Raw genomic sequence first — 70783 nt, 5'->3', positions numbered from 1 at the left:
GAGTGCCCCGGCCCGAGCCGCGCAGAGCGCTCCAGGAGCAGGCTCAGGCGGTGGATGCCGGGCTCGATCCCCCGGGGCGCTCCCGAGCTGGACCCGCTGGCGCAATCGGCGTTACCGTGTGCATTTTTCCGTATGTAACCCCCTTCCCACCCGTGTCTTTTCCCGGCTACAGACTTGGCCTTTTATGGTAGCCGGCAAACCCGAGAGTGACCTGAAAGAAGTGGTGAACACAAACCGCTTGTGCGGCCCGACGGCATCCTGAGCCCCGGCGGCCGGGCCAGCAGCGTCCCGGCGCGGCCGGGGAGCGGGCGGCGCGGCGGGCAGGGACACGCCGCGGCCCCGCCACTGCCCCGGGCCCCGTGCAGGGCGGCGGGGAGAGCCGCTCTCCCGGCGCAGAGGAGACCAAATGTGCCCTAGCAAAGACTCCACCCCGAGAGATCCCGACTCTATTTAACTTTATTAAATGCGTGTACAGTCGAGTGTCCTGCAACAACAGCCTTGCTGGTTCAAGCGCTACTAGAGAAAAGACAGAGATCAAACAAAATCTACCATGCGTGTATCTTTTGTCTGAGACCTGTGAAATATGTAGATGCCTAGAAAAACTGACTTTGACAGTCATCTCTATGAAGTAATTCACCCTAAAGATATATAGATATATTTTCTTCAAGCAGGTTCTGCTCTGTTTCTGTGAATAAACCTTCCTTTCCACTGAACACAGAGCGGTGTAGTGTTCGTTTCCGACTCTCGGGCTCGGGGGAAAGACCGCGCCTCCGCCGGCCCCCGGCGCTGCGCGCAGCGGCCGCGCTCGCCCGGCGCCCCGCGGGGAGCCCGCCCCGCCGGCCCGGCTACGGGAGCGCCGCTGCCCCGGCGCCGCAGACCTGGAGCGAACGCCCGGCGGAGGCGGCCGGGCCCGCAGCCCGGCTTCGCCGTGGGAGCCCGGCCCGGCCCCGCCGCTCGAGCAGTTATCTGTGGATGAAGGCGGACGGAGGATGCCCCTCTGGCCCCGGTCCTGCGTGCCGGGAACTTCTAATTTAAACAACCGCCTCCATCGATCAGCGCGCCCGTGGGAGATGAGGCTGAGATAAACAGGGGTGCGGGGCGCTCCCCCTGCACCGGTCGCGGCCGCCGGCAGCTGATGCGCCAGATCCCACCGCGCTGTTTAATGTTTCAGGGTTATGACCGCACTGTTTACAAGACGTCTTCGGTTATTTATACTGTTATTATTAGCAGAGGGGCTTTAAATTTCCGCTTCACTTGCTCTTTCAATACCGTCCCTCGGTTCCGTTTGATACCTGGGTACTTTCTGGCCGAAAGCAGGAGTGGGGCAGCGGGGGCTGCGGGGCCGCCCCGGGGCCGGGGGGGCATCGCGGCCGCCCCCCGGACCAAGCACCACCTGTCCCGGCCGGGTTGCGGGGGGCGGCGGCGGGGGCTGGGGGACGGTCACAGGCAGCGCGGGGGCTACGGACCCCCCGGCAGCTGCCTCCTGTCGGGCAGGCACTGAGCTGCCGCGGGCATCCCTGCGGGCTGGGTGTCGTTCGTTCCTGCTCATAGCCCGCTGCCCCCCGAGATAAATGGGCGAGGAGGCAATGCGGCCTCCGGGCGACCCAAATTCACCAGTCGGGTTCATGCGTGGGCTCTGTTTAATTAAAGCAGCTCGCTGTGCGCCCGGGGCTATGCAAACATCTCGGCCCTCATTATGGAAAGGGACGGGGCCTGCTGCATCATCCTAACGGTGTTGAAGGAAAAAGCTGTTGTAACTGCACTTTCTCACAGCTTTATCTCCGTCCCGCACAATTAAAATCAGACGTCCTTGCCTGGCTGACCCACGCACAACTGCGCTGTTGTGAGTGGGGCTGTGCCGGAGGAGACACTCAATTACACACAGGGGCTCGACTGACTTCACTGCCAAAGGATCACCTTGAAAAGCCACAGGTCTTGCTGAACAGATGAGCAGTTCTGGTAAGCACAGTTGAAAGGGCTGATCTCTTCGCCACAGGCATTGGGAAATTCAGTGGGAATTGCTGTTCTCTTTAAGGGAAACAGAATAGAGCCCTCCAACCTTAGGCTAAGTGCAAAGGACTGATATATCAAATGCACAAATACCACTGAACAACTTACCTACCACATGTAAATTAACCATTGGGTTTAACCGCTTAATCTTAAATTAACTTAAATCTATACTAACTAATGTGTGCTCAGGACTCATAGCAAGGTGCTGTTTTCCTTCTAGAAAGCATAAACTGATAGGCATCTGAGATATGCATAAAATTAAGAATTAAATTCTGAATATTCTCACACCTGCTTCTTTGCCACCTTGCTTTGCAATTCTTATTAACTGCATGTAGCACCCTTCCCTCCTTTTTGAGTTAGCCATGTTCAGTGTTCATCCGCAACCTGAAACACAGCATGGAGAAAGAAGGGAGAAATGCAATAGTCCTCTGTGAAATGTGAGGAACACAGCTGTAACCGTGTGCCAAAAGCTGCAATTTAAGTGGAATGGTAAGAGACACTGTTACTTCTTGTGCTGCTATTCACTTTATCTAGTGGTATAGATTGCAAGGCTCTTAGGGACTAAACTATTCCTCAAGCATCCTCCACCCTTCTCAGTCTTTGCCTCTGAACAACAGCTCAGCAACAAACAAAAAGGCAAAAAGCAACAAGCAATAAACAAAAGCAATCAGCAGTACACAGGAAGGTAAATAACAGCTTTACTCTGTAAAACAATTAGCGGCTTTATCTCCATTTTGAAGACAACAAACATATTTTCCAGAGTTATTTATGTGGCTGGGAACCCTTGGTCCATTGACTTCTTGTGTAAGGGCATAGTCCTGACAGTATTGGCAGCTGGCTTCAATGGCCCAAGATTCTTTGATTGATTAACAGTCTAACTGTGTATCTCAGGAGAACAATGAATGAAATCATTCCTCCCTCCTTCTGAGTGCTATTTTACAGAAAAATATTTGCAAACAGAAAATATATGTTTGGTCTGACTGAAGCAATTGATGATTTTGAAAGGAACTTGCAATGTGCTAAGGGAAAATGGGTAACTGGTTTAAATATTGATTTCAATGATTTTAAAGAAAGTATTTTGTTTGCCTTCTTGTTTTTCTGTACAAAGTGATGCATTTTAATATTAGCCAAAATATACTTATACTTCTTCTCCGTGTGGAAAAAAAGCTGACTTGATTTATCTTTCTGTATCTACATGGATGTAGATGCAGCTGTGTGAGTGTCTGTATACATTTCCTCCTAATAATGTCTGAAGTCATTGCCTGATTTCAAGTGAATTTGACAGAGGTCTTAAAGATAACTAAATTGCCTTTTTTTTTTTTCTGAAAACAGGCAGCTGAGTAGAGAAAAGAAAAAAAAATCTTTAAATTCTTCAACTAAAGGAAAGGTTTTAACATGAACCCAGCCCTTATCAGATACCAGAGCATAAAGAGCAGGGTGCCAGCTGTAGATGAAGCCTCAAACACTGCTTCAATCACAGGATACAAATTAATAGAAAACCTGCTTATAGGCCTATGTGTTGTAAGATAAATATAATTCTATTATAAATGTATATATTATAAATAAGATAAATATAACTATCTATAACTGTAAGATAAAAACCTCTAAAAATAGTTTAGTCCCAACTGATCTTAATTTTATTTTTTTTTAAATGGAAGGAAACCCAGTTCCACCCAACTACTTCACAACCATTTTTCAGTTCAGCTAGAGATTAGAAAAATCCCTTATTTGCAGAGCTGCACTCAGTGCTCAGGTTCCCAAGTTTGCTGCTCACATTGCACTGTTTAGCAGCAGTTTTCACAGTTTTTAAGGTCTTTAGAAGCAAGCATTTTTCCATCCCTTACAGAAAATACATTTTAGGCTTATCTTATCCTCTCTCTGGGATAGAAATTTGCCATCCTGAAACATCATCGTAGCAAGAATGCCACTTTGCAGACACCTGCACAGTGCCTTGCTGTCCTGGGCGCTGACCAGGATAGCAATGCCACGGTGATGGTCGTGCCCCCAGGCTGCAAGGTGCCCAAGGAGAACATATGCTAGACAGCTTATTCCTTGAAGTGCCTCCAAGGCTGAAATTCCCAGCTCACCTTGGAAATTAAAAGACTTAGAAAATCTGTGTCGTTTCTTCTGTAGGTAAGCTGGTTTGAACCCCTGATACAATGATGGGGTCACAAGCACAGGTTTGTTTGAAGCATTTGTACTGGTAACTCCACAGCTGTGTCTGCCCGGAAAAACGTGCTTCCCTGTAAATGAACTGCATATATTTTTCAAAAGGTAGTATTTGCTGAAACCCCATTGTCATTGCGATTCATTATTATTTGTAGTAAAAAAAAAAAATGTAAAAGACATTAGCTAATTGCAGGTAATAAGCTGTCTAAAAGAGAATAAAACTCAAATGTATCTGGTGTACAAGTGGAGGGTATAATCTGATGAAAGTGCAGAGGATTTCTCATTTCTGTATGGATATCTGAATGTAGATAATCACTCATAATCTCCCAAAAGGGACAGGTTTTCAAAATAAATTTCAATGATATTGAAATGAAATTCAGTTTCAATGAAATTGAAATTTGTGGTGGCAAACAACAGAGCATTCTGTAACTTCCATGTATATATACACCTAGAAAACCTCCATACATAATTTCTCCCAACAGCCAGCAATTCAAATGGTCCATGTTCATTGCTGGCCCGTGTAGCACTGACAATTTCTGTATTGAGGCTGAAAGTGCTGCAAATGCAGCCCCACAGGATAAATACAGCTTTGTGCTTGTTATTCAGCTGCGCATTGCTTCATGCTTTTCAGCCCAGCATACTTTATGGATGGGAAGCGGCACAACCAGTATTAACGGCTTTTTTCTTTCTACTGCAAAGCTACAGGTGTGTCATGGCTTGGTGAATTTCTTCAACTCTGAGATGTCATAGGTCTGACCTAAAAGTTATGCTGTGGGAAGGACGGCAAAAAAAGCATGCGTTACCTTTGCAAGGACGGCTGCCGGCAGACTCCAAACCCAGCAAAGTTCTGCAAGTAACTGATTTTTCTTCAGTTCACTTCAGGCACTGGTTTATCTGAGCTAGCTGTATAAAAACCACTTAAAGTAGGTTTTTATAAAAAACTACTTAAAAGTAGGCCTAGGCATAGAGTCATCACACTTCCCAAATGTGGCGTGGCCATACCCTAGGGTCACAACAGTCCTGAGATGACGCATTTTCTTGCCTTAGAGTTTTGCCCTTAAACTGAAACTTGTAAACAGATGAAATGCATTTTCAAGCCATTGCACATGCGTGCAAACAGCTACACCATCCTCGTCCTCGCATGGGGAGTGGAAAGATCCAAACCTCCTTGCAAGGAAAAAAAAGATCATAACAAAGGCAGGAGAATAAAAACAATGCAAATCCTTCCTTCACTTTAAATTCTAAAAGGCTGCTTTCCATAAGCAAGGAGAAAAACCCCAACCCTTACTTACATCTCAGGCTGCTGTGTAAACTATAAGACTGTATCCAACTGTAAATATGGATTATCTACACACTCAAATTTTCTCTCGATTGTTTACATACACGCTGATTAAGAAATGGGGATCAGAAACACTAGGGGAAAAAAAGGAAGGGTACAACTACACAGGAGACAGGAGGAAAGGGGGAAAAAGGCACAGAATAATTCCTCTTCCTCTGACTACTGCTCCGTCCTGATGAAAGGATGGGCTGGGGAAGGCACGAACTATCAGCAGCTCCATCACAGCCCAGTGGAGCCAGACCACCGGGGAGATGGAAACCGAGAGGTTGAGAGCTGCAGCTGCCTTCTCTGGGAGGAACATCTGCAAAATCCTGCACGGCAGCAGCAGGGGAGGAGGAGCAGGCACAGGCAGCGAGCATTCCCAGGGATGTGCTCACATAGATAACTGGCCCACTGGATGGCTTCCCAGGCTGCTGCAGCAGCACTTCCCTCCCCCATCAGGAATGAGGCAAAGACCATCGTGTGCAACAAGCAATCCAAGTGTCAGCACAGCCTCTTGCTTCAGCATCCTGTTTCTTGTGATGCTTTTTGATGGCTGAACTGACCAGAATGGGGGCAGTTCTTCCTCACTGATAACACAGTTTTGTTCTTATGTAGGAACTTTCATACTGCTGGCACCTCAGAGTCAATGCAGAAATTAAACAGAAGACGGCTGTTACCTCGGAACATTTGCTGTCACTTCACGACCAAATGGTTTTCTATAGGAGGTCGCTATCATTGGGAAGACAAAGAGGCACAAAGCTGACAGCTGACTGGCTGAAGGTTCACACATAAGCTTGATATAGGCTTAGGGCACCAGCTCTTCTGGTGCACAAACTTATGAGCTGTTCTCCTAGGCACGCTGAAATCGCCAGGGATCTTTGCTCTTTGAATTCAGTATAAAGATAGGAATAAGAAGAGTGTAGGGGAAGGATCCTCTCTTTCAGGCTATGTGTCTGCATCTACGCTTTCTAGTACAGACAAAACAGGCTATGGACCATTCTCTGGCTCCAACAGCCAGTGCTGTGGCCAGGGTCACATCCACACATACCTGCATTTTATTCCACTCTCACCAAAGGGCAAAGTCCCTGGCACACACTATTCTCAAACTGTGCTTGGATATTTTCTGGGAGGAAGTTAGTCAGACAGGCTGAAGGCACGCCAAGGACCCTATTAACAGCCAAGCACTACGAGAAATAAGCCTTGGCCCTGTTTTATTTATCTGTGTTACTGCAGCCTTAGAAGCATGAGCAGTAAAGGTACTTGATACCTTTGTCTCATCCCAGCCTCGAGCTCTTCTAACTTGTTTCCTAGATCAGCCTGCTTTCTTTTATGGGCCAAACATTCTTAGTGAGGACACTCTTTGCTATTTGTATCTTATAAGGAATATACGTTAGGACTAGAGGTCACTAGAAGCAAGGGGCCAAGTTCAAGGTGACATCATATCCTAAATTGTGACATTGAAAACCCCTGTTTGTTTGTTGCCCAACTCTACTAAGCTCTGCAGTACCTTTTCTACCTGAGCTGTGAGTTCCCTGATGCCAAAATTTGACGTATGCCCTCAGTATCATTTTCTTGCCATTGCCAAGCAGCGGCATCATGTCAATCTCATGCGAAGATCTGGAACTGAGATATTCCCCTACTTAAAGTCCACAGGAAGGCTTCAGACAGCCAGTGGGTGCTGTCTGTGCATGCCTAACATCTTTCTGCTGGGCCAGGATGTGAGCTGGCAGGGCGAGCTGAGGTCAGCTTCCCCAGATTGTTTGGCTACAGCTACCCGTAGCACGGCAGGGAGACTGCTGAGGAGCCAATGTTACTATCTCCCCGTAAACTTTCTCCCCAGTTTCCCTCATACTTGGTCTTCTGATTTTACCAATTTCACCGTGATTTTCCATTACTGCCAACAAAGGTTGGTATGCATAGTCTGTAAATACCATTCAGTTGTAGAGGCTGAAACTACAGGTGCATATTAAATTATTGTAAAGTTTCCTAAAGAAAAACTTTACCCTGATCATTTGACTTTTATTTTGGAGTACTTCACTACCATGTTCTTCATAGGCTTATATTTTATTAAATAGTATACCTAGCTATATCTATTACATAAAATATACATAGACACTAGGTAATATATATATACTACAGATAAATATGGCGTAAATATTTACATACTATATAGTATCTATATTTATTAATTATGTATATAAATACAAATATATAAAATAATATATTATAAAATTAAACAGAATTTTTACTATTGTGGAGCTGGTTTAAGTGCCACTTACAGAAGGGAGGAAACAGTTTAACAGTAATGGCATGGGTTACCATACTATACATCATCAGAAAAGTGTGAGAAGGCACAGCTGACTTTACAGTTTCACCTGATAAACCAAGCCCTGGAGCAAAGGATTTTCTCCCTGGCTGATCTCCTGCCATAGGTTTATGGTTGTTCCCTGCTGGCTGCCAGCTTGGGAGATGTCTCATAATTAACCTGTTGTATCATGTGCATGTAGCTGATGACCAGTCTATACAATGTCATTTCTATGGAATGTGCGAAAGACAGGTTGCTCCTTGGTACCTCCCCTTCAAATACTTTAATATAGTCTTCTGCACAGAGCCCACAGTACTCTAAGACACAGCTGCATAAAACTCTTCATCTAGCCTTCTCTGTGGGCTGCCTCAGAGGGCCATCCAGCTTTCTTCTCTGCCCCCTACACTACAGTTTACCTTGCACTGGACGTTATCCGATTGAAAATTAATCCTGTAAAAATAGAAAATCCAGATAACCAAGCATTTGCTTCAGTTTGATGTGTGATTTTTTTTACAGAAACTTGCAGTTACAGCTGATTAACAACATAATTAAATGGCATCTTCATTCACTCTCATTGCTGTAATTACAGGGGAAAAAAATATGGGCAGTGTCCTAAAGTTCAGTTATCCTTATTTTTACTGTGCTAGTACTGGTGGTCCCAAGAAGCCCATGATTTCATGCTGCAGAATGTCCAAGCACAGGAAATAGCCTCCCTATAACTCCATCTCCTCTTTACGTCCCAAACTAGGGACTGAGAAACAAACACGTAGGAAAATGAAGTCACATGGTAAGGAAGTAACAGTGTCAGAAGTGGCCTCTGTGCCTTCCCTGTTTGATGTCAGTACAGCATCTGCTAAGTTAGAACAAGTAATAGCAAGAGGCAGATGAGGACACAGTTCGTGCAGGTGGGAAATCCTTAACATCTCAGTCATACTAGTGAAGGAAGCCACTTGAATTACACAGAGGGATGGAGACCAGGAGAGGGGGAACATAAAGACCGGATAATCAGTTATGTAACTATATAGGTGTGGAATAAAATTGCAGGCACAGCTGATAAACTTACATGTCAAATTTAGTACGTGCCCAAACCCCTTCTTTGCATTCCATGTTAATGTGATCATAACTACTTGCATGTATTTGCAGATTTTCCAAATAAATAATTAAAGATGAAATCTTCAAAACATGTTGTAGTCTAAACAGGAAAAGCTCACGCCAAAAAGCAGCCAAAACTTCAAAATGGTAAAGTTCATCTCTTTATCAGTAAAAAACAATTTTCTTAATGTCCAGTGATGACTGCACATTTCTGCAGAACACCTGCTAGAAAAACTTATATCCTGAAAAGAGCAAGCGTGTGAAGACAGAAAATGGATGTGTATTTGCTAGAAGGCATTTTGTGTCAGATTTATGTAGACCTTTATGAGTATACTAAAAAAACAGAAGCTCAGTCAGAATTCAAGCAAAATCAGGGTTTATAAAGCTTTTTTCATAATTTGCCTATGCAATCAGTTATTCAGAAAAAAAAAATAATCTGCATCTGTTGTGATACAACTATATAGAACCTTGAAAGAACTGTCAGGGAGAAGACATCGTAACAGTCTAGCCCACATTGGCACTGTTAATTGTAATGACTCAGAGCCTTTAAGCTGAAGCCCACAAAGAATTAAAACAGCCTTAAGACACTCCAGGAAAATGCTGCAGATCTGTGCAGAGTTCCAACTGTTGTAACAGTTGCTCTAAATTCAGAATCCCTGTTTCGAAAAGGTCACCTTACTTGACTATCTTCACCTGAGGGTGGTAAATCCTTTTCTGTCAGATACCACAGGCTGGCAGTGGTGCTGCAGGCTGGTGCAAAGCCAGCCTGCCAGCAGGGAAGCAAAGCTGGCCTTAACAAGCAATACTGTCATTCATGTACTTGCAGCTGATTTGAAGCAAGGATCTGAAATGAATATTCTCGACAAGTGAACCTAGTAATGGATTTCAAGGATTAGATTGAATCTAACAGAGGAGAACATCCCAACTCTGAAGACTTCAAATTTTAAATTTCATACTGTTCCCTATATCTTGAACTAAAGCTATTCTTCTATCACTTCACACATGGGAAGCACATAATTACAACCCCAAATTTCAGAAAACTGTCAATACAGTGAATACTCTGCACTACATGCATATAAACATACATATATATTTATAGAGATATATACTTTTCATATAAAGACTGATGTGTCTTTATAAATCTAAAGTCAACCTCACAACTTTATTTCATTCTTCCATCTGGGTGGTGGGTCCTTAATTGGCCACACTGCAGCCACACCCATTTGTTTCTGGCTTCCCAAGGCCAGCACACCAAACAGCTCTTCCCAGAGAAAATGTTAAGTGTAGCTGAAAGGCAGTTCAGTATAGGCTCTGCTCCCTACAAACACCATAGGTGGGACAGTGCCCAATTTGGAGGACTGGCCTGGACAGACAGAACCAGTGCCATCCCAACCACCCCCACTGTGTCCCCATGACCCCTTCCATCTCTCCTCAAAGCATGCCCCATGCGCCCATTTTGCAAAGATTAAATAAGCTGCATATTGGAAAAGTACAGAGCAGCAGTCTTACTTTAGTCATTTTAACATTAAAATGTCAAAAAAATGCTGAGGACCACACAGTCCTCAGGGGACTTGGGAATATTTGATTTGAGGCTTCTCAGTTGTCTTTGTTTCACTTGAGGTCAGTAATCCGCTCACACACCAAGATACTAGTTTGCTGCTGTAGACTATCCCTTTGGTACCAAACAACATTGCTATAAATGCTTTAAATTTAAAACAGGCAGCGACCAGAACCCTGCCGCAGTGCAACATGCACATTATGCAGCAGCAGCAGCAGTAGTGGCAGCATGTTGTTGCTGAGTCTCAACTAATGATTGCTGGATCACATCAAGACCAGCACTGACCACACAGTTTGGTCAGAGAGCACACATGGAGCTGCCAAGCCAGCGATCAATGTGTGCGTAGTGAACTACAGAGGTCTGAGGGCAAGTAACCTCACAGAAATACATGCTGTGAGCATTCACACCATCTGATCTGCAAACTGGATCAGATCTGCTGGTTTGTTGGCAAAGGTGCTCAGACGATGTGGTTGGGATCAAGCCTCTATCAGCTGGCCAAAAGCTGTGTACCACAGGCCCACTGGCAGCAGGCAGGCAGTGGCTCTCAGAGCGGCCCACAGCGAGGCCTCCCGCTGCACGGCCAGAAAAGTATCTCCAGAACAATTCCCTGTCCGCTGGGCGGCCTCGGCAGCTCCCTAGGGACCGCTGAAGCCACGCGGCTGCTCAGGGGCGTCTCACGACGGGAGCCGTGGCACAGCTGCGGGTAAAAGCCTCCCTGCGCCAGCCTGGCCCGCTGAGGCTGCGCCGGTACCACACCAGGCGGCAGGCGCTAGCGCGCCCCAGCACCGGGGAGCGAGGACCGGCGCGGTAACTGCCCGATTAGGCCACAGCGGGGCGGCCCAGAGCCGCCTGCCCGCCTTCCCCGCCCAGGGCGGTGCCGCTGCCCTCAGCCCGCCGCGCCTCGGGGGGCGGCAGACGAAAGCGGAAGTACGCCGCTAGCGCGGCCCCGTTCCTCCCCGCCCGTTGTCGCGACTTCCGGTGGCCGCTCTAGCCGGCGCCGCGTCTATGCCCGCGGCGCTGGGGAATGTTTATTGTCGCGGGGAGTCGGCCCAGGACCCGGAACGCCGCCGGGCGCCAGCGGCGGGGCGCCTAGCAACCGGCACCCCCGCGCCGCCCCGCCCCGCCCGCCGCTGCCCGCCCGCCCGCACGGTAACGGCTGCCGCCCGCCGACGGGCCGCGCTCCTCCTCCTCCTCCTCCTCCTCGCCAGCGCCTCGAGGGGCCGCGGGTCGGCGGGCCCGGCCCGGCCGCAGCCCCTACCTGGGGGGACGCGGGTAGTGCCGGGGGTGGGGGGGGCCGTTGGGCCCCTGTGCGCCCCCCGCTCGCCCGCCGTCCCCTTCAGCCTGAGGTGAGGGGGGCGGCGTGGGGCCTCCCCCGCCTCGCCGCGGCCCCTCCGGCTCCTCCCGCCGCGGTGCCGTTCCCCCCTGGGGCGGGCGGTGCGCTCCAGGGGCCGCCGTGCCGGGAAGGGGGACTGAGCGTCCCCGGGGGGCAGCGGCCCGTTCCCCGGCAGCTGCCGAGCCTCCCCCGGGGGGCTACCCCGCGGCCCAGTCCCGAAGCGGCGTGCTCGTCCCCGGGAGCTTTGTACAGCCCCGTCCCTGCCGCGGCGGCCGGCGCTGCTCCAGGTACCGAAGCGCAGGCACAGCCCAGCGCTGCCGAGCGGCGGGGGAGCGGCGTGGCTGGGCCGCCGCCTTCTTGCGCTTTGTTTCTGCCGTGCTGGCCGCAGAAGTTTTCGGCTGGGGTTAAAGGGGGAGAAAAAAGATACTTATTTGTTAACCTGAGTGGTGTGACACTGGTGCGTGTAGGGCTCTGGGTGAGATTCCCAGCAGCGGGAACAGGAGGAGCGGTGCTGTTTCCTCAGTCGAGATGCGCAGATGGTGAATGTTTGACTGGGAGGGGGACTAGAGCCTTGCCTGTTGTGTTAAAATACTTTGTAACAGCAAAACAGACTTATTTTTCTTACAATGTTTATGAAGTTGTAAGGGCCACCTAACCGGTCAGTTCTGACTTCTGTCATACTTAGGACAATTTTCCATATATCATAAAGACTTAAAGGTTTGTGCTTAATGCTTGGCATTCAGCTGTTACTGGATGGTATAAGGAAAAGATGGCACAAAATTGGATGCAAGTGAATCTTGCTTTAAATATGAATGGAGCTTTTCAATGAGAAAGAGTTGAGGAAAGTGGCCTGTTATGAATTATTTAAATACATTTCCTGGTCTTGTTCTGTAAACTGTTTGGCTTTATTCCTGCAGCTGTATTTGTGTTGGAAGACCCCAGCTCCATGGGGATGCAGTAGGTTTATGGAAGAGATTTGACAGCAGGATTGGGCATTTGTAGTCTACATGCTTATGGTATAGCTGGTCTCATCATTCTATATGTTGGTCTAATTGGACAAATCACTACCTTGACACTGCTTTTATTCTTATTTGGAAATTTTCTTTCTCCAAAATGTATTTATTTCGCTCTGTAGGAAATAGTGATGACTGTGCAAATCTTGAAGGGTGAGAATATTAGCTACAACATGGGCTTTTTCTTTAGGGACAAACTAACTTGCCACTAGAGACAACAAAAAATAAAACCATGCCCCGCTAGCTCAGTGTTTTTAACTAAGTTAGTTGTTCAGACCGGAGGATTTTTCTATACAGACAAGTAGTAGCTGTGTTGCTCTCAGTTCTGGGTAGTCACCTGACACTGTGACTGTATCGTATCAGAGAATTCAAGCATATTTCAGAGGTCTGTCACTTCCAGCATTTCATATAGACCTGTTTCCTGGGGGGCTGAACACAAATCTTAAAAAAAAAAAAAAAAAAAAAAAAAGCACCTTCAGTGGAAGGATGCAATTGAATCTCCTCACTTGTTCCTGATGGGTTTTATTTTGTGCATTCTCTGTTCTCATATGGAGATTCCTGTTAACTTCTTCAGAAATGTATTTCAGGCATTAGTTTGACAAATTGTTTACTGGCACAGTAGTGACATACCCCTTCAGCTGGGCTGTTGGAACTGTTTGTGAGGTTGGTCAGTTGGTGAACTGTTTTGGAGCAAGGTTAAAAATAGCCAGTAGAAGTTGCTTATACTTAGGCTGCTGGTGGAAAAGGTGTTTATTAAACAGTTCTGACATTAACGTAACCATTGTTAGATAACCCCCATCTACCTTCATAGCTCTTGAGTTTCTTGGATCAAAGGTAGCCAAAAGCTTAAAATAATACTTTGTTTATATACCCTGTCCCAAGTGCCTTTATTCTCTCTTTGATGATGATGGTGTGGTTGGTTTGTTTTGGAACTTTTTGAAGATTGTAAGATCTCAGTGCAGGGTGTTTGTCTTCATAATTGTTTATATGGTATGTAAAATAGGGCTGTGGGCCTAACAGGGGATGTATGGGTAATTCTTTGTTTAAGAACTTAAGTGCTCATTCCTTCCTCCCAAGTATTTCTTATTCTGGGAATTTCTCTGTTTTCAGTGTAGAATATATTACTTTACCTTGAGTTAGCTTTTGTTGGTTTTATTTTTATGTTCATTATCATGCTTTGCCTATCCACTTCCCCCACCTCTTTTTTTTTTATTATTTCTTAGGGTAATATTCCAGATGTATCCCTGAAATCTATGTTGAAAAGAAAGAACAAACTTTTTAAGTTTTCCTTTTTAAATAAAATATGAACTTTTGCAGAGATATATTTAAGGTTTCTTTCTCTGCCGGGGTAGATTGTGTTACACTGGTGCAAGAGAATTTGAAATCAAATTCAGCTAGTTTCTTGGTGCTGGAGAAAGCTGAATGAAGTACATAATTCAAAAGAAATGCTGCACGTATAGACAAGTAAATTATTTTATTTTCAATTTTAGCCTATTATTTAATTAGCATTAACTGGTAAAATATAATTTTAGAAATGAGATTTAAGCTGCCAGAATTCTAAGGTTCAGATGAGAGAACCTTTGGGCAAAATTAACCAACAAAACCTAAGCTGGGGTCAATAAAATCAACTTAGGCATTTGCAAATGCAGAACTGAGAAGATCCAGATGTTTGGTTTCTACTTAGTCCCTCTGTTCTGCAAGTGTAACTGCATAAATGTGGAATAGTAATGGGCTTATATGTAAGGCCGTTGCTTGATCTCAAAGCATATTTGTAAAAGCATGGGAGCATTATTTTCCCCATTTTGCAGATAGGAGACAGAAATGGAGAAATTCATTTTTTTGTGAAATAATGTAATGGGGTCAGGGCTATGCAGCAGGGATACAGTGGTGTGTATCAATAGCACAGAAGACAAGACAAAACTGGGAAAGAGGAGAATCCAAGTGTTTTTTAGGACTTCTGTGATCCAGCTAACCATGCAACTGGAAAGATGTATAAATAATGACATCTATCTTTCTTCTTTTATATATATATATAATTTTTTAGAGAGAACATTGTTACACTTTTTTTATAAACATGTTCTTCAGATTTTTTTTTATATAGTGGATATATTACTATTTTTTAAAAATGTTTATCTTGCTTTTGTTCATATGGTTCCTATTTGGGTTTCTTCGAGACTTTCTAAAGAAAGGTAGCAGGACGTCTTTTCTTTAGATTTTCTTCTTTGTTGTCAGTACAGTGTGTGACATTCAAATGAACACTTAAGGCAGAGAGAGGTTGTAACAGGTTATGTTTACTGCTTGGACAGAAGCATCCAAGTCTAGAAACATTTTGGTTTAGCTGCTATTTCTAAGCCATGCATTGGAAGAGGTTAACATATTTATACACTGAATGGGAATGGATGTATTCAGAATTGTTGACACTTGTGATTCAGGTTTTCAAAGAACACAGGTGGTATTTAACAGCAGCAAATAAAGAGTTTTCTCAATATGAATGAGAAACTTGGTGATTAATATTTGAAATGTTCGATATTTGAGTGAAAAGTTTAACATGTTTCTGTTAGATCAAGTAACATTAAAGCAGAAAAAAGGCAGTTTTTAGTGTTTTTATGCTGAAGTCAGATACTACTCTATAACAAATTATGTCCCCTTTTAACTGAATGTCACAAAATAGTCTAGAATATTAGCTACAGTTCAAATGAAATTTCAGATTAAAAAGCACCTCCCTAAATATCTGGTAATTTTCTTTCAGAAACTTTCAGAACTTTCTTGAACTTTCAGAACATGGCTAATGAAAATGGGGACATACTACTGTAATATTGTATAGTTTTTCTCCCATTAAAATCTGTGTGAGTAGATTGTACCTCTAACCAGAATACACCATAATTGCTGAAAACATCCTTACTGACAGCTCCACAGCATATTAATGTTCTTTTTTCCTCTAGATCCCCCTTTAATGATAGATCTCTTCCTTTTAAATTGTATTTTTCTTCTTTCAACCACTTTTTCCTTTGTTCTGAATGAACACATGACTTTTCTCCTTAGATTTGCTTAAGACAAGCCATCAGGGTTTTATGGGGATGTTATTGTACAGTGTTATGGTTTGCTTAGAGGTTAGCAACCTTTCAAGGCCGTTATGCACGACACTGGTATTCTTTCAGAATGTAGAGATTGAGGTTCCCAGTAAACACTTGCTGATAATTGGGAGACGCTGCTGATTGGAGGTATCTTGTTTTCTTACATGGCAATCGTTCCTGGGTTCCAGTAAGTGAACTTGGCGAGAGCCAGGAGTTGGAGCCAGGGTGGAAAACAAATGCCTGTCTGAAGATGCCACAGCTTCCACCTCCTTGCTCTGAGCTGGCCCTGCCTGTATGCATGCCATTCAAAATCTGCATATGTGCTATCTTTGGATATGGTGCCATAAATTACTAACCCAATCTGTAGTAGTCCGTCAAAACCAGATGGGATAAGTCATTTCTAACTTTGAGGATTCATATAATTTTTGGTGTTTAAAAAAAAAAAAGATCCGGGAATGCTGATTAGTTACTGTTTGTTCTCATCGTTCCCTGCTTCCCTTCCCCCTCCTCCCATCCCACACACACATCCTTTGGTTTTTCTGGTTTTCTCTTGCTGTTTCTTCATCTCTTTTCTGTGTTATCACCCATCTTGCCTTTTCTCATATTGGACAAGCCAACAACTACAGAATAAGTCTTTCAGCCATGAACAATCCGCACAGTAGAAACAGCAACCATCACAGCAGTTGACCCAGTACATCATGCACATCTGCTTTGTAGTTTATTACTTCTCTATTGTCATAAGTTGTAGTCAAATATGCACCTTGAGTGAGCTCTGGATTAGAGGCTATGGCATGATGTTTCATCACAGTTAGATGAAAATACTGGTAATGTTAATTTTGTATTTTGAAGATTTCTGATACAGAATGTAAGGCCAAAACATATAAAGTGATATAAATGTGTTACCGTGTGTTATATATGTATATGGTAGTTCTCGATGCATGGTCTTCTGCTTCTTCCATGGCAGTGACCATGTAAAGCATTTCATATATTTGACTGTTTCTCTTTGCTTTTGCTCTTTGCTTTCTGTTGTGTTCATTTTGGATGAAATACTGCTAAAATTTTAGATGAATGGATTGAGATAATATTGCCTCTATCTCAGGCTGTATTCTACTTAAGCTACTTCTGGAGTTAAATGTAAGATTTTTACATTCTTCTACAAAGGAAAATTCCATAGTGACCTACAGTATTTTGATGTAAATCCTTTTCACTATATACCAGTGTTCTTGCTCTTTTCCCCTCTCCCCAAATGCTTCACCTGAGACTTGAAATGTCTGCTGTCTTGGCTTTGGTATGCTCCCAGAAGAGATGTCAGGGAGTTTCAGGCTGGATTGAGCGGTAGCCCAACTCCCCCCGTCTTATGATCCTCCTCCCCCTCTTGAAGTGTGTATTAGGAATGTCACCTTCACAGTGCACAGGCAGACTGGATGCTTCCTGGCTGCCTTAGTTTGCTGCGCGGGCATGGGATGGGCATCCTGTGCCTTCAGTTACTCATGCTTTTCCTCAGCAACACTCAGTTTTATTCTGAATGTAGAATTTGTTCGTTCTCTGCAGTTCCTGTGGGCAGTGCAGAAGGGGGTGAGAGGCCACTGCGACTCAGCCCAGGCTGTTGCTGCCACCAGGATATTCTGTATAGTTTCTGTTATGGTATTATACTGGGAGAGATAGGCCAAGAGTGCTGCATGAAGATGGGAAAGCTGTAGTAGCAGGCTGTCTACAGGCTGCAGTTTGTGTAACCTGTGTTAGTTCAGAGTTATTCAGCAGGCTTGTCCATTCCAACACAAATGTGAAGCTGTTCAGAGTTATCAACTTCAGCAGTCAGAGAAGTGCTTTTTCCTGAGGTGTCTAATGACATCCTCAAATGAGCTGAGGAAAGATTATCCACTGGGGCTATGGAAGAAGTTTCAGTAATCTTTACTGTGTCCTAATATAGTCGGTAGAGAGTTATAACATATTTAACTGGCATATATATTACACATATATACATATGTGCATGTGTGTATATACACTATTTCTGTTAAGTCTGGCAGCATGTCTTCAAACAAGTAACGTATTTTTTAGCATACAGGATGCAGACACTCCCCCTCCCCACACAAAGTTAACTTAAATGAGTCAGAGTGTAGTCACTTCTGCTTCTTGTCTCATTTAAGGGCCGGATGTATACAGTGGTATTAATAGGCAATTTTCTGCTGGTATGTTTAATTTTGTTATTTTTGTTTCTCAGGATGTGATCTTCATGGTGAGCTGGTGGGAAATTGAGTTGTAAATCACCCCAATGGATGCGGACAGTGATGTTGCATTGGACATTTTAATCACAAATGTAGTGTGTGTTTTTAGAACAAGATGTCATTTAAACTTGAGGAAGATCGCATTAGAAGGAGCAAATGTGATATACAAGCGTGATGTTGGGGTAAGAGATCCAACGTACCTCAAATACCTGTTTTTACAAATGTTTCTTAAGCTAGGCATCAATATCTCTGTAGGGTGGATAAAGAAAAGCATAGTTTTATTTCTGTATTTCTGTCTTGACAGGCATTTAGTCTGTCATACACTAAATGCACATTAAGGGGAGTGGGTAAATACTGTCTCAGAAGACTGTAGCTAGTGAGGTGAATATTGGGAATAAGGTATGTGTTGAGACCTCTTACACCTCAGAGTCCATTTTGCCTCTCAAAATTTGATGGTTTTGTCAAGAAAATATATCCTGATAAGGAGTCAGTAATGTGGGAGTCACTGTAATAAAAAATTAGCGCAAAGCTCATGGCTTGCAGCTTTTTATTCAGAAGAAAATACCTTCATTTAATCAATTTTGTGAACACTGAATCACTAGCTGAGATATTCCATGCTTATTTTGATCTTCTTGGGAGCTAGGTTTTTTTTAATTACTGAAAGAGATGAAGGAACAATTCAAGGCTATCAAAAAGAAAGAATTGGTGTGACAGTCAGCTTGTCTATAGCAGTTGATTTTTTTTTTTCCCCCAGTATGAAACTAACTACCACTAATTCCCAATATTACACTTCTGTTTCTCTTTTTAGAAAGTATTAATGAAGCTTAGGAAACCTAGGATTACGGCCACAATTTGGTCCTCAGGAAAAGTTATTTGCACAGGAGCCACAAGGTGAGTTCATGAAGAATCTTTCTCTAGCTCTAAGTTCTTGTGTATTTTAAAATACAGTGTTGTAAATTAAGATGGCAAGAGGCAGTATTTGCCACTATTAAGATTCACTCACACTGGATCACACACAGTTCTTTGCCAAGCTGTGTATCTGGGAGGAAGTTTTCTCTGTGAAGTGGCTATTTCAGTCTGAGTTGAAATCTTAAGCAACATTAGCTCAGCCTTATGGGAGAGAAACAGAGAAGACTACTTTATGAAGAAAATCCTAGAGATTTCATTTGAGAGCTCTTCAAGATTTCTGTGCTTTTAGCCAGAACTTGAAACTTGGGAAGGAATGACCTTTTTTGAAGGATATCTCTTGTTCTTTCACAAAAACCCACCTGAATTTGATCAAGTTGTGCGATGTTGAGGGAGTGGAAAGAAGCAAAAGCAGACTATCAGCTCAGGTACATCTGAGACTCACTAAACTCAACAGCTAAATTCCTTTAAGATATGTTTGTATTGTGGAGTAAGGATAAGGTACAATAGTAATTTTGCATACTTTCTGTATGGGAAATGATTGTTCAGTATGTTAAATCCAGGCTACCCGTGATCATATTTGTATTGTAAGGGTATTTAGTATAATCTAATACATCTCCCTCTTCAGGTGGAGCCAAGTGCCAAGATATGCTTTAAATATCTTGATAAGATAAAGGACTCCCATTTGAATATCTAGATAGTTAAAATGTAGCATGTACAGTAGGATAAAATGAAGACTGTTCATGTGATCATGGTTCATGTACTACATGATACAACTGTTCATTTTGTAGTCTAAGTAGCTATTGTGGTATGTGTGCACTCAGATATATGCTTCATTTCTTTTAATGCTAGATTCTTTTCTTTCTCTATAGTGAAGAAGAAGCTAAATTTGGTGCCAGACGATTAGCTCGTAGTCTACAGAAACTAGGTTTTCAGGTAATTCTAATGAAAAAGGACTTGTATGACTCAAGCAATGCTGGTAGACCACTTTTAAGAAAGAAACAAAAATGAGGGAATGTAACAATTTAGCAGTGAACATGTTTTCACTTTGTTGTGACCTGACAGACTTCCCACTCCTGTTGTGACGCAATGATAGACTTCCTGCCCACTACTCAGTGAGGAATCTGGTTCACCAGTTATGGGTCTGAGTGGTACAAACAAACACTAGGACTCACAGTGTGATTAATATGATTACTTTAATAAGCACCATAAACCAATGCTCACAAGCAAACCACTATCACTCAATATAATGGAGGCAGTGATCATATGTTGATCACCCTTGATAGTATTATAATAAGCAACACACAGAAAGGTAGGAAAAATAGACTACAGAGTTGATTAAAACATCATAGTAAGCTACAAGTAAAAGAAAGTAAATAAGACATATGACCTGCTCAGGGAAGGTACAGTGTGATGATGGTAGGGAATCTCAGGCCAGCTGAGGGGGAGTTCCATCAAGCGCGCTCTGAGTCAAGATTTTATACCCTTGCAGTCATGTAGGCTTTTTGTATGGATAATTTTGATAAGCAAGCCTTTTTTATCAACTTAGACACAACATGAGGTACTACAACACTGGATGTGTGCTCCCTCTGAGCTGGTAGACTGTTTTTATCTCTGGGGTTTGTTCCCTTTGAGGCGGAGGGTGCAAGCAAGGCAGTGTTATCATGTATGCACACTAGAGATAAAGAGCCTCAGAAAGGAGAAACTACCCAGCTTACATCCGATCGCACTGCTCTGTTATGGCTTCAATGGCAATTTCCCTTCTTCAGTACACTTTTTTGTTTTTTCCAAACATCAGCCTGAACCTCACATGCTCGGATGCCCCTTTTGTGTCAGCATACATTTTCCAGATGCTGGTTAAAGACAAGCAGTTTTATTTTGTGGATTTCAGTTCCATTTGGTGCCCTAGAGTAATGCTTCTTCACTGGCTAATGAACAACAAAATTTGTTTAATAGATTAACCACTCACAGATGGAATAGATAGAATTGGATAGAATTTACAATATCTTGAAAGATTTATTTGGAGGGAGTGCTGAAGAATATAAGCCTGTCATTTGAACATAATTTTCCCTCATTTCTGATGAAATAACAGATACGAGCTCATCTTGTTAAGGGCAGATTTGAGGTTCTTTAATTGGAAGAGGGGAGAAAAAGCACTTCTGTGCTGTCAGGTTGCACAGCAGGAAATAAGCCAAATAAAATACTTGTGACATGACACCCTTCTGTTTTCTGGGTTTGGGTTAACGTTACCAGTCAAAAACACCACTTGCATTTCATAGTAATGAAACAACAAAGTGAATGGCTTAAAATGACACATTTTAATAATCTAAAACTTCCTGGTAGTCAGTTGTGCTGTTTACCCACAGACAATTAGACACAGTGGCTGTCCTTTGGCAGAGAGAGGCTCCCTTTGATTGTAGTACATAAAGGCAGTGGTGACAGACGATGTCAGTAATGCTGCATCAGACCCAAGCAGAAGTTAGACACGCTTACTGTTACAAATGCATACATTAGACCCAGCCTCTTAAAGTTGGAATGGAACATTAAATCAGTGAGGTGAACAGTGCTTCCAGGGGGAATGCACCAAGTTTTATAAGCAATTTTAAGTGCAGTGTATTTTCAAGATTAAATTGATAGTTGACTTTTTATAAGGATAAGTTGTTTCTACTGGCAAGTCCTTCTAAAAAGTATTGATTGAGGAGCGGGCATTTTAAGTTTAGGCAACCTTGGTAAATGAACAAAAGTTTCTTCAGTGATGCTGGCAACACTGACTTCTCAGCAGTGCATTTGTTTGTTTAGGAATTGTCTGTTGACTATTTTATTGTCATCTAGAATGGCTGTGGTAAAAAATAACTGAAAGCCAGTAGTTTGAGCTGGGTTTTGGAAAGTAACAGAGTAGACAAACAGCTTGCCATACTGGCCAATGGAGATTTGAAACAAAGCCATTTTCGCTTTTATTCATATGCTTCGCTTTAATAAAATTGGTGTATAATGACAAGGCATTAAAGAAGTTTTCAGGTTGTGTAAGATTTTTGTAACAATTAATTTTAAGCTTTTTCTCTGTTTATTTTGGTGTTCAATGAGCTGCTTAATTTAGTTGATTTTCAGTTTGGAGGTGTTTAGTACAGCAATGTGAGTCGTTTCTGTGTCTCATTCTTAAACTATATTATAACCATATAATACAACAGTGAAGTACCTAGTTCAATGGTTACTGTACCATAGAAGGATAAAGCAAGAGATTGAGTCCATTAAGCATTGTTTAGATTCCTGTAAGAAATGCATCAGTCAGAAGGGTTTTTTTTTGAAATCTCATCAAAATATTCTGATTAGTATTCTTCTAAATTTATTTTTTCTACCCATATATCTGCCTTGCTGGAAACTGAATTTCTAATATCTCTTTTCCTCTCTTTTGAAAAGGTTATTTTCACAGATTTTAAAGTTGTGAATGTTTTAGCAGTGTGTAACATGCCCTTTGAGATCAGATTGCCAGAATTTACGAAGAATAACAGACCTCATGCGAGGTACGGTGGGATTTTTAAAAAACTGTTGTCTTTGTATGCTTCTTAAGCTTTTCTTTTCCAGTTTTAGATCTATCTTTTTTACCTTTTATTTTGTTTTCTAGTTATGAACCAGAACTTCATCCTGCCGTGTGTTACAGAATAAAAACTCTCAGAGCTACCTTACAGATTTTTTCCACAGGCAGTATCACAGTTACAGGTATTTTGATGTCAAAAATAAATACTTAACTTGTTGGGAATATTTAACTTCAGGGCTGGTAGGTTTAGGAAAGGAAGACATTTAAAACAGTCAGAAGATATATTGAAGGCATTTTGTTTCCCAGTGCTAGCATCTAGTTTGTTTTTTAGTGGAAGAGCCAGAAGAGTTGTAGAGGAAGTGTTACTTATTGGTAGGCTCAAAAATTACTTTGAATGTATGTAGTCTATTTTTTTTATAAAACCAGAAGTGAGATAGGACTAGAGAATGCAGGTATTATTTACCTAAATATTTTAATTTTCTTCCTTTTTTTCATCTGCATAGTGTTGTGAACTACACTGCATGTAGCATTAACATCCCTTTCATAAATACTTGCTTCCAGACTGGAGACTTATGGAAATGTATAGGATAGCATTTTGTCGTAACTGAAGTTGACCAATACTTGCAGTTCTTGAGACTTGTGTTCTCTTCTGTTAAAGCTCAACTGAGAGAGAACCACCACCTGAATCACAGGCATCAGTGATTTTTCCGATCTAATCGGAGATGTCATTGTCCTGGGTCTTGGAGACGCCATGCTATGTTTTTTCCTCTTTTGCTAGTTTTTATTTTCCATTTTTTGTTATGTTTGCTTGTGAGGTGTCCACCACAGGTTTCCAAATACGAGAAGTCAGGTTTTTGAGAGCATACTTGTTAAAATAACACAGAACTAAAACCATCACTTATGCCTTGCAGTTGTTAGAGCTCAGCTACTGATTCTGAAGTTGGGTAGGGATTTTTACTTCCAGATCTTCCTTAATTAACAAATACCTAGGTTTTATGGGGAACATTTTTCACAAAATATCAGAAGTGTTTTTTAAAGAAGACAAACTCCATGTTTGGTAATCTGAAAATATAGGGCTAAAAAGGATTTCAAAATAACAGTAAATGTTCTGAACAGAGCAACTGGTCTAGCCAAAACTGGAAACTAAATTTAAAATACGTAAGAAGCTTGAGCATCACTGCAGTAATAAAAGGCTTTTAGTGTGTCTTGCCATCCTCCTAACAAGATTTAGCCTTCCTGTAAGATTATTATTACTCTGTAGAGGGGACAAAATCACTTTTAAATTTACAGAATTGCTCATTCTAATATTAAGGCAAATATGGTAAACATCAAAGTTTTATTTCCTTCTGATCTACTTGTTAGAGTGAATTTGAAATATCTCAGTTGGGTTTTAAGGCTTCTGTTTTGCCTAGGCCTGCCTTCTAGGGGGAAAAATGTTCACGGTCTTACCCTTCTTGCTCTAAGAATGTTTTAAATTACTTTTCAGCCTTGCTGTACTCCCTCTCAAGTGCATTCAGATGAGCTTCCTTTTGACCATTCATGTTTCTGTAGTCATAGTATTTGTCATACCACTAACTCTTGAGATACATAATTAGAAAAGCTATTAAAAAAATCAGGAACGTGGGTTTTTTAATGGAACAAGTATAAAAATATTTAAGAGTTACATTAAAAAAAGAAAAGAAAAAGAAATGGTATGTAATAAGAAGTAGTATTAATTTTTCCTCTAAAATGAGCGATGAGAGGGTTGTTTTGGGATTTCATTTTGGTTTGGTGGGGTTTTTTTTCCTTCTCTTACCCTCCCTGCAATGACGATCCAGTTTTTACATGTCTTAAAACCTAGAGAGTAGCTTTTTTTTTTTACAAGAACTGTTTGCCTACTCCTGCAGCCACTTTCTGATGGCTTCCTCTATAAATTGCATTTCTATAATAGCAAACAAATTTAAGGAAGGTGCAGTATCTGCCCAGAAGGCAGGTAACCATTCACCAGGCTTGTTTTAGGTGAGTGCTTAACTTGACAAGTTTGAAAATACAGAAAGAATCCTATTCCATTCCATTCCATTTTCTTTCTGACTGAGCATGTAAATTAAGACAGTATTTCCATAATTACTTAGATAAGTAAGTTCTGACTTGTTATTCATGATTTTGGGGAACCATTTTGAACAGTTCTCAATACTTGGAAGAAACTTTTGAAGTCTAAAACGAGGTTAAAAAACCCTGAGTTCACAATCATCAAAGCACATGAGAAATTGCTGGTTTCATTCATCAGCATCACCAGACTTCTGTCCAGAATGGATTTCTTCTGGCTGTTACTGCTTGCTTATTTGCAATTGTAATTGTTCATTGCATTATGATCTAGTACTGTTGGAAAGCATCACTAGCTCATTTTTCTTCTTTCCCCAAATGCTCATAGATCATGATAGTTAATCTTCATATGCTTCATCCTGAGACAGTAACCATTTCCTGGCTTGCAGGTTTTGACCTGAGATCAGTGGTGGGGCTGTTTGCAAAATCCAGGAAGTAATAGACCATAATTTTCAAATATAAACTTGCTTGAAACATGCGTGGGTTAAATCCAGTATTATGTAGTCGTAGTTTTTGTTGGTAGTTTTTTAAAACAAGAGATAAAAGTGGCTAGGCTCGGAGTAATACAAATTCCTAGAAGACTAGCATAAGTAAAATAATTTCTTTTACCTTTGCGGCCTTCTCTGGGCTGCTTAAGCCAGCAAATCAAAAAAGCTATTACAAAATTAAATGACAGTATTATTTGTAGTCCAGCCATTGACCATTGTAGAACATCTTGCAGATTTCATGTGAGACTCTCTTCTAAGTAAAAGCAGTCAGAGGAACACCACATTAAATTGGGAGAAATGAGGGAGAAATTATTGTTGTCTACAGTATAAGGTTGTGGTAATTAAAAATATCAAGGCTATTTTACAGATATTATAATTGTTTTAATTTCTGATTCCCTGACTTTTCTCTCCCTACTGCTTTGTTGTTTTTTTTTTAAATATGTCTCAGGGCCAAACGTAAAGGCTGTTGCCAGTGCTGTGGAACAGATTTACCCATTCGTGTTTGAAAGCAGGAAATAAATTTTATAAATCACCACTTGATGGTTAGGTTCCCTAACCAAGCACCTTTAAAGACTGCTGCACATTGGACTAAAAGCAAAAAGGAAAACTGGACCAACCATAGCAGGGGAATACAGACTCTTTTACTTGCTCGTGGCCACAGTATAAACTCCAGTTCTTTTGGATTTTACTCTTAACAGTGCTGTATTGTAAAAACGGAAGTTTACAAGATATGAAATTGCTGCTTTTAAAAAGACATTCTATTTATTTTTGCAGTAATTTCTGTGTATTCATAAGCAAAGCTGTCACGATGTGCACTACCTTTAAAACATAATTTTTTTTTTTTAGTTTGAGCTTGTGTTTTATTTGTGAATAGTCTTTTACATTTTTGTATGCTGAATATTGGGCACCAAAGAAGCTGTAAAAGTTACCTTTTTCACCTGATGAATGTGCACAAATAAAAGTTTGGAAAATATTTCTCTTCATACCTGTTCTGTTATATTCCTTTCCCTTTTTCTATTACAGTTAAAATTGTATAGTTGCAAATTAATTTGAAACAATGTAAGAATAGTCTTTTGCTGATACCTTCTGTTTCTATTTGTAGTATGTGTAAAACATTGTGCGTGGGTTAGATTGAAATCTATAGTAGTTACGTATGTTTATCCGAGGATGAAATTTGGGTTGTTCCCTTAATTACATGCCAGACTTCAAGTATTTTCTTGCTGTTACATGAAGAAAAGACATTTCTAAATATAAAGTTGTACAGCAAGTGTTTTCCTGTAGATGATGGGGAAATCTTATCAACTAAAGAAGCTACTGTAGAAATACCAACTGCCTTGTCCAGCGACTGGATGCAAAAGGAAAAAAGTTACTATGTGAGCTTCGATTTTCAGGAAAGTTGTGTTGTGCTTCAACTCAAGAAGATGGTATGGTCACGCTAATCCAGCCCCAGGCTATTGCTGAATGATTAACACAGACCTTTTCTACACTCTTCTTACTGTATAATATTTTCATGACAGGAGCTGCCAACAAGCAATGAAGCTTGATTCTGGCATGTATTGTTATTGGTGTTAATCTTGGACTTGGAAGCCAGTAGATGTTTCTCTCAATAAGTGCACATTTGAAGCAGAAGAGAGGTGAATGCTTAAAAGTAACTGCAAATGCTACTTTTTAAAAAGACACAATAAATATGTATAAATGTATGTATGTCTTTTTTCCCTATCTCACTGAAGAGAAATGTAACACTGCTGTTGTGTGCTGCAGGTAATATACAGTCTTGGTGCTACAAATAGAAAACCATGAGCTGTTACTGTACCAGAAGTCACAGCTGTGAAAGAAAGGTGGAAGAACATCCTGAAGAAGTAAATACCTAGCATAATGTATTTAATCTGGCTGAGGGGATGGTATAGAAATGGGGGCCGTCTGTAGTGACTTCCTGCAGAAATTATGGAAGGGAAGGAATAGCATGGGAAATGCTCAACCAAACCCCTCAGAACAAAAAGAAAGAAGCAATAATTTGCTTTAAGTGATATATTCATAAAAGCCCTTTTAAGCTCAGCGTAGGCAGGAAAGAGAGGACTTGTAACTGTGAAATTACTAAGCTGAGTCCAGCAGTCATGGAGTTCATGATAAAGAGCAGGGAAGGAGATGCTTGCTATATGCAAGCTTTCCAGTTTGCATAGAAGATAACATGGACTCCAGCACTCCTGACACTAATAAGGATTTTGTGAAAAGTTATAGGGAGCAATGACCAAACCACCATTAGGGAACACTAGTGTATTACTACAATTTAAAAAAGGAAAAGCAGAAGGTATTGTAACAATGAACAACATTATAATGGGTTTTCCAGGACCAAAGTGTAGTCCTAAACTGACAGATGAGGATTTGGCCATTATAACTACAGTAGCTGTCTTAAATTAGGCTTGCCTCTTTTTCTTTTGATCAAATTGCAAAGCACTTGACTGCTACCAGTGAAATTCTGGTACTTTTATGAAGCATATGTGTCTCCTAAATTTATCTATGGAGAAAGAGGAAAGTTTTGCTTTTTTGTTAACACTGTCATGCAGTATGAAATCTGCCTGTTAGAACAAAAATGAAAGGTAATAATAGGCTGCAATGTGCTAAAATGGGAACTGTTCCTTTTGAAGTGCAGCTTAGACCCATGCTAGTGGTTTGAGGCCTTTGTAACAATCCATAAGGGAGCCAAAAAGCACGCTACTAAACTTGTGGGGTAGTACTGAGAATAATAGCAAGTAAAAGATCCCTTGAAATGTGTGCTTACCTATGCTTCTAGCTCCAACGGAGCCTCAAACTGTTTATGACAAATGTGCTTTAAAACCTGTGATGATGAAGGGCATTGGGCAGTGCGCTTACACTCAGGGATATCGTGCTATTTCCAATCGCTGCTTTAAATCAGCAGGTCCTCGCCTCAGTCTGCAGTAAGTCTTGCTGCTGCTTATTTCTCCATGTGTACATACACACACCCCTTCCCCTTCTTCACAAGTTGGTCTTTATTTCCTTTGCCATATCGTGCTGCCTCCCCCTAGGCTCTCGCTATTGACTCCTGCAGTCGTACTGTGGGCCCTAGGGCAGACAGCATGCCCCAGCATGCTACCTCTGGCCTCCAGTGTAAGCAGTGGTGCTTTGGATTAAACTTACCTGTCAATCAATCAGCTGTTCCTTAATGGCCATGTTTTATTCTCCAGGTGGATCCCATTCAAAACTCCGCATGGTGCTCAGCTGTGGCACTAGCAGCACCATAAAAAGTTTATTTCACATTCCTTAGAAGGGTTGGTTCTATTTATACAACCTGCTAAGGGCTCCTTTTTGCAGCAGAATGATAACTCTGACTCATGCTAGCTTGTGAGTTGTCATAGCCACTACATCTTTTTCTGCAGTTTCTAGCTTCATTTTATCATTCTTTCACTTGCAGTTAGCGTTACCAGAGAAATTTGCACTTGGGCTTTCAGAATCGTATCCTGCTTTTTTCAGACCCTTCCCCTAAATTTGCAAAGCTCTGAATTCCAGCCCAGTCCCTCCCAGTTTAGTATTGACTGCACGTTTAATCAACATATTCGGTTCTGTAATCCAGTCCATTAATGAAGATACTGAAAAATTTCAGATCTGGGACACTTTTTTTTTGTTGTTTGTTTTGTTTTTGTTTTTTTTTTTTTTGTAGAATGCTTCAGAGAGTCAAGGATGTGATTTGTAGGATATGTCACTTTTTTCTCTTGTATTTTCATAGTTGGATGAGGTTGTGACTGCCAGTTCTGTGTCATCAGATGTGCAGGCTTTGTTATAAAAGACCAGTGCAATTTGGGCCACATATATAGGGCTATGTAGGGCTAAGTCTGTAGGGCTACAATTAGGACTATAGCTATAATGATTTAAAAAGCCCTTGTCTACAGCAACCTTTTGGAGGTATCTGAAGCTATTAGGGTCTCAGCAGTTACACCAGAGGTGGGACTATGCCTTCTTCAGAAAGATGGTATTTTTACTTACTTGTTCCTGCACTAAGTAGGTTGCATGGGAAAGTTTAGAAGAGCTTGCTGTGAACCAAAAACCTGTAAGGCGGGGAGACAATTTCCATGGTATTTTCTGAGTTAAATTTATTTTTGTAAGAACAGTCATAAAATTTATTACAGCAGAGGTTTGTTTGGGAAGCTGCAATGCTGAGAAAAATTTCGCAGAAGCTCCTTTCACTAAATGTGATGTAATAGAAATTGTAAACTGGTATGGGCTTGGATTGCATGTGCAAAGGTCTGCTATCCAGAGGCAACTTATCAGAAACAGTACCAACCAGAGCAAATGGGGATGCTATTGGAAATGCGGGTAACCCACTACCTGGTAAAGTCACAGATCAGGGAATGGATGAATTTCCTGCAGTAGTCTTACTAAAAGTACATTTGACTTAGTCTCAGGCACTCCTTAGTATAAGAATGATGTTGATAAACTAACAGCATATTTGGAAGGCTGCCCAGAGTCACGTTCGTATTTCTTGTTATGAAGCTGATTTAGTAGAAAACATGATACTGATAACCATCCTCCAGCATAAACATGATGCAGGTGGAGAGATTTCAGTAGACATGAATGCTAAAACAATGCGGAAGGTACTAACATGCAGAAACCCAGAAAATGGTGAGTTCAGACTCTGTTTTTTTGACAAGATAATTTTACAAGTATTCAGAACTGATAGTGTAATTTGTAGGTTTTATAAAAAGAAAATATCACTGGTGAACTAAGAAAAAAGCTTTATAGTACTAGCAGGTCCAGCCTGCAGCCCATTGGTGGCACTTGAGAAGTTCTTCTGGATCCTTTGCTTTCCTTCAGCAAATGCTTGCCAGGCTTGACACATACCCATTAGGCAACACATGGCACTGACCATGTGTCCCATATTTTATTATTCTTGCCATTTGAGTAATAGAATGTGTTGTTTTCTTTAGCAAGAAGGCACTGATATTTTTCAAAACCATTCTTTGCAAAAAAAAAAAAAAAAAAAGAAAAAGAAATTCAGGCTGTGTATCACTACGTGAGGCAATCCCAAAAGTGCAAATATCAGGATGCTGAACAGAGCATTCCAAATAAAAAAAAAAATAAAACCCAGTATATATAAAAAAAAAATCCTGTATTCCTCACACAAGCATGAAAATGTAAGGTAATTCAGCCTTCTATGCATGAAATATCTATGCTGAAAAATTTCATGTGCCCCTTTTCCCCCAACTGCTGGAGTCAACCTCTGACTTCACCTCTCCTTGCATTTCATGTGCCCTCCTCATCCATGGCTTCTCTCCCACTGTTCCAAATCCCGCTCCAGCTCTCCCCATTTCACACTGCTATGTTAGCTTTTACATGGCTGAGCTCTAATGCAGTTTGCATCTTCTTTCTGACTTTGCAAAAGTTACAGGAATACTCTTACCTTTGCCAATTCTTGCTGCTGCAGCGCAGAGTAAACTCACTGCTGAGGTCAGGGAAAGAAGGAGGCTTTGCTATGGGCTGTCTCCCATGCAGGGGCAAAGGATCCTCTTCTAGCCTCCTGTGGTCGATACTGGAACTGTAGACCTCAAACAAAATCTAAGCAGATATCCCAAAGTTTTCTATGTCTGTGGAAGCACCCGAGATCCAGGGTGGAATTTTAGCTTGGGATGGGAACCTGCCAATTCCCCATAGGGAATAAGAGCAAAAGGCTGTCAAGTTTACTGCTTCTGATGGGGCCTTCAGTCTGAGTCACCCACATCTCGGGTGCACAGCCCCACTGTCCGTGTGTCCTGGGTGTGCTTGGTTGTTTATTATGTCAAAAGGGCTCGCATGGACCCTTATGAGAAGATTTTACTTAATCTTTGGTACATTGTGTACACCAAAACCCACATCTTGCTGAGCCTTATGCATGCCATCTTACGCATCCCTGAAAGCAGCCCAGTCTCACTGGCACCCATGAGGTTATTTTGAGGACTGCTGGCTCTAGGATCAGGACAGAACAAATAAGGCAGCCATAAGCTGAGCAGCTAGCCAGTGGCCTAGCAATTCTGAGTTCCACTTGGTTTAGATGACATGGGATTTGCACGGTCATGGTTAAAAATCCTGCATTATGATAACTATTTTACCTGACCTTTATAACAAAAGTCCATCAGGGTTTTGGTATTGATTCCCTTAAGTCTCACAATGCAGGAAAGCTGTGGTGTGGATTTGGCCAGTAGGTTCCCACCCTGAGGTAGCTGAATTTCCAGTAACTTCTGGCAAATCATGCCCTTGGCTTCAATAGTTTATTTTCAGGTTTTGAACACATGCTCACTGTCTGAATAGATGTGCTCCTACAAATTTACAATGTCAGTATCTATTTAGAAGTGTGACCATGTGAGAATCTGATCAGAACTGGTCCGCTCTTCTCAGAAGTAAAACTTTAGCTAGATCGGTGAGTCACTGTTCCTTCAGTGCAGGACACTGTCAGGTGGTTTTAGTGATATGAGGCAGCAAATAAAGTGGGATCATGTGCTTAGTTCGAAGCAGTTATCTGCAGTCCAGCTGACAGTGTCAGTCTTGCTTCCTCAATTAAATGCTGGAAGAGCTGCTGTTGTGTGGCTGCTGAGACAGCCAGCATGTTTTTAAAGCATGTTTTTTTTCTTTAAACAAAGAGCCATTTATTTGTCTGCTAATAAATATTTATCTACTGATCATTCTAACAAAATCTATTAACCTTCTAAGAAAAAATTACTTGTGTTCTCTTATGGGAGCCATATAAATAACCCTTTGTAGAGGCTCGTTGAGTATCAGGATACACTTGCTAAGCAATAAACAAGAATTTGACGTAGTTTATTATTTGCAGTGATTATGGTTTCCTAACTCCCTTTGTGCTGCCCTGTACCACACAATTTTTGCTTTCTGAATCCAAAAGTCAAAGTCTAGTGTGCCCCATGTTGAGAAATAAAATTATTTTGGCATCAACTCTAGTACTTGCAGCTTCCAACTTTTCTGGGACAAAGAAATCCTATCTCCTCTTCTGTTAGGTCACATTCAATCTAGCATAATTGATTATGGAAATTCCACCCCTACCCCCAAACAATTTGACTAGGTTTTCTGGGGAGTAGTGCCTTTTCCTACGTCACTGAATCCTGGCCCTCCTGGGAAACTGTGTGTAAAGCTCCTCTTACAAGCTGAACATGCTCTGTGTTCTAAATAATTAAGTTTTGATAAACAAGATCCTTTTCCAAGTATTATTAAGCTGAAACCTAATTTAATTAGTAAACAGTTCATACCCAGGTGTTCTGCACTACCATTATCCTTCACACTCTAGAGTTGTCCATTTTTTCTCTCCATAGTGTTGTCTTCCCTAAGGTACTGCCCTAGTTGTTAACCCTTTTCAGTCCCTTCTTTGCTAGACTAAACAGACCTGTCTTTGGTGGGCTCCTTCTGTGAGACCCTTCTTTCTCCTTGGCACCTCAGTTGTTCCTTGGACCTCTGCCAGACTGAACTCTTGTGTAATATGGATAACTAGAATTGTGCACAATATTCCAATTTCCATTCACCTCCTGTCTGTAAGAGGTGGGTAACCTCTGGGGCGATGAGGGATGGTGGTTTGAAACAGAGAGAGCCTAGCCTTCCAGTCAGTTATAAACTACAACAATCTTTAATGTTGGCTGTAAACTGCCACTGAAAGACGTTCTACTAAGAAATGAAAAAGAGAATATCTCGTGTATAATAAAGATACCATGTGTCCCATCAGAGTGTGAGCATCACTGAACTTTTTTTCCTTTTTATCAGTCTTTTGGTGAAGGCTGCTCTGATTGCCCCGGGCCTAGTAGAGCTGCTCTTTCTCTCTCTTGGCAAGTTCCACCGGCACCAGCTTCTCTCTGCGCTGGCTCATCCAGCACAAGGGGGTCTTCGCGTATTTCCTGGAGAAGCAAAAAGCCCCGCAGCGGTTTGCCATGGCAGACAGTGCGTGCGCCTGCCGCTACGGGCCCGGGGCCCCGGCGGGACAGCTGTGCCCGGCGCTGCCCGGCCTGAGGGCGGGGGCGGCCCCGCCGCGCCCTCCTCCAGCCGCGCCCGCCGCCCGCTCCTCCCCGGGCTGCCCGCCCTGCTCCTCCGGCTGCTCCGGGCCGGCTCCCCCGCTCCGACTCGGCTGTGGCTGGCCGCCCTGCTCCTCCGGCTGCTCCGGGCCAGCTCCCCGCCGCCACCTCCGGCAGCCCCGGGCCGGCCCCCCCGCTCCGGCCGGCCGGGTGCCGGTCTGTGGAGAGGCGGGAGCAGAGGGCGCGGGGGGCAGTGCGGGCCGGGCCAGAGGCGCGTTTCTCGGTCAGTGAAGCAGGGACAGGCCGGAGCTCCGGCAGCTCAGTTAGCTCCGGGCTTTCTGCACTGGGGTAATCGCTCATCATTAGCCCCTAAACAACCTCTTCCGAGCCTGGCCGCGTTGCAGCATATCCTTTAGAAAAAAAAAAAAACAACTCCCTGGTAATCTAAAAAGCCCAAATACAGCATGACCCACCGCACAGGGCTGTTCACATGTTAATAACTTCCACTGTCAAAAAGTTACGTGTCTCATTTTCAGCTTGAATATTTCTACCTGTACCTTCAAGCCTCCCTCTCTGGGTGTCACCGGCTTTGCCGAGGGGCAGCGGGCTGCCAGTGGCCCTGTCACACCTGGCGGTGGGGACGCTGGCCTGTACCAGCCTGCTACCAGCTGTGACAAGGCCTGCCTCTCACCCCAGGCCCTCAGCCTCACAAAAATGTCCGCTAAATTGTTTCCTCTGACATTTCTTTATCCTTTTAATCATTATGCTGGTAACTTCTGAGATTAATCCAAAAGAGCAAGTAGCTGCTGTAGAGCAGCTCTTTGAACAGATCAGGAGGGTGCTGCATTTTAAAAATCAGGGCTGCTTAGTTTTTTCTGTATTTTTTTTTATAGCTAAAAACAACTGAAAAGAATGGGAGCAGCAGCAAATTGATAATAAAAATTGCAAGTTGATTTATGGTCAACAACACCTGCATTTGGAGATTGTAAATAAACAGCATGTGTACCAGCAGGCCCTTTAATTCTGTTCTCTGAATTGATGAGCTGCTTTCATTTGAATGTATGTAATTCCAAGGGCCACTCTACTTCTGAGGGATAAGAAAAAACAGAATCAAAAGACACAAAAAATATCAGTATGAGTCATACTAAAGGAGGAGGCACATAGCATTCACATCACCAACATTCTCCCTGTTGTTGCTCTTCTACCCTTTCTATGTGGTGAGCCGGGGTCACAAAACTCATGCTGGAAGAACCTTTTTTGGGTATTAGCTCACAGAGTTTACAGAGCTACAGGACTCAGTAAATGCACAAAAAAATGCTCATCTAGAAGAGGTATCAAAACCCACATGGAGCCTTGAAGTATCTGAGATAGGGCCTTGCTCCTTCCCTTTTTCTGCATGCAAGCCAAGACATGCAGCCCTAAATTTAAGAACACAGTTGCCCTCCTCTCTGGGAACACCAGTCAGCAAAAGTGCTGGGGAGCCAGGCCCAGCTGCAGGTGTTCCTCACAGGTGCACCTCACAGGTGCTAGAAACCAACATCCCTTTAGGGCCAGTCCTTCAGCACCACTAAAATGTTTCCTTGGCCACTGAGATCAACATGTGTGAGCTCTAAACTTGAATCTGTTTTTGCAGAAAAAAACCCACAAGGTTTCCTGTTTTTTAGCATGTGGCATTGAAAGGCTTTGTCCTGCTGGTACCTAGGGGATGCAAGCACACACTCAGTACTTACTGTTTAGCTAGTTCCATAGATATCTGTTCCAAAGAGCATCCTTTTGTCTCTGGTATAAATACAATAACAAAAGCCAGGGATGCTAGGCTCATTATTGTGTAAATGAAGCACACCCAGGACAAGCCAATGAGCTCTACAAAGGAAGAAAACATGTCTTTTTTAATTTTAAAATATTACAATTTTTTTTTCTGATGCTGTTTTTTTAATAGGATACAGCCTGTAATGCACAGGAGAGGTTAGAAAGAAGCTAGGCTGTTATTCTTAGCTCACTTATTTGTGCCTGTCCATAATTTGAAAAATAAGAGTGGTTTAGCTTTTTCTCATACTACTTATGAAAGAAAATTGATGACCCCATATTGACCCATTTAGCATGAGCCTGTTGATTTATTTTGCTTGGGTCACTCTGGATGAAAATCATGAGTAGCCATTGTTACTGGTTTGTGCAAAGGCACTGGGGGTCATGGGTACCTCAAATCTCTGCCCCTGTCTGGTTTTGTTGCACATTCTTTCATGGAGCGAACCCAAGCATTTTTCACACTGTTGCAGTTGTCTCCAGCTAATCCTCCCCACCTGTCATCTCCTAGCATTTCCACTGCAAGTCATGGGTCCTGCACCAGAAAGGGATCCAAGTTTGAACTCCTAATGGGGCCAGTCAATAACTGGTGGTTTGCTGAGCTTACAGTCCAGGGGCCAGCAGGTCCTCAGCCTGAGGGATGCACTCTGCAATCCCTGGGAAGCAGACCACATACAAACCCAACAGGCTGCTGCAGCCCCCTTAGCCCCTTTCCCTGCTAAAACAAAACCCGACAGTTGAGACATCTGTTTGTTGTGTTGTAAGCTAAAAATTGCAGCTGAAGCTGCTAATCCAGACATTATCTTCTGCATCAGATACCTACGTGCAGGTACTGCTGGCCACCGTGACCTCCACATGTATTCATCTGAAGACAGAATTTCCAATCCCACCCTTCTGCTGTAGGCTAGGAATGCCTATTTGCTTGTAGTTACAGTTCCATAAATCCAGATTAGATCCAGCTAAACCAATGGAGTTACTGCAGCTTTACATTCATTGAAACTGAGACAAGCATTATGGCCAGCAAGTAACGCTGCATGATAGGAGGGGACCTTCAGGTGGAACAGTTGATGCTGAGGACCTGAGGTCTGCACTATCTGGTTTTGGGGACATATCCTTAGGAATAGCTCTGATCTGATCCAAGGACTGAGCAAGTGTTGGCAGCTGGAGTGCATTCACTGTACGTTTTCTGGGTTGGTTTTGTCCAAAAGCTTACGTAGTTCAGAAGTGCAGTTCTGTAATGCAAACCTAAGTGTGGTGTATGGGGGAAACTGAGTGATTTGCTTCTGAAGAGGATTCTTCATCTACCTGAACTGCTAGTGTGGACACAATGAGTTTGACCTGGCATGTTTTCCTAGTTTTAATCAAATAGTACTTGGGTGGTTTTTTTCTCTCTTTCTCTTTTTCTTTTTCTTTTTTTTTTTTTTTTTTTTTTTTAAGAAAAGAAAACACCATGTGAAACCCATTTTAGTCACAGATCACACTCATTTTCAAATCCGTCTCAAAATGCATCATGCATCTAACAGGATGAAAACCACCTCAGCTTTTTGTGGACTGGTTGCCTGCCTCCAGTGGAGAGTAATATAAAAAGAGACCTGGAATTTCTGTTCCCTTACATATTTTGATTTTCAGCACGTTTTCCCCAGAGTAAGACTGCAAACTAAAATTTGAAAAACTTCATATGAAATAAAATTAGAAAAAAAATCAATTTGCTAATCAAGGAATTTTGACATCAGCATTTAACCTTTTCCCTTATTTATCATCACATTACAAGTTACTATATGGTAGTCTGCTTTCTCGCATTAAAACATGAAAAAATTTCATCCTACAAAGACACCTTTTTCTAAAGGAAATTTTTCAAAGCCAGACATTCCTGTGAAAAGGAATGATTTCAATGGTATTGTTTCTAAAAATGTTTGATCAGAAAAGCTGTGGTCTGATATAGAGCAGAACTTCCACTGACCTTAGAAGATGCAGTACTAAATCCTAAATACTATGAATTTTCAACTTACTAAGGCAATGGTGTTTGTAAGAGCTGGGTTTCCCAGCCTATGGAGTTGATGTGCAAGGTGCTTTGATAGCCAGCACCGTGAGGCTATAATTACTAGCAGAAATTTAGAAAGATGTGGTGGGAACAATGGGGTTACGCTAACAAACAGCACCTAAATGGAGGTCAGAACTTGGCACCTGGGCCATTGCAGCTGTAATTTTGGTGATGTTGCTTGTATAGGAAAGATTCATTTTGCCCACTATGACAATATCAACTTGGAAGGACACAGAAATCTTACCAGTTACAGTCAAAAATGTCAAGGAGATGAGGAGATTTATACCCCAGTTCATGCTAGAAGTCAAAGCCATGGCTCGTCCTCTGATCCCACCAGGGAAAATTTCACTCAGGACCAGCCAGGACACTGAAATAGAAGAGAAAAAAAAAGAAAAAGATTATGTCTTTGAAAGGGTGGCTTTCCTTCCTGTAAATTTAGGTCAACCATGAATTCAAGTGAGGCCACCAGGAAGAATAAGGTGATTTTCAGGGATTTCAGCTTTGTGTGGGCCCAAGCCCCAGAGGACCATCCATGCTCTGCAAGCAGCGTGCAAGCAGTCAGCATCACCCTGGGGCATCATCCCTGCTCAGTGCCAGAGCAAGTGGCGGGGGGCACCAGGGCAGCACCAGTGCTCATGGAGCTGGGGAAGTGAGCTCTGGCTGCGCATCTGTGTGTGAGAGGGACCTCTGACTAAAGAGCTCTCAAGTGACATAATGCTAATGGAAGTGGAGCAACAAACCAAAGCAATCTTCAGCCTCAAAGCGGCACTGTGTGTTTATGCCACCTTATAAATCAACTTGCCGCACTGAAGCAGGTTTGCTATTCCAGCTCTCCACTCCTTATAAATGAGATTGCTGAGGTATAAATGAAAAGAAAGGGTCTGATTTTTGACTCCTTCGTACCACACCACACTACAGTGATCTAAATGCTAGTTTGCTAGCCCACAAAACCCAATTCAGATGTGAAGAGCTGGCTGTGTAACCACCTTGATAGCAAGAGAAAAAAAAAAGAAAGGAAAAAAAAAAAAGGCACCACATTTCTGTACCATTCCTGGTTATTAGAAAACCAAAAAGAAAAAAAAAAAAAAGAAAAAAAGAAAGCCTCCACCCTCCTTTTGTTCATAAGCAAGATGCATTAGCAAGAGGCTGCTGTGTGGAGAGGTTATGGTTTGGCATTCAACCAGCACAAGAGCAAAGAGGTACACACGGATGAACTGTGTCTTCAGATCTTCGGAGACTGCCATTATAAATTGGTTCTCTGTGATGGTGTTTCTACAAAATGATAGATGAGCGTTTCCTCAGGACACTTGCACTGTGCAGTCTGAAAGTTACATTTTAAAAATGGTCTTCTGTACATGTGAGTGTGTGTCATGCTGCACTATTGCTTTGGATGCTTGTAGGATTCATGTGTGACAGTATTGGTAAAGTAGAAAAATAAAATAAAATAAAAAAGTTCTGTGGAAGGAGACTAGAAAGGACCAACAGAAAGGGAAAAAAGAATCCCTGAGCCTTGAGTCGACAGAGCATATTTGACCAACCTCTAGATTTATTTGTAACACAGATTTGAATTCCATATTTTCTGGAGCTGGCTCAGATTTTTTGCTTTTTTCTTTTTTCTTTTTTCTTTTTTTTTTTCTTTCTTTTTTTAAGGAATAATATAAAGAGCTTCACTCCCACAGTGGGAGTGACCTGACAGAGTGGTGATTTTATTCTGGAGAATCAAGACCATACTGCGTAATGGCCTAACACTGTTACACATACTCAAGTGGCACACAGTCATAACACAGCTGCCGCGTCTAACAGCAGCCGTAGAGAGGCTTTTTGTCTTTTTTTTCTGACTTGGATCACAGCAAAGTTTAATGTACTCACCACTGACAAGACAAATGTTGTTCTAAAGAAATGGCATGTCATGTGGGGTGTCTCCACTTGAGGGGGGAACAAAGAAGAAAACTGGCTTCTCAAGCAGATGTTTTTCTCTGCTGGGCCAGCTAGCCCTGTGCCTGAGCAAAACCAGGCCCTGGCAATGCATGGGTATCTTATGATTGTATTTTGCTCCTCCTCAGCATCAAGGCTGTTGAAACCAGTATCACTAGTCACAGCTGATACGACATGTCACGACAGGGAGCGCTAGCTGAAATGCAAAGCAGCAAGAGGCCAAGGAGCCCTTTGGATCAATGTGTGCACAGCCCTTGGAGTTCATCTCCATAGGATGGCCTGGTGCCGGCAGCCCAGCTTGGCTGGAAAAATGATTGTACACTGTGACTGGCAAAGGGGATATTCATAGTCACATTAGGCAGGATTTAAATAAAGTTTGAAAGAATTCAAATATGCTTTCAGCCGGGCATAAACCAACCTCCAGGAATAAACTTTTTCTTTGGGTACTTTGAGCTGTATTTGCTTCTTCTAGAATCTTCTTGTAGTCAAGCAACTTGTAGTGGCTACTCAGAGAGGCACTGAGCAACGAGCATCAAGCCTTACCAAGCTGGAGGAGCCCTGAACTAGATAAGCTTTGGCAGCGTTACAGGCACTGGGCTGAAATGCCCATACAGGGCATTCTGCCAAAGACAGACTGGCCTTTTCAGGCTACAATTTGTCTGGAGGTTTGAAGCATACTGTTTTCCTGTTGAGAAACCAAAATACTTGAGGATCTGCATCAGCTGCAATACTGTTTAGCTGCTCTTATTTCAACCAGTTATTTAGTTCAGACAGATCCCACCAATGCAGCAGATCTGCTCTTCATATCTGCTAATGGTAGCTGCTTCCTCTGGCATGGCCCTGACCTCTGCTTAGCTGGAAAGGAGTGGATAGGCTTATTCCCCAAGAAGAAAGCGCAGTTGTAGAAATCTGACACTTATTACAATCTGTTTATCCCTCACCCCAAGCTGAGGCAGTGATAACGATCAATTCTTTGCTTTTAGCACCTCTCTGGGATTGGTTTTACTATTTGTACCTTTGCCAAAAAGCAGCAGCTGTTGTAGGTACAGCATGGATGTGGCTTTCTCTTGGGGAGCCTGGAAGTAGGTTTGGGCTCCCACTCATAATGACTGCTGCTACCTTGTGCGTCGTGTGCATGCAGTGCTGCAGAGATTTAACCCGCCTGTTCTCAAAGTCACTGCAAAGTCATCTACACATCTATGTGTTCTGCCTTCACCAGCCTAAGCAGTAGCACTTTACAGGGCAAATCAGCTTATCCATGAAAAGAGAGACCAAATACCGGCCCCCACTGCCTGCCCCCCTCCCCCCCCTCACACCCCCCCCCCCCCCCCCCCATCTGCTGTGTAATCTTAGCATTATTTCAAAAGGATGCTGTGATAGTAACCACGTTGCACACACTCAATAGCTTTCACTGTCTGCTTTGGCTACCCTTGGCTGCTGTTTGTGGAACAGATGGGTAAAGAGCTGGGGCTCTCCATGTCAAGTGTGGGTCAGAGATGGGGCTAAGGGCTCAGCCTGAATCTCTCTGTTAGATTCAACAACTGCAGGATTTGTTCATGCAGTGGCTGCAAGTAATGACTCACCTTTGCTGACCTGCAGTGTGTTGTATGTTGACAGCAGTTAAGAAAAATTTTACAGTTGAATGGTCTTTTGTTATGGTTCAATCTAGAGAAAAGAACACCCACTGCAAATGCAGAAGAAAATATTGCATTGTTTCAAAAACTTAAATGTTTCATTAAATATCACAGAAACTTGATTCCTTGCCCAAGTAGGAAGAGTGGAGGATTCAGGAGTACAAACAATCCCTTGACCAGGATGGTGACATTCACCTCTAAACAAAGTCACAGGCTGTAAAGGCAGAAAACAGAATAATAATGGAAGAGTTCAGCTGCTCCCATTAAAGCTGAATAAATTGCATAATGGAGTACAGTGCTGGGGCTACATTTTAGATACCATAGATGATGGCTTCTTTTAGCACTTTGCCTGATATTTAATGAGAGGGAAAAAAAGAAAATCTTGCTTCAGTGCTAGCATGAGTAGTTCAAGATATAACTGTCACAAAGATATTTCTATTTGTTATTTCAAATTCAGTATTCTTGTAGAAATGAAAGAGTCGAGAGCCTATCACATTTTGCTTCAAAAGGAGAACAATACTAGAATAAACCTGCTTTCTATAAAGTAATTAAAAGGAAAATTAGAACAAATGCTTCAGCAGTGTTATGGAGAATGCTTACATTACCTGATTAGAGGCTTAAAATACACATACAAATGGATAAAATAAAAAATGAATAGCTCAGCACAGATAAACAACTGAATGAAGAAAGCTGTTAGAAAGAGAAATGTACCTTCCATAAAGGTGTACACTGTGTCCAAACAAAGAAAATACAATATAATTGCTGAAAAGTTACTTGCAGTCCCATCATCAGGCAGCCAAGTATTTTGCGAGTCTGCTAGCTGAGAGGGTGAGAGACCAGAGACAGAAGAGGTGACACATGCCAGCACTGAAGAAAACATTCCATGGGGGTGCAGGAAGGGGACACCTTGGCAGGCTTCTGTACTACGCTGCTGGCTGGCGCTAGGATAATCTCAGTTGGAATAAGGAAAGGAAGGTATTTATAGTGTCTTGAGGAAGAGCTGTCGAGTTTTTGCTGAGGAAAGCCATGTCTGTTTGAAAGAGTTAAGGAACATGGGGATCAAAACGAATGAGCCACTGTGCTTTTCAGTTTCCAAGAGCTCTGGTGAAATGTCATGGGATACAAGAGAAGATATCCATGTAGATCAGTAACTGTTTATAAAAGGAAACAAAGGACAAGGCCAGTTTTAACAGTGGAAGGAGATTACTAGATCTGCTCAATATATTTCCATATGTCTCAGGAAAGGGAGGTGTATGCACGAGCAAAACTAATTGATGGTACAAATTATTCAGAGTAATAGGAATGAAGAAGGATCATAAACACAACAGGGTCTCAAAATATTGAGTACTTTGAAAAAAACGACCCATAAAATTTCTTACCACACATGCAAAGCAATATGTAGGGAGAAAACAAGCCACCAGTACCCACCTCAGCATGCCAGCACTGCTCAGGGCAGGAGTGCTAGAGCCTCCCTCCGTGGGCAGTTCGGGGACAGCATCAGCTCCTGCGAGGCAGAGGTCATGGGTGCAAACAGGCTTGGCAATTATTAGGAAGGGAACACTGTAATGTGCCAGTGAGAATGCTGTGCCTCTGTATTTGCCAACTTGCATGCAAATTTGGTCAACTCAGAACTACATGGAGAAAGGTGTGCAATGGGCGCTGCAAAGAGCAATTAAACAAACAGGGATTCTTCAGCTTAGACAACATAGAGCAGAGGGAAACAGTTGAAGTGGAGACAAATAGAGGAGAGGTTTTCAGTACATTTTTAGACACAAACGAAGAGAATCCAAGTGAAGTTATTAGCAACAACAGTTAGGCAAAGTGGGAAGATGTGCTTTTTCAGACAATGCGTTTCAACTATGGAACTCACTTTCACAAGACACTTCAAATGTGAAAAATATTAGCGGGTTAAAATGATTAAAAGTTGGCTGTTAAAACATTATTTCTCTGTATGTGTGGAAAAAGATCCATCAAGAACTATTGTTCACAATAGTAAAAATAAATCCCTGACATTTTTCGTGAAGTTTTCTAAACTGCAGATAGGCAGAAGAACACACTGTGCCTGCTGCATGGGCCTTTTCTTATGTATTTCCCCCCAGCATCTGCTACTGGCTGTTGTTGGAGGCAGGGTAACAGATTGATTGAGTGATCCTTTTGTTTGAGCCAACATGGCCAACTTAATGAGCTTGATATTTGGGCCATAAGCAAAGAAATGTCTCAGACCCTCCTGTGATTTCTTCCTTACTTCCTTACTTTACAGCTATGCAGTAAATAAAAAATAATTAAAAAAGCAAACAAACAAACAAACAAACAGATTTACATCAGAGAAGCAGAAAAATCTGACAATATCTGAGAAATACTGGGAGCCTGAGGGTACTCAACATTCAAGTGAGGTACATGAATGACAATTGTCCTTGTTTTGACCTTATTCCTGCCAGGCAGCAGAAGCAAATTGGAAGCTGCTCAGCAGCTCTTATTAATGAAATATTAGATTCCCTTGGTATTCATTTGCTGCTTAGCATTTTTTTCTTTCCTGTACCTGTATTGCGTGAGATCAAGTTCTTTATGGTGAGATTTAGAAAGCAGCTGTTACAATACTTGAAAGAATTCAAGTTTCTGAGGTATAAACTCTGGAAAGAGATTAAGTGGACTTACAGCTTAGTAGGGAAGTAGGCAGAAGTATGTAAGACTTTGAAAGGAAGGACTGGGTTATTAGCAACACAAGGTCCAAGGGAAGATAAGGAAGGGATTATCCCACCAGTAATGCAGGCAGACCATCTAAGAACATGTAAAAAATGATCAACACTGGGGACGGATTCAAGTAAGCCACTGCGAAGCTGCCATGAGAGGAGGGAAGTCAAAGGACATGGCTAATACCTGGCTTTGCCAAGATCAGAATTTTTTCCAGACTTATGAAACCCCACAGATTTTTGATTTACCTGGTTTCTGGCTCTGCAGAGTATTAACACAAATAGCCAGATAGCAAACTACTTCTCACAAAAGGCCAGCTTCAGCGCTGGTTTGCCTTGTTTTCAAAGGTAACACTGCAGGGGAGGGCACCAGCCTTCGTGGTGTGCATGGTGTGTACCTGTGAGGGCACACAGCTCTGGGGCAGAGCTGGGATTTGAGGTAGGGGGACCCACTACTGTAACCTGCACTGTCCCAGCACCCATGCAATGCAACTCCTGCGAAGGCTTTTGCAGCAGCCCCAATGAAGGAGATTTGAGGGGCTGGAAAAAGTGAGGGATGCTTAAACTGGAAAGGAGAGAGGGTGAGAGGGGGTTTATCCTTTTCCAAAGCAGGTAAAAGAAGTATGATGCATGAAATGTGGCCTGAAACTCTGCCCATGGTTTTGTGCAAGAGGCCAAAACAGATGATCATGACTGGCATTAAAAATCGGTGATTCTGCTTAATGACAGCCATTTGTCTCTCTGGCTCTGCCCCATAACATGAGACTGAAGTGGCTGCTCAAAATTAATAACTAGCAAATATGGAGCTGATGAGCAGCTATATTGCTCTGGAGAGCGGTATGCTGCCAGCCTGCTAAGGGTCAAGTCTGACTTTGTGTGGACACATTAAAAGGAGTGAAATTGCTCTGTTGCTGAGAGGGGAGTCATGAGAAGCCTCAACTAATCTCGTGCCTCTGGCTGCATCCTGATCTCTGGGGGGGGAAAGCAATACGTACCTCATTCTATGGCTTCCGAGGTGCTTCTCTCTGAGCAGCTTTATGACTACTGGTTGCAAGATACCTGGTACCATTGATGATCCAAAAGGAGCAAATCTTAAATTCTTTTTCTTTTCTTCTGGTGCTCTACATTTCTGTTTCTAATGGCTAATCCTTTAGGCTGACTCCTTGAAGTAACATATGCTGGGACCGGTGGGATTTAATCCTTTTATCTCTTAAGCTGTATCAGACTATATAAAAATGTTTGTCCAGTGTTTGTACTGTTTGCATCACTATCTAACAGACGGGCTGAACACTCACATGCTTTTTTAAGGAACCTTGCAGTGGAACACGGAAATCACCCTTCACTCATGCCTGCTCCAATTTACATTAGAGCAGCAGAAGGGTTTGGGGGGAAAAGACCGTGAGACCTGTGCATTATGTCCTTCCCCTGTTTTCTGGGCCACTTGAGAAGGAAGGCAGTGAGATGTACTTCACCTATGATTTTCTCCAGCCATCCTTCCTCCCCACAGCCATCCTTCCTCCCCTAACCTTCTCACCATTGTGAGCCTGCATTTTAACTCTTTTTTTTTTTTTTTTTTTTTTTTTTTTTTTAACTATTGGAATTTTCATCTCCATAAACTTGAAAAAAATTTAATGTCTGGTATGCGTTTTCCTGTTTCATGCAAGCTATTCAATATATTCTTAAAGCTATTTTCAGTCCATTTTCAACTTGAAAGAATAGTCACAAACCAGAAGAGCTTTCTTATAGACAGTGATTCCCCTCTGAAGGATTACTGGGCAAGAAGTGATAGATGTATAAAGATCTAGGAATGGTAGAATTGTCTTAGTTAATGTGATTTGTGGCCCATCTTACCCAATAACACAGCTCAGCAGCAAATATATCAGTAGGATATGTCATAGCTTTACTGTAGGCAGGTATGTAATAGTCTGTACCTCTTTTCAGGTCCCTTAATAGAAGCTGATTTGAGCTGATGTATGAGATGACAATTCTGTTTGCAACTGGATTTCACAGCCACTGTCTCTCTAGTCCTTTGTTATGTAGACACTCAAACTGTCCCATCACGGTAGAACAACAAGCAGAAAGGAAAAAAAGAGAGAAAAAGAAAAAGGAAAACAAGCTTTCAAGGGAGAATGTGCTTACTATAATAAACCACATACTGCCATCCAAAAAAAGGCCTTTTAATCAAAACCTGAAATGTGTATTCCTGTTTGAAGGTGTTTATTTGTTCAGAATATTGAATCTGGGATAATCCTCTGAGGCATTTGCAGAGGAATGACTGCAGAAGCCAGAGGCTCTAATTTATGGAGAAGTTGTGCCTGTATTAGTTCAGATTATCACATATTTCATTTCTAAAAAGTATGGAGAGGAGAAATTATCCAGCTGGGTGGGGCAAATAAACCTGTTTTTCTAGTAACTCTAGTAAATTTCCAAGGGCTAATGTTCGTCCTTGAGGGGGTGCACAACAGAGGAGTGCAGGACACTGCAGTTGGGGGCAATTTAAGTCTTTGTTCTTTCAAAATAGAGACTTGTGCCTATGCTTTACAAAACTGCCAGTGGAAGGGATAAGCATCCTTTTACAATAGTGACTTATTTAGCGAGAGGCCTGCAGTGATCTGTTTCGTTAAGTCCCTCGCTGGTCACTGCTGCTCATGTTTTGCTTTGGTTGCTGCTGGAGTGAGGCAGCCAGGAGGAAGGTGTGAAGGCTCTGGGTCTGTTTGCCACAAAACATCTTTTAGTTCTCCTTTCATAAGAGTTTTCTGTGCTTAGGGTTGCTTTTCAAAGGCCATAGAAGCTTGTTGCCTTCCTGTGCCCCCTTTCCTTTGAGAAAACCTTCCTGGCTTTCCTCCCAGAGCTCAATGTGACATAGAAACTCAGATGCCATGGGGAGAAACAGTCTCCTGACTTCATACACTGACTTACCATCCAGCCACACTCTCTGCAGATTGGCTGTAGTTTACACCTTTCTCAGCAGTGGCGATAAGTGATGTGATTGCACATTTTTACCTTTTTGGCATAATTATGTTCTCATACTTTATAATGCATGTTTTAGTGTGATGATCTTCATGAGTGAAATAAAATACTGTCTTTGCACTTAAAGCTCTACTGACAGTCTAGTTTTTGTACAAAGCTGGGCAAAGATCAGTTTGCCTGTAAAAAATTCCTCCCAGCCCTCTCTGCCAAAGGAAACGGGATTTTGTAGTACTTGACATAAGCCCCATAAACTTTTTCACAGATTTCAGTATCACAATGATCTTCTCTCCTAGAACATGGTCAAGGAAATGAATGTAAAATCTTTCATTGTCTTTAATATGATTATCAAAGGCCACTGTTATTTACTGAATGCTTAAATAGAACACTCGACCTACAAAGTAAGAAGGGCAAATTTGGCTAATGATAGGCAGCCTTGATTATTGTATGAAAGCTGGCTGGAGATGGTATGCTAGACTCACTTGACAATACACCACTTTACAGAAGACAATGTCCCTGTGGAACAATAGAACATTGTTAGGCCCAATTACTAGTTAGAATCACAGCAATACTTGTTCTCTAGATTTTTTTATAAAGTGGGTCTGGAGGTAAAATGTTCCATTTTGGCCAGTGGCTACTAACTAAGCTGAGTAGAACTTTAAAAAAATGCCTAATTTTAAACACAGGAGATCATTTCTCTTAAGCAGTGCCTTTGTGTCAGTAGATCCATTAACATACAACTATCAGTATACATATATTTATATAATGCAGGGTGTTGACTCAAATAGCTGTTTAAATGGAGCACAGTATGGCAAGACACAGACACCTTTTCTGGGCAGTCCTTGGAGGGCCAAATTTTGTGCTCAGCAACAGCAGACTGAACCACCATCATAGCAGAGACACAGAAATATCAGCTGGGGCATGGTGTTGTCACTCCCTCTTTTCACAGTACCTCTTTTAGAAAGCAAAGCCCTTGGCCTGATCTGCCAAGACTTCCCCTCATTCGCATACTTAAAACTACGCACAGGAACACAGATGTCAGTGAAAATGATGTCCCAGATTGTGCACCTCAGTATAGTTTAAGTTCAGCCTCGGGGCTGAACAAGGCTATTCTGCTCTTTGCAAAACAGAGTCCTAAAATAATTAAGGAGAAGCTCCCACTGACATTGCCATGTGTCATTACTGCAAAAGCATTTTTTTTCTTATTATGACCTTTTTAACACCTATAAAAGCCTCCCAAACTTGTAGGTTCTATCAAGTTAGACAAGATTAACATATTTGGCTGGTATTTTAGAGAACACCTCCTGCAATTTTAAATACTGTAATTCAGCGTCCAGCTATCCAAAAATACCTTAAATTGGTTTGCACTTCACTACTACCAATCAGCCTGTGAAAAGGCAAATCAATACCTTTGTCAGCTGACATGTTAACAAGGGACTTCAGATAAACCTTGTCTGGGACAAGGAAATAGGGAGAAGCAGGCAATTCACAATCCTTGCTTTATTTTTCAATTTGACATGCCTTGTCTTTCTACTGCAGCTTGGTGTGAAATAAAGGCCACATGAGGTACCATTTGAATAGCACAGGAATAATGAACTAAAATACTAGGAGTGTCATATTCAAACCACATGGATGCATGCATTAAAAGATGATTCAGTACAAATGAACAGTGCTAGGAATCTTGTCATAAAATAAAGGATCCAAGATAATTTTTTAATTAACTGAAACAGGACTTTCTGTGCTGATCCTCAGTGAAACATGCATATTTCCAAGGTTTATTATCCTGGTTCAGATCCAACAAAGCATTTAAGCACTTGCTAGTTTTTGAGCACTTGATTTAATCCCCACCACTACCTCCTTTTCCAGAGTAAACCACAAAACAATGTAAAACTGATGCTGCTCATTTCTGTGAAATTTAAGGCCAGGCCACAGCTGCTCTGCAAAATGTAGAAATTAAAAAATAAAACATTGCAAACAAATGCTGTGCAAGGCAATGCTGAGCATGAATGCCTGCTAACATCAAATTCAAGTGCACTATAAATTAATACAATAACCATGTTTTGTAAAAGCCTGAAATATTGCTCTAACATCAAAGTAATTGATGTGAATTCTAGACAGCCCTATCTTTTACCAGTGTTTTCCAAGCTAGCACAAGGCCATAGAGCTAACAGTATTTCAAAACACAGGAACAAACAAATAAATCCATGGAGGGTCAGAAATTCCAAACTAATAGTTTTCTTTCCCACAAGGTTTACCAATTTCTGGTAGAGCATTTGGTGGCCAAGTTTAAGTCCAAGAGCATTTTGGGGCAGAGCAAAAGCAGTCCTATGCAATCTGGATCATAAGGGTGACAAGAGATACGACCTCTGTGATTTGAGTCCCTGGGCTGTTCAGTGTCGTATGTGAAAGCAGCTGTTTTGCAGTTTGTTACAGATGCATTTAGTGACTGAGGTGAAAGACACATAAATGGTTCTGCATTTAACTGTGCTAATGAATCATGCTTTAACTCAGGTAGCAAGTTCATCTAAGAATCACAGGAGCAAAGTCAAGAAGACTAAATTTGTCTCCATTGTAATTCTCTGGGCTTTAGGGGAGTGTTACAGCTCTTAATTTTGGCTTGCTTAATCCAATAAAATACATAAAGAAAGACCACCACAGACCAGATAAGATTACCTAAGAAGGACAGTGATGGATTGAAAGAGGGACTTCCTTCCTTCCTTACCTCCATGGATTTCAATTTCCATGTGAACCCTGGAGCTTTCTTCCACCCCCCTTGATCCTTCTTGCCTGATCCTTCTTCCATCTTCCCCAGTGTCCCCAACATGGGTTTAAACCTGCATTTAAATGACTTCAAGAACTCACAATAAGATGTAAACAAAGTGAGGGAGTTTTTGCATGGGGGTAGAATAGAATAGAAACTAGAAACAGACATCTCTTCCTCCCAAAGTAGTCTTTCATCAGTAAAAATATGCTCCTAAGATTTGTCCTCACTAGAAGTTTGCCTTCATTGACTTTCCTGTATGGGTTTTGCTCCTCAGAGGGCTGATGGCCCACACAGCTCTTGCAGCAGAGAGATGGTGCACTGCAGCAGGGCTTTCTGGACAGCCTAGTCACTGCTCCTTCTTGGGAGGACCCAGGCTGGGGTGCACGAATCCGCAATTCCAGGTTCCTTATATGGAACAAATTTAATCAGTGTGAAACTAAGTAACCCAAGGGGGTTTGGTGGCCTGCCGCCCTGCCCTGTGCTAGGATCATATGGGTGCTTAAACCCGCGGCTCAAGCATCCAGGTTAAAGCTGAATGGAAAGCAGAGACAAAAAAGTCTTTACCAACAGGTAACTCAGAAGGGAAGTAGTTTCATTTATGGGAAGACATAACCTGGCTGTAAGACCAGGTTTCCTGATGAAGAAAGTAACTGTAGTGACCACAAGGTTATTAACCTGTGGGGAGACAGGTGGGGGTTTCTCCGTCCCTCTCTTGTGCCTGCCCCAACAGCTTTGAATCTGCCTGCTAACATCAGTCAGGCAGTTGTACGTGCCTCTGCACCCACACACTGAGAGCAGGGAGATGTGAGGGGTCCCCAGATGCAGATGGCAACGGAGGGCATAATATCCCAGTCTGAGAAGGCTTCCTATGGGGGCTTAATTCCACTATTTAACAGGTTTTAATCAATATCAACTGGAAGTCTTACAAGAACCCACTCAGGGGAGCTGTGCTTCAATGGGACTGTAACAGCTATGTGGAAAAGTGGGGTTTGCCATGAGTTCTAAATACCTCCTGCAAGACCCCATTATGCACTTATTTATCAATCACAAATATATTAAAAATATTTTTTAGATTTTATATCTGTGTGGATGGGTATGTGTGGTATTTTTGTGCCAAGCCCTGAAACTCAGAAGACATTTCTCCAGCTGCAGACGCTGATCTGCTTTGGGTGTGTTGTGGCCACAGCTGTGGGTGTACCACGTGGGCTCTGAGCACTTGGGGCTGGGGAATCCCTGTGGCTCCAAGAAGTCCCCTGGAAGAGGAGCATGTGATAGCTTTCAAGAGAAGAGCTCTGAGAGTTTGGTCCTTGGTTTTGGAGAGCCACACAAAGCTGGCAGCTTCTCCAGGACATGAAGAACATCTTCAGTCCCAGATAGGCAGAGACATAAATACCTTTGGACTTTATGCATCTAAATGGTTTTGAGGATGATTCATGTCATGAAACATTCCCTTGGTCCCACTTGTAGGTGCGTTTGTTGATATGCATCCCTGAAATCAGCAGACCTGATATGATTTGCACCAGCAGATTATCCAAAGCTCACTGGCCAACTGCCTAAACACCTTTGCAGTTATACAGAAACGTGTTTAAAGGAGGAGAAAGAGATCTTTTGTACAAGGCACCAATACCATACATGCAGTCCAAATGCTAACATTCAACAACTCTCTCTCAATAAAAGTGCTCCCCACTCCACAGCAAAATATCCCTGTGATGTGCATGGATTCCCTTGAACAGCACTCCCACGATATAAGGAGGTACTACCCAAGCCTTGCTTTGCTCACTTGCTTTTTGTTTCCTAGAACAAATTCAGACTGGGAAAACATATGCTGTGTTGGGTGCAGACTGAGTTTGCTTTACTTGTTTCTCAGCCTAGGACTTGTTGGAGCCCCTCTCATTTTGTTGGACAAAAGAGGATTGGCTGCAGACCACGCTGCATCCCTGTATTACTGTGTATGGTGCTACTGTCTCCTTTGGCTACTTATTGGTGAGATCACTCAGTGAGAGAGACCCCCCTCACTTACAGGATATATAGGAAAATATGGAGGGAAGTTGTCCCTATTTAGTCTTTGATCCTAAATGGTGCAAAAGGAGATGATCAGGGCAGAGAAGCAGATCTTTGGTAACGGGTGCTGCCTGACACCTGAATCTGAATTTTGTTCGTCAGGTCCGCCAGTAAAGCAGCAAGGCTCTGGGCACCCACTCCGTTTCTAGAAGGGCTAGAGCTGCCCTGCAGTTGCCCTATCAAGAGAACTCTCTTGCACATGCTCCATCTGACACCAAGAGCCCCACATTCACAGCCTTATTTTGAAAAATGTCTGACACTCCACAAGTCTGGCTTTCCTGGTCCCTGCATCTCAACATATTGTAATACACAACAGTGATGAGTGAAGGAGCTGACACCTCTTTATAAGAAAGGACCACTATTTTTTGCCCCTCAGGTTGTTTGAACAGAGCATCTGGCAAATGAGATGCTCTGCAACTATTTTGGTTAACTCTGTGTCATTTAGTAGGTAGGTGGTCATGCGTGGTCATGGCCCTGAGTACAATGTCTCTGTGTGTCCTTCGTATTAAATCGATTTCCAGGGACACATTGAGCTTTTACCTTGGATGACAAATTGGTGATCTACCTCCACACTGCACTCATCTCATTAGCCTGCACTCACTGCTCCCTGTGCAAGGCATAGCAGCATTTCTGCAAGGCTCCTATTTTTCCTGTCCCCCCTTCGACATACAGCAGGTTTGACTGTCTCTCTGTACAAACATGCACTGAAAACAATGAAGAGCCCCTCTTGCACTCCTCATCCTTCACATGGCAGCCAGAGAGAGGTCTCTTTTGGGCTCTTGGGCTCACCAGGGCTCATTTCCCTGGTGACAATGGTTGATCCTCATCTGACCTTTCTGATATACAGACAAAAGTAAGTCAAGACAAAGGTGACTGTCGGGTAAGTCCCCTTAGCTAATAACTGCCTTGAAATGCCTCTGCAAACACACCTGGAGAGACAGCATGTGCTGTTCTGCAATGTAATGCAACACTGATTTGTTGCACCTACAAAACGTCCTCATAATTGTGTGAAATTGAGTGTGAACAAGCAGTTGAATCACAGTTCATCAAACATAATTAATCCAAAACAGAGCAGCAGAAATACTCTTTTTATCTTGCATAAGGGTTGATGATATAAATATAAAGCACCTCAGAATCAGAAAAATTACTAAGCAGATGCTTGCTAGTCTGTGAATTCTTTTATAATGCAAAAATAGCTTTTATCTCTCGCTGTCTATTTTTGAGTACTCATCACTGTGCTGCCTGGGTGCTTTGATAAATCGCAATAAATATATTTAGCATATGTTTAGTTCATTAAAAAATCCATCTACTTCATGTAATTTGGAGACAAAAGAGAATTCATGGGAAAATACATTATTTATAAATGTCTGCTATGCAAATGTGGACTTTAGCTAGCACTTTGACCAGAACCCTAAAAAAGGCAGGGGGAAAAAAAAGGACAAAGTAATGAAAAAAAGATGATAGAGCTGAGGTTACATGATCTGCCCAATGAAGAGTGTGCTATTTTCCTAATGGTGCTACATAGACTCTCCTTTATCCCCACAGAACATAATGCAGCATGGACTCAAAATAAAGTGGGTGAATTTGCTCCAGAAATGGCTTTGTGGAGTGGAGGGAAAAGAGCAAGATCCCTTGTTCTTTGTCCAAAAGAGGCTCATTTGATGTGTAAGTTACAAACAGACACATCGCCAGCACAGCCTTCACCTCAGCCAGCAGGACAGGAAGACAACACGCCAAGTGTGAGATGTTCACATTGAAAATATAGTGGTGTGGGGATTACAGTGCTTGTTGCTAGGTGCCTGGGCATTGCCTGGCCACAACAGCCAGCGAGTGCAGCCTCGATGCCTCCCTCCTGTTGCAGAGTATCAATGGCTAACAGTCTGGTCCAGACCACAGACCAGATTTAGAGATGAGTATCTTTTTTTTTAGAGTAGGGATAATAAACATGTTAAAACTGTTTACTTTATATAAGCAGAGGGGCTTGTCTTTTTCTTTACACTAAGAAAGGCATACTGAGGATAAGAAAGGTAGACTTTTAAAATATATTCAAGGATTTGAACTCCAAGCAGCAGATACTGAAGGCTGAACATGTGACAGAACTCATAACCTTGCCTCCCAACCCAGATTATTTAATTACAATAGGTCCTTTGCAGATTCCAGCAATCTCTTGAATCTCTGACCTTTGCATTTTCTATACATTGTCCATTTTAACTGAATAGTGTACTTTTAAAGGCACAAAAATGTCTTGAAAGTACTTATCTGCAATTTTAAATACCTGTATCTCTCCTAGACCTGACCATCACTTGCTACCCAAACGCATCTGTCAGTTTAAATTGCCTGACCGTGGCTTTATCATACATGATTTCAGCATGCTGGAGCTGAGACATGTCTGTTCTGTCGCATATGCTGTTTGAGGGTATTTGTGCTCTTAGTCAAGAGTGAGGTCAGAAAACAAGCATGGGCCTCAAAGACTTCTCAGAATAGCCTGGCAAACACACGTCAGTTTCTGTAGCCCTCAAGGAAGTAGATGTCGTTATCATTAACTTCACATTAGGCCAACTCAAATGACCAGGACCCATTTACAGTGAGGTCAACAGGAAAGCAGCTTTCAACAGGAGGCCAAGCCTGAACGCATGCCCCTGCCTTGAGGGTCATTAGATGTGTGTTTGAAACACTCCAGTAAATGCTGAAGTAACATTTTCTCTTCAGGGCTGCACCCCTTGTTTTGAACCTGTGTCATCAAAAGCAGAATCCAGCCCCAAGATGGTCTGCAAGGGAGGGAATAATGCTGCAATAACACAGTGAAGTTCGCTGCCCTGGCGATGAATGCTTATCTTACGCTGCTCTTCCAGTGAGTAATGTTTAAAATAAATAAAAACTGCAGGGGAGTTGCTGTTAGTGCAATTCTTGGGTTGTATTCTTCTGGCAAGCTTTTAATCATAATAGTGCAGCAGGAGTACAGTGTGTTTGCAAGGCAAGTTTGAGCCAGGGCACAAAAGCACACCAAGTCTGTTAATAAATAATGGACTCTGTGCATGTGGGTTTTGCAGTGTGGCTTAAAGAACCAACCCCTTCAAAATACAATAATATGCAAGTGCTATTGAAGCAAAGCAAAACAAAACAGAGAGGTTTAATTGCTAGTCTCTGGGAATGGCAGACGTTCTCTGGAGACAGTGGGAACCATGCAAGTGTGGTGGCAGCTGCAGCAGTACCTTGGTTGTACAGTGATGTGCCCTAGTGTTTTTCCACTTGTGCTGTCCAACAGGTAGTGGCAATGACACTATAGTTTGCTCATGAGTTATACCTTTAATATCTTTCCTATTGTCCTGGTTTCAGCTGGGACAGAGTTAATTTTCTTCTTAGTAGCTGCTGCAGTGCTGTGTTTTGGATTTGGTGTGAGAATAAGGTTGATCACACACTGATGTTTTTGGTCGTTGCTGGGTAATGTTTGTACTACGTCAAGGACTTTCCAGTTTCTCAGACCCTGCCAGCAAGAGGGCTGGAGGGGCACAAGTAATTGGGAGGGGACACAGCCAGGACAGCTGACCCAAAATAGCTAAAGGGTTATTCCATACCATAGAACATCATGCTCAGTATATAAACTGGGGGAAGAAGGAAGGGGGGGATGTTTGGTGTGATGGTGTTTGTCTTCCCAAGTAAGCGTTGTGTGATGGAGCTCTGCTTTCCTGGAGATGGCTGAACCCATGCCTGCTGATGGGAAGTGGTGAATTAATTCCTTGTTTTGTTTGGCTTGCATGCACAGCTTTTGCTTTACCTGTTAAACTGTCTTTATCTCAACCTACAAGCTGTCTCACTTTTACCCTTCCGATTCTCTCCCTGACCCCACCAGGAGGGAGTGAGCAAGTGTCTGGGTGGGGCTTAGTTGCCAGGTGGGGTTAAACCATGATGCCTGTATCTGAAGACTACTATATAGTCAGGGGTCCAGGCCCTCAGCAGGACTCAGGCATTCTGGCATTTCATGGATTTGATGGTGTCATACCATACAGAGGTCTAGAGCTCATCATTATCTTGGGTTTATGAGTCAGCAGCAGCAAATGCCTACATTGTAACCTTCCCAATGTAAGGACACAATAGACTAGGAAGAGAAAAGATAACCAGGGCTCCCATAATTTTGCTTTACAAAGCTCACAGCAGTTCTTAACTTCACTGAAGAGGAGCAGTTAATTTCATTGAACTGAAAGGAGATCAGGCCCTTGATCTTAACGAGCAAGACATATTCCTAAAAAGTACACCCCAGGTCACAACCAGGACAATCTGTGACAATACCAGTGCATATTAGCAGAAAACACTGCTTTGCTCAGCTTGGAAACTGCCTGTTGCCAAGCTGGGCATGTCATCCCAACACTTAATCCACTTGTAAGTAAATCATTACAAAGAGTTAGAAAAATGAAACACTTACTTGGTCCAAGACCTATGGAAAATGCAGCAACATAAACAAGGAGGCTGGCCAGTGAGAGCCATTTCAGGACAGCAGGAACCTCCCCACTTTTCAGGTGAGACCCTGTTGTGCTTTTGCCTCCTGCCAGGGCAGTCCTGTTCAGTTCTCCTGTCCTGGCAACATCTGGGCTTCTCTGCGCATCAAATGACAATCTTTCTGGTGAAGCCATGCTAGCAAAGAGGTCCTTGAGACTCCCGTTGGTGACACTACTGAGGTTTTCTGGTCTCTGGAGAAAGAAATCCTCTGGAGATTGGCTTCTACAGACATTAGTAAAATTCACATGTATGTTATGGTTCACTAAGCCCATTGTGACCAACGACAGTGCCATAACAGAAGAGCCAATACATAGAAAAGTTTTACTTCCAACTTGATCCACAAAAAACGTGGCTGGGACTGTGCTGACCACTTTAACCACTCCAACTCCAGTAGAAGCCAAACTGGCAGCTTCATTGCTCTGGAACCCAACTGACTTCAAAACAGTCGATGCATAAAACAAAATGTTGGGTTGCCCAGTTGTTTGCACAAAAAAGACTAGAGTGAGTCCTACCAACATTCGGGCCCTCATGTTGTTTTTTGAACGAAACAGGTCCAAGAAACTATATTGATGTTCATCTTTCAGGGAAGACTTGATCACAGTAAGTTCTTTAGTAGCATCTGATGTTTCCCGTAGCCTCTCCAGTACTTTGCTTGCAGCTTCATCATTATTTTTCATGACAAGAAACCGAGGGCTTGGAGGAAGGAAATACATGGCAATAGCCTGCAAAGCACCTAATGGAATCACAAGGCCAAACATGTACTTCCAGCCATGAGATACACTGGCAAACGCATAATTTGAAATATAGGCAAAGAGAATGCCTATCACAATCATGAGTTCATTCAATGACACGAGGAGACCTCTTCTGTGCTGCGGGGCGATCTCAGCAATATACACGCATGTTGCAATTGATGATAATGAGATGGAAATACCTATGGCAATCCGTCCCACAATAAGTATCCCATATGATTCATAGGGCAGTAAAATCAGACTTCCCAACACAAGTAAAGAAGATGCAATAATAATGGCAAGTCTCCTTCCAAATTGGTCTATCAGGAATCCACCCGTAAGGGATGCAAATAAGGCCCCAAAAAGCAGGGAACTTACAACAATTTCCTGCTCTTTGCAAGAGAGTGCTAATACGCTGCTCATCTGAAGGAGAGCTCCAGAGATAAGGCCCAACTCGTAACCCATCAGAAGTCCACTTACGGCAGCAACAGCAGAAGATAGAAAAGTAAATGTTCCACAGCCTGAAATAAGAGAAAAAACCACAAAAACTAGAAAGTGTGACTTCTGCAACATTCTGATAACTAATAATAACTTTATTTGATATGCCAGTCAAAAAAATCTTTTTGTAACTTTTAGGCAAAGGAGTTAGGTGTGTACAAACCCAGTGGTGACATAAAAAGCTATTTTTGAAAAGAAAAAAAAATACATTTTTTAATTCATATAAATGCCTTTGAGTTCCTTGTCTTACTGATCAGAAGTCAATAAGGTTTTGATCAGGCTTTAAATAATTAAACCTTCTACTTCAGAATGTCATTGCAAAAGGCAACACTGACAATAACTACCTTTTGGTAAGAAAGCAGGTTTTGCCTTGAGATGTTCTCAGTTTTATTCCTGTATTGAACTGAGGAAGTCACGTCCACCCAGCTAGTGCCAGTAATTTCCTAGCCAAACTGCTTCAACCCTGACTTGAATAAGTAACAAGTTTTCCCTCTCCATTTCCTAATTCCGGTGCTTCACCTGATGGAAAATTACCCACTGAGCATGAGGCTGATCCAGATAGCTGGGATATTCTAGGAACACCAATCGTTGAGGTAAAAATTAATGAACTTTCTGGGCTTTGCCCATGACTAATCTCAGATACTTCAGAATATCAGGATCGAATATTTTGCATAGTTTATGATGGCAACAATGTCAGGAATAAAAAACAGATGGTGAAAACATAAACCAAATGGAGATTATATGCCTCTGAATGTCCACTTTAAAACAAACTCATTTTATCCAACTGTGATTCATTGTTTATTGTTACAAGATAGATTTGACTGATCATATTCTACTAACTGTGAAGCCTTTTGCACCCTAAACTTTGAGGAATATATCAGTTTGTTATTGTTGGTCTTGTTCTTTCTCTCGGCATGATTTTCCTCTCATCATGATGTTGGCTGCCACACAAATAGGAAAAGAGTAAATTGACTTCTGATTTTCCGGTTAGTTGGAGAGATTAGGATGTGTCTGAGGAGAGGTAGCTTTTGCAGCATAAAAGAGTCTGTATTTCAGTTAATTCTCTTGGAAAAAAGTACTTTCCAGCTTGGCTGGAAAGTCGTATATGGTCTGATTGAAAATGATACATAGACTTTGTTTATTTTTCACTTATTTTTCTAAGGCATTAAGGTTCTTTGATCACGCTGACTGCCTGGAGTTCCTTGCCAATAACTTTTGAGCACACTGGTAAGGATCAGTCCTTTTTGACAGAGAATATTACATTTATGAAGCAAATTGTGAAAAGAGAGGAGGAGGGAAGCCCTAGCAGAATGTCTGCACTACTAAAATAAACAATGCCAGAACCCAAGCCTGGACCCTGGCACATGGCCATGTATTCCAATAAATTGCTGGTATGGTCCCTGGCATGGTTGTGCCCCAAGCCACCTCTTGCTCTCCTAACAATTCCTGGAGGCAGTTTGGCTCAAGGCGTGAGCCCACCATCCCACCCTGCAACCTACTCCGCAGGAGTCTGGTTTATTCTGGAAGGCAGCAGAGTTTAACTGTGTGAGTATAAGCTCTGATTCCAGGGTCAGGGGAGATGTGTAAGCCCATTAAGTCTATTAAGATAAGTATTGCCTATTAGCTCTCCTACCTGGCTCTGGGTTTGCTCCCTTTGAGCCAAGCAGAAGCCAAGCAGCAGCAGCCCCGAGTTGCTGAGTGCACCCAGCACGCCTCAGCCCACTCTGCCTCTGGGCTTGGGTGGCTGGCAAACCAGAGGTAGACAATAGATGGGCAAAACCCATGTTTTTGCTATGATGAGCTGTAAGGTCATGGAAGAAATGGGAGTACTGCAAGAAGTCTTTCAGAAGGTGGGGGTCGATGGTAGATTTGTTGTGATGAAGGTGGGGACAGCTTGGAGAAAATGTCAGAAGCAAATTTGCAAAATGTTCCAGTGATGAAACAATATTTTTTTAATATTTTTCTTGTCATCCATGTCTGTATTATGTCTAAAGCTTTTTCTTCCTTTACGTCTGCAGGATCCGAGATCATTGCACTTATTTTAAACAGAGGTTAGTGCATGGATTAGGGCAAGGTCCTGCTGTACTTCCTTCACAGGCTAAATAGCACTTCAGTGGAAGTACTACTGCCTCCAGTTAAGCTGCTTTGTGCTACATATGCTCCATCCTCCAACACATGCATGCAGTATACACTCTATCATTGCAAAACCTAATTTCTCCCTCCCCTTTATACTTGTGACTTGCCTGCTTGGTGTATATTACTAGATCTGGGAGATATACCCCTCCAACGAATCCTGGCTGGAAATCAGGGCTGGTAACAACACAGTGTTGTGCTGAATGAATGATCTTTGGTATCGGAACCACACTGATAATTTGATCACGGTGCTCTGCCCAAACTTCTGCTCAGTGCTGATATCTGTGCTTTCTTGGATACCTCTGTATTTTATCACATTAAGCCATGTAGATTGAATCTAAGATTTTTCTTTACATATTATGAAGGCAAAACAGACCATTGTGGTCATCCAGTCTGACACTCATAAACAGCACAACATAACCCTTCAGACATGTTTAAATGATAATTTATTTGAACTAGGCTATTGAAAATATTCAGCTTTTATTTTAAAATTGCTAGTGATTGAAAGCCAATGACTTTGTCACAAGCTGTCCCAATGGTTCATTGCTTTCACTGTAAATTATCATAAATTATTTTCAGACTTAATTTCTGCAACTTCAGCTTCCAGCCACCAGATCCCATTCTCCATTTGCCTGCACTTAGCTGTGTTCACTAAGTACAAAATTGTATCTGTCACTGAGTCATCCCACAGACATCTCCTTGATAAGCTACACAGCCTGTGAGTGAGGCTTTACAAGTTTACCAGTCCCTTAAGTATTCAGAGCCTGTTCTCTGAACTCTATCCAGATTATCAACTTCTTCAATAAATCCTGAGCCAGACCCAGTGTTCCTGCAGTGGCTGTACAGTGCCAGATAGGAATTTGACATAATTGTCCTGCTCCTGGTGGATATTCCCCCCTCTACTCATCTAAGGATTGTCACAGCCATGTACAGGAGCTCATCTTCTGCTGGTTATCCTCCAGGACAACCAGCTTCTTTTCTAACTGGGTTCTTGCCAAGGCATCGCCTTTCCTTTAAATATGGCCTGCCTTCTTGCATCCTAGCTAGGGATGCAAATCACTTTACGTTGTCTGTATTAAAATGCACAGGATGGGTTCAACTTACCTAACTGTGAGAGGTCTACAGCATCTCTAGATTTCTTCTGTAACCACTTGTGAAAAATAGACACTTCTAGATAACTGAAGTAGGTCAGATGCCTATTTCTTTCCATCGCCTATAAAAGGAATCTGTGCGGCTTGCTCAGATGCAGATGTCTAAAGTTAGCAGAGAGGCACCCCAGACAGTACGTTAATTTGCAGTCAGCAGGCCAAGCCATCTGAATTGAATTCAGCCAGTGATATATCTCATTTATTAATCACCTGTCACCTTTATCACCTTCAAATAATCCGTTATTATCTTCCTCCAGGCAGTTGAGAGAAAATGTTAAATAACAAAGGGACAAAACCTGAGTTTAAGGCTCTCCAGCAGAAACACAACAGTGTAGGCAGTGTCTCTTATTGATACCTTGAGGTCTGTGTCCTGCTCCTGCATGGCTTTTAACTCTTTAAATGTGTGACTGTCAGTTTTGTATGGTTCCAGTTTCTGGTTCAAAATGGCAGTGCCAACTCAAATATCTTGATGGAGTCCACCATCAGCACTGTTCTTTACAATCCAGACTCTGCTCTCCTCAGCCTGTGCTCCTCAGATCAGAGCCACCGAGGTGATTATTTATCTTTAATCTGAGAGGCGTACAAGCTGGGTGTGGAGCTTGGACACCTGGGAAGTTGCGAGGGAAGTACTCGAGCCTATATATGTCTTTCTTCTCCTAGTACAGCAGCTTGACCGATGTCTTAATGTTTCTTTTTTTTTTTTTTTACTGGGTCAACTGGTGTCCTTGTTCATGTGTCCAGTGACAAACACCCACAGTCATGTAGAAATAGCAGAGGGCTGTAATTAAAGCAGACCCCTGAATGCAAGGCAGGTTCTGATGTGATGCAGAGGGAGACACATTGCCTTTCTGCATTAGCAGGAGCAAACTCAGCAGTTAACTTGGTGTCTCTAGTTCCGCACAGGCCCTATTCTGCTGAGAAACATCCTTATATCACTATGAGCTTTTGTTTAACTGCTGTAACTAAGACTTGCCTGCTGAGAACTGCCTGCTGAGTTAAACCCTGAAATCTCTGCTCGGTTCTCCTTTGTGGTCTTCCTCCACACAAAATGCCTTCTGACTTCAGCATATGTTTTGCTTTAACATTTCCAGATAAAGCCTGTTGCAGTAGTTGTACTCACGATCCTTTTAAGTGTCACTTTTAATGTTGTTGCTGGCAGTTCTTAGGCATTCCTTTTCAAAAAAAAAAAAAAAAAAAAAAAGGCTTCTTTAAAATATATATTCCTTTTATTTTTATAAGATGCCTGAAAAATACATGGCAGTGTGCAGCCCAGGGGAATAAAATATTTTAATGATGACTTCCAGAGAAATTTCTCCTTCTGCCTGCAGCAAACTCCATGGCTAAGGAGTGTGTGGCTGTTATGTGACAAGTGATTGGAAAGTCTATTCTCTAGTTTCCCCACGTAAACAAAATGCTTTCTCACAACTGTTACTCAGGTCAAAAGCAGCACTACTTGGCAAACAAACTTATCTTTAAGAACATTTGCTGGAAATGTTTATGCTTCGTTACTGAAAAGGAGACCAGGCACAGTGGTAGTATAGCACAGTGTACTGCTGCTGAGACTGGAGGGGGCCAAGTAGTAAGGGAGTGGCCCTTTACTATTTTCAAGCACATATTTGGGAAAAATGGTTCTTCCAAAGGCAAAATATTTGGTCTGTGCATGTATTTTATGGGCATTACAGAGAAATGATCTGTGCCAGGAAAGATCTGCAAGCAGGCTGAGCTGAGAAAAACACCATGTTTCCCCCACTTCATGTGCAGGAGAGCTACAGGGAAGGCGCCTGGGAGCCCTTTCCAGCTCATCTTGGCAGCACCACACTCCACATTGGTTCAGACACTGAGATTTCTGTGATGTAGTTTTTCTTTCCTTTCTCCTATGAGAACATGCCGTGTGCATACACGAAACTAGTGGGATGGGTGATTACTTTATGTGACCCATGCAAATACATGTCTTGATAGGAGGGGACTCGACAGTCTCTTCCAGCATTGACTTTGGTTTAATCTGGGCCGAGAAATGTCTCATTTTGGGAGGGAAGAAAAGTATTTTCCTGGAAGGTCAAATAGATATGTTCTTTAAATCCTTGGGGATTCTTTGTTCTATTTAGACATTTGGCAAGTGGAATCAAGCTCTGGTTCCTATTGGTTAATAAGCACAGCTTAGAAAATCACAATGAATTGAGTGCATTGCATAGGCATGAACCCACAGCATGGAATCTCCTTTTTTCAATTGAACAAGGTATCTATCCATGATAAATTTTAAAACTCCAGCATCTGTATCTGAAAATTTTAAGATATCTTTAACAACATATTTCTTCTCTAAGTGCTGTCTGACATACAAGAAGTTGGCCTTTGCAGGGAAACAGCATTTACAATTCCCCAAATTGTCTTTAGAGGAGCATTTTGCTAAACTGTATAGCATGTGGATCACATGGGTTTGTACAATAGATATTTAATGGCATATTTTGGGAATTGCTGCATAATTAAATCATGGGTTTGCTTCTCATAAAAGGTGATTATTTCATTTTCATGCCACCATGATCTCTGCTGCACTGTCACAGTTACTTTCTTTGTCTCATCCAGTTGTCTGGTATAAAGAGGTATGTGTTACCCTGTTGATCTATTCTAACGCCTAATGTTTCTTTAGATCCAGTAGCTGCTCAATAAGTGCATTTCTCCTGTTAGCTAGGATACATCTGATCTAACTGTCCATCTAGAGGTCTGGCATGGGATCCAAAACAGTTACTCAACAAGACCCTACGGGATGAAACAAATGGTGTCTTTGGGCAAAGTTATGTTGCAAGCAGAGCTGGAAAATATTAAATTTACCCAAAAATAGTGTCAGGGCCATGTGGGATCATGACCATTTGACAAATGTGACTCCTCCCACCCAAGTGTGAAAAGCAAAACCAAAACAAGTATTTTTTAAATTGAACTAAAACAGAAGGCAAAAGGAAGCTAATATATTGTGCATTTTCACACATCTGAATGCCTGCAATGGTGGGAAGCATTGTATACTTTGTACAGCATAAGCCTGACAAATGTGTTCTGTGAGTAATATTCAGATTTCATGAAAAAAAGCCCCTTGGTGCTGATGGAAAGATGGGGAGTGTAGATCCTGGACAGACCCACCCTGGACATCTCTCCAACTCTCTTAGCGCTCTGCCATGTGTTTTCATTATGTCAGGAGGCAGCCTGTCCTTTCAATACACTAAATGGCATTTGGGTTTTGTTTTGTTATTTGCCAGTAAGAATCAACAAGTTCTTTTAATTCCTAGATAGGTAGTTATAAATTCCTCAGGTTACTGCTTTAATTTCTGAGGGTGAGGCCAAGTGTGTAATATGCAAGTACTCTTCTAACCGTAGCCCTTGTGCTGCAGTAACTTTTGTTGTCTGTTTACAGTAGCTGCTGTGCTTCCCTTTGATAATGCTATCCTGTAACCATCTGCATTGCTCCCCCCATACCCTAAGGTAATGTTAAATATGTCTGTACAACAACTGGCTTTTTGTTCTCGATTAACCTCTGCTTCCAGATATCAGTAAATGTTGCTGCAGTAATCACTATTACACCCCTACAAAGCATTTGCACCTGTGGTAACTGAACATTCGTGGGTTAGTCAGTTCACTGATTTTTAAATGAACAAAACCTGCTTGGGACATAGTAATTTCTGGCTTACAGCCATGCTTTCCTGTTTGGGTACAGCTGTCTTGTGGGTGAGAAATGTCATGATTGTGGGTCGTTTTCCCCTTGATGTTATCATCAATGAAAGAGGCTCAAGATGCAAAATCGTGCTATAACCTAGAAAAACTGGCTGGGTAGGACAGCAAAGGCGAAGAGCTACAAAGTTCAGCTTCAGTACTCAAAAATCTTTTGCAAAAGAAATTATGCAGTTGATTTTTCAGGGAATCAGCACAAAAACCTGGTTTCCTCCTGCAATGCTAGGGGAAAGACGGCAAAGGAGATTCCCTGTTCCCCTACCCTGTACTTTGGCCCTGCGTGAGTAGGTGCAATGCTTGCCTGGCCTCCCTCCACTTCAGTGAAAAAGGCTGAATTGCTCCCAAGCATGCAAGGACCGGAGCACTGTTGTTATCCTAGATGGCAGTGGATTCTCCGATTTTTCAGGTGACCGATCTTCCTAAAGGACAAGGATATACACAACAGACAGCACATGCATGAACAGTAGGACTGAGGCCTTTTGGGAAAAGTATCACATAAACCTTCATTCAAAATTCAAGCTGGCATTTCCCTTCCTTACTCGCATTTTCCCCTCTCACGCTTTTAGGAATCAAGACGGTGTGCCCTGAGAGCCCCTTGGCTTTGCAGGGCTGTTTTCCCCCAGCCCTGAGCATTAGCTACGCGGCCACTGCTGCTGGCTGCAGCTGGCATTCAGCTCCTGCCGCGTTACCTGCTGCAGCTGGGAGCTGGCGGAGGTGGTGGCGGCTGCTGCGGCGGCTGTCCTGGCTGCTCTTCTCATCCTCCCCTGCTCTCATCGTCCGGCTCTGCTGGCCGAGGTCCTCTGTGCTCTGGCCAGGTACCATTGCCACCCCCTTTGCACCTTGGGGCAGGAGCACTTCACAGGGCAGCGGTCCTTCCCAGGCCAGCGAGGAAAGCACAGGTTATTTTCCTCATGGCAACAAGTTGCTGAAGCTGGCTGAAACCAAATGCAGACCACAAAGTGGTTTGTGAACAACTTTGTTGCTATTTCAGAAGGCTTTGCCCTTTGCAGTGACACAGGCTGTTGCTATTCTTGGGAGCCTATTGCAGGCGAGGGGAGGGCCGTCTGTCGGAAGTATTGCTTTTGCTTTTTAACAAATAGTTGGAGACATCAGACGTCCACGCACAGCTCGATGCACATTCCTTACCCATTAGCTTAAAGGGTCTCTCTCTCTTTCCCCCTTTAACTTTCCTCTTTAACTCCTCTCTCTGGTGTTCACAAGCACAGGTTTTTAACGGAGAAGGCACACAGAAGGGGAGGATTTGAAGTGTTTGCTGTGTCAGCTGAAGTTAGGGCACTGACACACACACGGCATTGCTTCATTCTTGTAAATTGTGAGCAAGTTGTGGTGAGAAACAGCAGAGAGGAAAAAAAGCCATGGCAGCCCATCACAGTCTGTGACACTAGTGTCAGGAATTTTCACAGCATAGATGAACATATTTTACCAGCAAATTAAAGGCAAGCCACCCTCTCTCCATGACAATTATTTGTGGGAAAACTGAGACTGTCTGAGCTATATTGAGTCAAAAGCTTAACTTTGAGAGCTGCTAGGAGTCACTGCATCCCTACTAGCTTTCGTGGAAGCAGTGGCTATAGGCTGGACTGCAGTGGTGGGGAAAGCTACCATGGGTGAAGGCAACCTGCCTACTGGGGCTGCCTGCCACATCCTGGTCCTGGTCCTGGTCCTAGTGCAGGAGCCTCTGAGCACTCTCAGCAGACCCACGGGCCTCAGTGAGGCAAGTTGTCCAAACTATCCCCAGTGGGAATTGCTGTTGTATAATGTGGCAATGTTGCAGGCTTCTTGTTTGTGCTCTTTTTCATTACTTGCTGTTTTATCTTGGTTGTTTTTGTTTTAATACACTAATGCCTGCAGATAGTATGGGAGCGAAGGCAGAGGTGGAAAGTTGGTAGATTCTGCAGTATTCCCAGGAAGAATTACTAAACATTTTTCCTTAAGTAGACTGGGCATGATACACCCTTTATTGGTGTTTGCTTAAGAAGAAACATTTGACAAACGACACTGTAACTGCCCTGGCTGACGGCTGCCTTCACTGTCAGCTTCAGATGCTGGAGCACCAGGGATGCCGTGGGGGCACAAGTTCCAGTGGGGAGTTTGGTTTTGGCAGTGCCTTTGGCGTGGAGTTAAACGAGTCAGGCTAGCTCTACTCGCATGTGTAACATACTTTCTATGTGAAATGTTCACCTGTCAGGCGGTACAGGATGCTCTAAAGGCTGTTAACAAATTCTTGTGGCATCCAGACGGGTGTTGTTTCCTCATCGGGTATGTGCAAAAAATGATGTCAACTTCTAAAGAAATTATTCAGATGTTTTGTGAAAAAATGAGTGGCTGCTTAGGCTGGGGAAGGAAAAGAAATTTTTTCAAAGATTAAACTCAGCTGCTACAAGATTCCTCTGATACAATGTAGTGTGTAACTGACCTCCTCTAACAGCCCACACCTCAGATAACCCACAGCTCTGCCCAAGTGCCTGCTCTCTGGAAATGCAGCTAACTCCATAGCTACACACTTGTTCCCACTTCCCAAATGCCCTTCTATGTAATGGTCCTGGAGAAGTCAGTGAACTACTGAGAGGCCCACAGCAGCTTGCTGGGGAGCAAAGCCAAAGCTGTGCTCCCAGACATGTGGCCCTGGGGGATGCTCCGGGGTTCACTCCTCCTGCCAAGAGCTGCTGCCTGGGAGATGCTGACCCCGAGGCAGTGACCCACTGCCTGCTAAGGAGCTGAGAGAAAAAGAGAGTTCAGTTCAGGCTTTAGCTGAATGTCAGGTTCATCTTCACAGAGAGTGGATGAGAGGTCCTCCAGGCACTCGGCGAGGTCTGGCAGAAGGAGGGTATGTTTGTAAGGGGGAATGCCTGGTAGGAAGTGAGGCATCCTGAACAGCCTGCACTGACGATGGACTTCCCCCATCCCATGCTCTCTTTGCACTGAGGTTATTCAGTTATTCTCAACTGTTAGGTTTGTACATGTGGAGTTGCATAAGGTTCCATGTGGAAAATCTGTCTCATCCTTAGGTAATCAGATATGCAAGAATTGAAAACTTGATTTTACTATTAGCTTTTGCCACCCAGCTGACAGGAGGCCGCTTTGCTGAAATAGGGACCACTGTGTAAAATTATTGAGACAAGCTTGAAGTGCAGCATTGGTGGGACTGGAAGTATCCGTCACTCCTCCTTGCATTTGTGAAAAACGTTTACAGCTTTTATTTGTCCCCTCATTCCCCCAGTTCCACCCAAAACTGATTTTGTAAATCTTTTCAAAGACAGCCTGGGTAGGCGCCTCCGCTCTTGTCATACTTGCAGAGTGTCCTTCTTCAGCTGTGACCTGATTCGGACTCATCAGCTACAGGGTATAATTTTGATGGAAGTAAGTGATGCAATGCAACTGCAACCCTTTCTGTTCAAAAAAACCCTAAACTAAATGTAGTCCTCCAACTAAATATACTGATTATGTATACTATATGTATATATGTATACAATAAATATATGATTATGTATAGCTGCTGGCATCTATATGCTTTGGGAGAACTTAAAAGCTTGTCAGGAATGGCACCTTCCCTTGAACAAGCAGTATGCTACGCCCAGGAGTGAGTAATAAAAAGAAAAGGCTGCTTTTCGTCAAGTTCCCAAATCCTGTGATTTTAAGTGATGAATTTTAAGTGAATGCAACAGTGTATTTAATTCCTTTTCTTTTAATAGGAAAAAAGGTATTTCAGACAAAGAGTAGGATTTCTTTTAACTGGCATTCAGTTTAAACCTGGCATTCAGTGCTACCTACGTTCCCTTCAGAAGCCAGAGCCTAGACTGATTTTTAAATGTTTACCTACTTGTTTACTTAGAAATCCAGCAGACTAACCTTATAAAAATAAAGGCCAAATAACTCATTTTTCTCCCTAGTTCTGCCTTTATTTCACAGTATCTCTGCCAGCTGAAACAGAACAGTGGTTTAACTTTGACCCCTGTGGTAACCTCAGGAGGTACCTGGCTTTCATGGATGGTAAAGCAACCAGTACACAGCATAAACCATAATGGCCAGACAAAATATGAAGGAAGACATCGTCATTCGGGAACTTGTGTTTGGGCTGCCCAGAGGTCAGTGCAGCCTTGTAGTGCTGTGCTGCAGGTGCTGCAGAGGTACCAGGGGGCTTCCTGGGCTTTGACCTGCTCCCCGAGTTACATCCTATGCCAAACACACCATATCAGGGCAATAAGGTCTTAGGGAAAAACATTCCCGCTAAGTGGAAATGTGCCATATTTTATCCTGAGATCTGCTGCTTGGCCTGGCATTGGTTTGAGGGGTGTTTTGCAGCGTCATCAGTGGCCAGGTGATAGTGAAAAGCCACAGCTCAGCAGGTGCAAGAATCTGTTTCCACAATTGTGGCTGAAAAACTGAGGCATTGGTGTTATTGGTGTTAACTGGCATTAACTGGCATCCCAGAACAGGAAGGAACTGGAAAAAAGCTGGTTCCAGCCAGTGAAAGCAAACAGAGAGAGGGAAAGCAAACAGCCTGTGCTGTTTCTGCTGCCAAGGCAATCGTAAAGGGATCTTGTGAAACGCAGCAACTGTGAAAACCTTTACCTGTGGCTGGTGGCCACAGGGTCCTGGTCCCACAGCCCTGTACCCTCTCTGTTTTCCAGCAGAAATAAACAGGCAGGTAAACAAGCAAAACTCCAGTACAACAGACATGAGCAGAATAAGGAGAAAGAAAAGGGAGTGTACTTCACTGCTTTTCAGTTCTCTGTTCTTTTCCTCTTGCTGCCCTGCCGATGTATGCTGTTGAAAGAGCCTCTTGGCTCATGCTGGGCCTGAGAGAGAGAAGCGTCAACGAGAGCAGGGGCACAGGGGCTGCTGGAGTTTGCAAGGTGGGAAAGGCTTGCACCCGCTCTGCCCCTCTCACTGCTGCCTGGGAAGGGAGTCAGTCCTGCTGAACCCCGGGCGGCAGGGGGAGGTGGGGGGTGGGTGGGGGGTGGGGGTGGGAAATGGTCCAGAAGGCAAAAAGTCCCAAATGCCGCGATAGGCAAATAGCTTCATGACGTTCCAAAGAGTATGAGCCCAAGCTCCACAACTGTGCCATGTGAGGCTGGGCAGGTCATGCACTTCAGGAGAAAGAATTGTGGAAAAGATTAAAAAGCCAAAAGCAGGAAAGGATCAGGAGACAAGGCAGGGCTATGAGTGTAACACCGTCGTGGGATTCTCCTGTCAGTTTTGTCCACATGCAGTTGACAAGAAATAATATTTTCTGATATTTTCTCAATTCCTTGCTTTCAAAATTGACCAAAGAGTTTATAATTAAAGGCATGATTAGGCTAGAAAAAGAAGGTAAGATATTCAATGAAATTGCTGAATAATCTGCCTGGAAAATGTGAGGCTGAGGTGGGCATTCCTTCTAAAATCTCTGGTCTGGTCATGATTTGTGTTTGTCTTTGTTTCCAGTGATCTAATAACTCACATTTGAGCCTGTGGAGAGACAGGAAAGTTGGCATTAAGCCAACAGGAATTAATTAAGAGCTGAAGGGCTTTCTCAATAAGTTTTCTTAGGCCATTTTTATCAGAGTTGGAGTAAAAAAGGTCTTATCTCCCTGTAGATTTTATGACTCTCAAAAGAAGATAGTGGAAATCTTGCAATTAATTTTTTAAAATACAGAAATAAAGCTTTTCAGCAAAACTATGGAGAGGATTTTCTTGACGTGTCAGCTGAAGTTATGTTTCTGGCATCTATGATCCCCAAAATTTGCTCTCAGAACTAGTAGTTCACCATTTGCAGAAGAGGCTCATAAAATAGCCAGCCTGGGACAACATGAGGGAGGCTGGGAGGACAAAAGAAGGAAAGAGACATGGAGAGAAAAGAAAAAAATGGAGCAGGTGGTGGTTTAACCTTGGCTGGACACCAGGTGCCCACTACGGCCACTCTGTCACTCCCCTCCTCAGCTGGACAAGGGAGAGAAAATATAATGAAAAGCTTGTGGGCCAAGATAAGGGCAGGGAGATCACTCAGCAGTTACCGTCATGGGCAAAACACGCTCGACTTGGGGAAATTAATTTAATTTATTACTATTCAAATCAGGGTGGGATGATGAGAAATAAAACCCAAATACTAAAAAACACCTTTCCTCTCACTCCTCCTTTCTTCCTGGGCTTAACTTTACTCTTGATTTCTCTCCCTCCTCCCCCCAAGATGTGCAGGGGGACAGGGAATGGGGATTGTGGTCAGTCCATCATACGTTGCCTGTGCTGCTCCTTCCTCCTCAGGGGGAGGACTCACTCCTCACCTTCTTCACCTGCTCCAGCATGGAGTCCCTCTCACAGGAGACAGTGCTCCATGAACTTCTCCAAGGTGAGTCCTTCCCACAGGCTGCAGTTCTTCACACACTGCTCCAGTGTGGGTCCCTTCCACAGGGTCAAAGGTCCTGCCAGCAAACCTGATCCAGTGTGGGCTTCCCACAGGTCACAGCCTCCTTTGGGCATCCCCCTGCTCAGGTGTGGGCTCCTCCACAAGCTGCAGGTGGCTATCTGCTCCACCATTAACCTCCATGGGCTGAGGGGGACAGCCTGCCTCACCATGGCCTTCACCACAGGCTGCAGGGGCATCTCTGCTCCAGTGCCTGGAGCACCTCCTGTGCCTCCTTCACTGACCTGGGTGTCTGCAGAGCTGTTCTTCTCACACAGTTTCACTCCTCTCTTCCGCTGCAATTTGTGCCCAAGTATTTTTTTTTTTCCTTCTTAAATACATTATCCCAGAGTTGCTACCACCATCACTGATGGCCTTGGCCTTGACCAGCTGTTGGCCTGTCTTAGAGCTGGCTGGCATCGGCTTCATCGGACATAGGAGAAGCTTCTAGCAGCTTCTCATGGAAGCCACCCCTGTAGCCCTCCCCACTACCAAAACCTTGAAATGCAAACCCTCTGCAGAGCAAAAACCCCAAGAAAAATGTACCATTTATTCCAGAAAAAAGTACCAATCTAAAAAAGCACAAGTAGCCTTTCCCATTAGTGTTGATGCATTGACACCCACACTCAAGGGGGGAAACGTGCCAAAATTCCAGTCACAGA

At 42.7% G+C, this 70783-nt stretch overlaps 3 protein-coding genes across 9 annotated transcripts in view; 2 read left to right on the top strand and 1 right to left on the bottom strand.

The window, feature by feature from the left end:
• The window catches only part of TCF21 (transcription factor 21), a 3120-nt gene extending 2407 nt beyond the window's left edge, over positions 1–713 (top strand). The window contains exon 3 of the mRNA XM_080388368.1: positions 173–713. Within this exon, the coding sequence (XP_080244494.1) occupies positions 173–262 (90 nt within the window). The 3' untranslated portion in view covers positions 263–713. The remainder of the gene's footprint in view (positions 1–172) is intronic.
• Positions 714–11282: 10569 nt separating this feature from the next.
• TBPL1 (TATA-box binding protein like 1) lies at positions 11283–26811 on the top strand. Of its 5 annotated transcripts, none has more exons than XM_080388365.1 (7): positions 11283–11604; positions 18097–18282; positions 18909–18991; positions 19879–19942; positions 22424–22527; positions 22629–22723; positions 23200–26811. In XM_080388365.1, the coding sequence occupies exons 2-7, from the start codon at positions 18148–18150 to the stop codon at positions 23241–23243; spliced, it is 525 nt and encodes a 174-aa protein (XP_080244491.1). In that variant the 5' UTR covers positions 11283–11604; positions 18097–18147; the 3' UTR covers positions 23244–26811. The 5 variants fall into 5 exon arrangements, with proteins under 5 accessions (XP_080244491.1, XP_080244487.1, XP_080244489.1 ...); XM_080388361.1 differs by having other exon boundaries at positions 11389–11604; positions 25560–26811; XM_080388363.1 differs by lacking the exon at positions 11283–11604 and adding an exon at positions 11648–11801 and having other exon boundaries at positions 25560–26811.
• Positions 26812–32706: 5895 nt separating this feature from the next.
• On the bottom strand, positions 32707–70114 carry SLC2A12 (solute carrier family 2 member 12). 3 transcript variants are annotated; one of them, XM_080388360.1, is made up of 6 exons: positions 64408–64536; positions 59961–61176; positions 55424–56746; positions 37197–37319; positions 34839–34971; positions 32707–32994 (listed from the first exon to the last, which is right to left on the bottom strand). In XM_080388360.1, exons 2-6 carry the CDS (start codon positions 60064–60066, stop codon positions 32898–32900), a joined length of 1782 nt encoding a protein of 593 aa, XP_080244486.1. In that variant the 5' UTR covers positions 60067–61176; positions 64408–64536; the 3' UTR covers positions 32707–32897. The 3 variants fall into 3 exon arrangements, with proteins under 3 accessions (XP_080244486.1, XP_080244484.1, XP_080244485.1); XM_080388358.1 differs by lacking the exon at positions 59961–61176 and having other exon boundaries at positions 64408–70111; XM_080388359.1 differs by lacking the exons at positions 32707–32994; positions 59961–61176 and adding an exon at positions 33001–33518 and having other exon boundaries at positions 64408–70114.
• Positions 70115–70783: the final 669 nt, after the last annotated feature.

The sequence above is a fragment of the Falco punctatus genome (assembly GCF_963210335.1).
Source record: "Falco punctatus genome assembly, chromosome: 5".
NCBI lineage: Eukaryota > Metazoa > Chordata > Aves > Falconiformes > Falconidae > Falco > Falco punctatus.
This window is presented reverse-complemented; position numbering and strand designations above follow the sequence as displayed.

Coding starts and splice junctions, on each gene's coding strand:
- SLC2A12 (XM_080388358.1), bottom strand. CDS start 64,540: ATGGTACCTGGCCAGAGCACAGAGGACCTCGGCCAGCAGAGCCGGACG. Junction 37,320..55,423: donor TTCCATAGGTCTTGGACCAA/GTAAGTGTTTCA, acceptor CTTCTATTTCAG/TGTCCTGGCTGGTCCTGAGT. Junction 32,995..34,838: donor TCTATGGAACTAGCTAAACA/GTAAGTACTGAG, acceptor TTGCTTCTCCAG/GAAATACGCGAAGACCCCCT.
- TBPL1 (XM_080388361.1), top strand. CDS start 18,148: ATGGATGCGGACAGTGATGTTGCATTGGACATTTTAATCACAAATGTA. Junction 18,992..19,878: donor ATTTGCACAGGAGCCACAAG/GTGAGTTCATGA, acceptor CTTTCTCTATAG/TGAAGAAGAAGCTAAATTTG. Junction 22,528..22,628: donor AATAACAGACCTCATGCGAG/GTACGGTGGGAT, acceptor TTTGTTTTCTAG/TTATGAACCAGAACTTCATC.